The following is a 55,807-nucleotide window of genomic DNA, read 5'->3' as shown; positions in this document are numbered from 1 at the left end:
TGAAAATATCTCTTTTCCTTAAAGTTTTATTTATTTAGTTTTTGAGAGAGAGAGAGAGAGCACAGGAGGGCCAGAGAGAGAGGGAGACAGAGAATCCCAAATAGGCTCCGCGCTGTCAGCGCAAAGCCCGACGCAGGGCTCGAACTCAGGAACTGTGAGAGCATGACCTGAGCGGAAATCAAGAATTAGACACTTAACCTGACTGAGCCACCCAGGCTCCCCAGCTTAGTGAAAATAGATTAAAAATTAAAGCGAAAGAAGATTTTTTTCCACACTCACAAAAATAAAGGGATTTATCGTTAGTCAACCTGCACTATAACAAATGTTAACGTTTTTTTAAGCAGAAGGGACGTGATGCCAGATGGAAATTGGGATCTACACAGAGGAATGAATAGAACCTCAAATGGAAAATATGGGGTTAAATGTAGAAAATATTCTTCTCCATTAAAAATTTGTTTAATAGGTAATTGACTACTTAAATCAAAAAGAATAAAATGTGGGGCGCCTGGACGTCTCACTCGGTTAAGCATCTACCTCTTGAATTCGGCTCAGGTCATGATCTCACAGTTCGTGGGACTGAGCCCCAAAGGAGGCTCTGAGCTGAGCACTGCCTGCTGGGGATTCACTCTCTGTCTCTCTCTCTCTCCCTCTCTCTCTCTGCCCCTCCCCGACTCTCACGCGAGCATGGGCTCTCTCTCTCTCTCTCTCAAAATAAATAAACTTTTAAAAATGACACAAAATATTGGAGGACTGTATGATGTTAAGTTTCTAACGTTTATATCGCAAAGTGATGTAATGTTATTCGAAGGAAAACCGTTATAAGTGAAAGATCCATATCATAAGCCTTACAGCAAATGGTGGCAAAATTTTCACGTAAAGGGCCAAATAGTGACTATCTTAGATGTCAAAGGTCATACAGCCTCTGTCGCAACTAATCAACTCTACTGTTGTCATATAAGAGCAGCCATAGACAACGTGTAAATGAGTGAGCATAGCTGTGTTCCAACAAAACTTTATTTGTGGACTCTGAAATCTGAATTTCAAACCGTTTTCATATATCATAAAATGTTATTATTCTTTTGACTTCTTCAGCCTTTGAAAAATGTAAAAACTGTTCTTTTTTTATTTTTTTATTTTTCATTATAAAATTTTTTTAAATGTTTATTCTTGAGAGAGAGAGAGACAGTGTGAGCCAGGGCAAGGTGGGGGGGAGGGGTGGGGGCGGGATGCGGTTAGGGGCAGAGAGAGAGGGAGACACAGAATCTGAAGCAGGCTCTGGACTGTCAGCACAGAGCCCGACACAGGGCCTGAACCCAGGAACCGTGAGATCATGACCTGAGCCAAAATCGGACGCTCAACCAACTGAGCCCCCCAGGCGCCCCAAAACTATTCTTAACAAATCTCCCAGGCAGAAGAATCCTAGATAATTTATGTAGATACTCTGTTCTCAAGGTCAGCATAGCTCCCCACTCCTTACGTGCGGGCTGGGCATGGCGACTTTCTTCCAAATAGTACAGTATGGAAAAGGATGAAAGGGTGACATTAGAGAAACCTGATAAACACTGCGTCAGCCAGGTAATCAAGATCTGTTTAAACAGTGATAAGTCATGTTGATAGTATGTACTCTTGATGTGATGCGATTAAAATAACATTTGAAAAAAATAAAAAAATAAATAAATAACATTTGATCTGTGCCGTCTTCTTTCAAAAAAAACCCATAATCCCCATCAGGGCATGAGAAAAACATCAGATAAATCCAAATAGAGGGACGTTACACAAAATATCTGGCTAGCGCACTCTTCATTGTCAAGGTCAACATTATTGTCAAGGTCGACATAGTGCCACTCTTAACATTGTCAAGGTCAACAACAAAACAAAACAAAACAAAACACTCCAAACAAACAGAATAAGTGAAGAAGAAAAGAGAGAAAAAAGAAAAGAGAAAAAGGAAAGTCTGAGAAACTGTCACAGCCCAGAGGAGCCTGAGAAAACACGATGATTAAATGTAATGTGATTACATTTGTATGGGATCCTGGAATGACAAAAGGACATTAGGTAAAAACTAAGGAAATCTCCCCAGTACTCACCGATGGATGGATGGATGGATGGATGGATAAACAAAATGTGGTAATATACAAACAATGGAATATTACTCAAGCATAAAAAAGAAGGAAATTCTGACATGCTACAATATGGATGAACCTTGAGGACATCATGCTGAGCGAAATAAACCAGCCATGAAAAGATAGATATTATATGATTCCACAATATATGAGGTATTTAGAGTAGTGAAATTCACAAAAATAGAAAGTAAAATGGTGGTTGCCAGAGGATGGGTGAGGGAAAAATGGGGAGATGTTGTTGAATGGGTATAGAGTTTCACTTTTGCGAGATGAGAAGACTTCTGGAGATCGGTTGCACAGTGATATGAATATACTTAACACTACTGAACACTTAAAATGGTTAAGATGGTAAATTTTTGTTATTTGTATCTGATCACAATTTCTTAAAACTAAGGAAGTCTGAATTAAGTATGGACCTTAGTTAATAATGATGTATCCATATTGGTTCATTAATTGTAGCAAATGGACCATACTATAATGGAAGATGCTAATAATAGAGAAGACTGAGCACAGGGTATATGGAAACTCCATGCTTTCTTCATAATTTTCTTTAAATCTAAAACTGTTCTACAAAATAACGTGTTATGAAAAAGAATTCTTGAGGCGCTCGGGTGGCTCAGTCGGTTAAGCGTCTTGATTCTTGATTTCGGCTCTGGTCGTGATCTCGCGGTCTGTTGAGTGCAAGCCTCGCGTTGGGTTTTGCACTGACAGTGTGGAGCCTCCTTAGGTTTCACTCCCTCCCTCTCTTTCTTTCCGTTCCCTGCTCATGCTCTCTCTCTCTCAAAATAAATAAACTAAAAAACCCCCCAAAACCCATTCTTATTTCATGGGCCATAAAAAACAGGCCATGGGCCATATGCTGATCTCTGCCCTAAAACAACTGCTAAAGGTATTTAAAAACAATATAGATATTAAGACATTAGTGAATATCAAAGGAATATTTAAACATAATCAATTAATTACAAAGAAGGCAGGAAAAGAAGAAAAGAGAGATAAAGAATACATGAGACTCATAGAAAACAAGTAACAAGACCGTAGATGTAGAACCAACCATACTGCTCATTGCATGAACGTAAATGATCTAAATACTCTAAGACACAGATGATCTGACTGGGTTTTTAAAAATCAAACCCCAACTGTATACTGTCTTTAAGACATAAGACTGACATCTAATATTTCCATGGAAATGATGGGGATGAGAAAACAATGAAATGACATATTTGAATTTTTTTTTAACGTTTTTATTGATTTTTGAGACAGAGAGAGACAGAGCATGAACAGGGGAGGGGCAGAGAGAGAGGGAGACACAGAATCTGAAACAGGCTCCAGGCTCTGAGCTGTCAGCACAGAGCCCGACGCGGGGCTCGAACTCACGGACCGCGAGATCGTGACCTGAGCCGAAGTCGGCCGCTTAACCGACTGAGCCACCCAGGAGCCCCTGAAATGACATATTTGAAGCACTGTAAAATAACTGGCAAACAAGTGAAAATATCTTTAAAAAATAAAGATGATACCAGTCTGGCATGTAAGAAACGTAGAAGTCATAACCTCATCCCCAAAACAACTAAAAAGCTGAACAAACTGAAAAAATCAACAGCTTTTCCCAAATCCATGACAGGGCAAGCTCCTGTCCCCAATATTGGAGAGACTTGGAAAGACAGATGGGCAATCACAATTTACTTGAGCAGAAATCTCTGCAGGGACCAGGGCCAAGGTAGGAAAACCTGAGCTCTAACTGGTGAATTTTGTGAGGCTTCGTATGGAAAGTCTAAGAGTTAAAAATGTCAGAGGGACCCAGTTATAGAGGAGCCTCACACTTCTGTGAATTTTACTTCCAATAGCTCCAAAAGTTTCTATCAGAGAAAAATCCCCTCAGACTTCCAGGAAGGAGAAGGGGAAAGAAACCGTTGTGAAATATCTTGTATACATTAAAAGGATAATAAAGGACTATGATGAAAAACTCTATGCCCACAATTTGACAACCCAGATCAAATGGACAAATTTCTTGAAAGAGACAATCTGCCAAAACACACACGAGGAAAAATAGACAATTTGAATAGGCCTATATCTGTTCAAGAAATTGAATTGAGGGGCGCCTGGGTGGCTCAGTCGGTTGAGCATCCGACTTCAGCTCAGGTCACGATCTCACGGTCCGTGAGTTCGAGCCCGGCGTCAGGCTCTGGGCCGATGGCTCAGAGCCTGGAGCCTGCTTCCAATTCTGTGTCTCCCTCTCTCTCTGCCCCTCCCCCGGTCATGCTCTGTCTCTCTCTGTCCCAAAAATAAATAAACGTTAAAAGAAAAATTAAAAAAAAATAAAGAAATTGAATTGATAATTAATAACTTTCTCAAGCAGAAAGCACCAGGCCCAGACGGGTTCCCTAGTGAATTCTACCAAGAATTTAATGGGGTGCCTGGGTGGCTCAGTCAGTTGAGCGTCCAACTTCCGCTCAGGCCATGATCTCACTGTCCGTGAGTTTGAGCCCCCCCCACCCCGCGTCGGGCTCTGTGCTGACAGCTCAGAGCCTGGAGCCTGCTTTGGATTCTGTGTCTCTCTCTCTCTCTCTCTCTACACCTCCCCTGCTAGCGCTCTCTCTCTCTCTCTCTCAAAAATAAAATTTAAAAAAAACATTAAAAGAAGAATTTAAGGAAGAAATAATATCCATTCCCTACAATCTCTTCCAGAAGATAGAAGCAGAGAGATTATTTTCTGTGTCATTCAATGAGACCAACATTATCCTAATAGCAAAACTAAACAGACAGTACAAGGAAAAAAAAAAACTAGAGATCAACGTCTCTCATGTACATAGATGCAAAAATTCTCAACAAAATATTAGCAGATCAAATCCAACTATATATAAAAAGAATTACGTAGCACAACCAAGTAGGATTTATCCCAAGTATACAAGGCTGGTTCAACATTTGAAAACCAATTAATGTAATCCATAATATCAACAAGCTAAAGAATAAAAATCACATAATCAATAGATGCAGAAAAAATATTTGAGAAAATCCAACCCATTTGTGGTGAATACTCTTAGCAAATTAGAAATAGAGGGAGGGAAACTTCTTCTCTTAGCAATTGATAGAAAAGCAGGAAAAAAAATTCTGATAAGTATAGGGAGAATTTAAACCAATATGATTGAACTGTATATTATACGTACATCAATATAGCCAATAACTTAAGAATACACATTCTTTTCAGGTGCTTGGAAAAATTACCAAAATTGACTTTATACCACGTCACAAAGGAAGTCCTGGAAAATGTCAAAAAATGGGAATCATACAGAGTATGATCTTAGACGACCATGGAACTGGGCTAGAAATCAGTAATGAAAGGATAACTTGAAAATCTTACAAATCTTATAAATACATTTATAAATGACCTATTACTCAAAGGAAAAATATGCTTGATATCAGAAAATATTTTAAATAATAATTAAATATATTAAAATTTTGGGATGTAGCTAAACAGTTCTAGAGGAAAATTTATGGACATACATATACATTAAAAAAGAAGAAAGTCTGAGAAATCACTTAAGATATCAAAATAAACCTCCTAGCAAAACAAACCTAATAAAATATAAGGGAGGAATAATAAAGACCAAGAATGATCATGAAAGAAAGAAAGGGCACAAATCAACAATATCAGGAACAAGAGGTCATCACTATAAACCCTACAGACAATTAAAATGTTATGAGGATATTTTATTTTTTAATTTTTTTAATGTTTATATATTTTTGAGAGAGAGACACACACACACACAACACGAGTGGGAGAGGGGCAGAGAGAGAGAGAGAGAGAGAGAGAGAGAGGGAGAGGGAGACACAGAATCCAAAGCAAGCTCTGAGCTGTCAGCACAGGGCCTGATGAAGGGCTTGAACTCACAAAATGTGAGATCATGACCTGAGCTGAAGTTGGACACTTAACCAATTGAGCCACCCAGGCACCTGTATTATGAGGATATTTTAATGACTCTATGCCAATAAATTTAAAAATTTTGATGAAATGGCAAATTAATTGAAAAACACAACTTGCCAAATTTTACAGTAGACAATATAAAGAATAGTCTTATATCTATTAGAAAAATTTGTCGGTATTTAAACATTTTCCTACAACAAAAATTTTAAGTCCAGATGGCTTCACTGGTGAATTTTTCCAAACATTAAAGAAAGAAATTATGCCAGTCTTAAACTCTTTTAAACTCTTACAGAGAAGGGAGAGAGAGAGAGAGAGAGGGAAAGAATACTTCCTAACTTTTTGGATGAGGGGAACATAACCTTGATATTAAAACCCACCTGGGACATTTGAAAAAGGATAATTACAGAATAATATCTGTTAAAACATAGACATAAATTCTAAACAAAATAATAGCAATCAAATCCAAAGTTATATAAAGATGATAATGCATCATTACAAACTGGAGTTCATTCCAGGAATGTGAGGTTGCCTCCACATTTGAAAACCAATTATGTAATTGACCACATTAAAAGTATAAAGGAGTAAGTCATATTTCAATAAATGTGAAAAATAGCATTGAATAAAAATTCAACATTTATTCATGATAAAAATTCTTAGCAAACTAGGAATAAAAGGGAATTTTCTTAATTTGATAATATCAAACAAAAAAGCTATAACAAATATTACACTTAATGGTAAGGTATTGGAAGCTATCTTTTTTTTTTAATGTTTATTTATTTATTTTGAGAGAGACACAGGAGTGTGAGTGGAAGAGGGACAGAGAGAGACACACAGAAACCAAAACAGACTCTAGGCTCTGAGCTGTTGGCACAGAGTCCAATGCGGGGCTTGAACTCATGAACCATGAGATCATGACCTGAGCCAAAGTCAGACACTTAACTAACTGACCCACCCAGGCACCCCAGAAGCTATCCTTTTGAGACTGGAACAAATGAGGATGTCCACCACTATCACCACTTCCATTTAATTTTATGGGAAGTTCTAGCCATTGCAATAAGGCAAGAAAAAAAAATAAGATGTAAGATTTGAAAAGGAGAAAAAAACTGTTGTCATTTGTTGATAGCATGATTATGTATATTGAGATTTTTAAACCTATAGATATGATAGAAGAATGAATAAATTTAGCAAGTTTACTGGAAACAAGATCAATGTGCAAAAAACAATTATATTTCTGTAAGTTGACAATAAGCAATCAGAAAATGAAAAAAAGATTTCATTGACAATAGTATTTTTTATATTAAAAAGCCTAAATACTTAGCAATAATTCTGACAAAATATGTTTATAATTCTACACAGAAAGCTACAGAGCATTGCTGAGAGAAAAAGAGACTTTTTAAAAAAAGAAATAGGGATACACTGTGTTTATAGATTGGAAGTGTTAATATTGTAAAGTGAACAATTCTTCCCCCAACTGACCAGCAGATTCAATTCAATCTGAATAAAACCTAACACACTGCTGGTGACATTTAAAATTTGTGAAACCTCAGGGTGCCTGGGTGGCTCAGTCAGTTAAGCATCCAACTTTGGCTCAGGTCATGATCTCATGGCTCATGAGTTTAAGCCCTGCATCAGGCTCTTCACTGACAGTGTGGAGCCTGCTTGGGATTCTCTCTCTCTTTCCTAATCTCTCTGCCTTTTCCCCACTTGCATTCTCTCTCTCTCTCTCTCTCTCTCTCTCTCTCTCTCTGTCTCTCAAAATAAAGTTTAAAAAAATAAGAAGAAAAGAATTGGTACAACCTGCTTAGAAAATAGGTCGTCAGTTTCTCCAAAGGATAAATATAAGGTCATTATGTAACCCAGCAATTCCAACCCTAGGTATATGCCCAAAAGAAATTAAAACGTGTCCACACAAAACCTTGCACATGAATATTCACAGTAATAGCTCAATATATTCACATAATAGCTAAAATATGGAAACAACCCAAAGACCATCAACTAATGGAGAAATAAAATGTGATACTTCCCTACAGTGAAATATTATTCAGCCATAAAAATAATGAAATACTGACACAGGTTATAATGTGGATGGACTTTGTAAATGTTACACTAAGTAAAAGAAGCAAGTTATAAAAGACCACATATTTTATTATCCCATTTATGCAAATTGTCCAGGATAAGCAAATTATACAGACAGAAAATACAATTAATGATTGCCTAGGGTTGGGGCATGGAGGGGTGACTGCTAATGGGCATGGGGTTTTCTTGAAGGGTGATGAAAATTTTTGAAAATTTACTATGCTGTGTTAATGGTTGCAAAACTCTGAATATACTAAAATCCATTAAATTATACACTTATTTGAATGAATGATTTTTATGGCATGTGAATTAAATCTCAAAGCTATTATTTTTTAAAAACTCAATTAAATATTTCTGAAGGGTTTTTTTTTTTTGGTGGAAATTGATGAGCTGATTCTAAAATTTATATGGAGGGGAGCCTGGGTGACTCAATCGGTTAAGTGTCTGTCTCTTGATTTTAGCGCAGCTCATGATCTCACAGCTCGTGAGTTTGAGCCCCATCTCGGGTTCTGCACTGACAGCATGGAGCCTGCTTAAGATTCTCTCTCTCCCTCTCTCTCTCCCCCCGTCCTGATCGCATTCTCTCTTTCTCAAAATAAATAAATATATATATGGAAATGCAAAAGACAAAGAATAACAAAGATGGTCTTAAAGAACTTCAACGTTGGAGGACATAAACTAGCTGTTAGGAATACTTATTACAAAGCTGCAAAAATTAAAACAGTTAAATACAAGTTAAATAGTTAAATACAAGTTAAACTTACAGACAAATAGATTGATAAAATACAATGGAGTGTCCAGAAACAGACCCACACTTACATGATCCAGTATTATGATATGGGGAAAGAATAATCTTTTCAATAGATGGTAGTGGATAAATTTACTGTCCTTCTGGTAAACTTTGATTCCTTCCTCACACTATACAGAAAATCCATTCTAGATAGATCATTAATATAAACATGAAGGACACTAGAAATAGGCCTTTGAAATTCAAAGGAAAACTATTTGTCACCTAGAACTATATACCCAACAAAATTATCAGTTAAGTGCAGGGGTAGATTAAAGACATTTTCAGATGTTCAAAGTTTCAGGAATTATATCCCTTTTGGACACCTTCCCTAGAACCTTTTGGAGAATGTACTCCTAAAAACAGGAGAATAAGACAAGAAAGAGGAAGACATAGCTTTCAGAAAATGAGGGACTCAGATATAGGAAAGAGGCAAAGGGAACCCTAAGGAAGAAGGTGGACGATTTCAATATGAGAGCTGTTCTTGGGGGCTAGAGAGCCATGGGATTGGGGTAGATCAATGGTCTGCAGGAGAGATTGGTACAAGAAGAGAAAACTGACTACCTGATGTGTCAGAACATCTTAATGGGACACTTGGACAACTAAGGTTGCAATGGTGGTTATTATTTAGAAAACTAAATGAACACCAGCAACAACAAAAAAAGATAATTATTAACTCCAGAAGAAAAAGCAAAAGCGACCATACTACACCATACAGCTCAGACACAAATAACAATTACATAGTCATAATAGGGTAAGTAAACACTGAAAATTGGCCTAACCAAAATTATCATGTAACCATATTGCAAGATTGGTGGGACTGGAAGGGTGATTAAGTGTGGTAGAGGCAAGGAATTAAAAGTAATTAAACCCTCATCTTCCACACTGGGAAGTCAAAAGAGAATGCCCAAAACTGAAAAATCAAGAATTGGCAACAAAAGCTTGTTATTTAGAGATAAGGACAATTTTTCTAAAAAGAGAGAGAGAGAGAGAGAGAGAAACAAAAACAAAAACCCCCCAGCTGATTGAAATGAAAATTGTGACTTGGGGAAGCAAGAAATAAGTATGAAGGGATCCAAGACTGCTACTTTTCTTTACATGCCCTGTAAATTTTTTGCCTCTTAAACCATGTTCATATACATCTCTGGAAAAACTTAAAACTACATCTAACAAAACTAAATGTGAATAGTAAAAGAAAAAGTAAGCTTCTAGAAGAAAATGAGGGAGAATACCAAAAGAAAATAAATTCATTATTTTAGAATTAGGCAAAGAATTCTTAGGTAAAACACACAACTAACCATAAAAATAATATTGTATTTTTGTAAAATCAAAGACTTCTACTTATTTAGACATGATTGAGTGAAAAGGCAAGCCACAGAATGAAAGATATTTTCAACATATGTATCTGACAAAGGAATATATTAAAGTTATCCCACAAAATAAGATAAAAAAGATAGACAATTCAATTTTTTAATAAATTTTTTAAATGTTTATTTATTTTTGAGGAGAGAGACAGAACATGAGCAGGGGAGGGGCAGAGAGAGGGAGGCACAGAATCCAAAGCAGGCTCCAGGCTCTGAGCTGTTAGCACAGAGCCAGATGTGGATTCGAGCCTCAAACCCTGAGATCATGACCTGAGTCGAAGTCAGATGCTCAACCGACTGAGCTACCCAGGTGCCCCAGACAATTCAATTTTTTCAAATAGGAAAAAAACAATATCATTTTCATTAAAAAAAGATATATACATAGCTAATAATACATTTTAAAAAACATTCCACAGTTATCAGAGAAATGCAAGTTAATACCGCAATGAAATACTACTGCATATTCACCAGAATGACTAAAATTTAAAAGATGGACAATACTAAGTGTTGACAAGGATATGGCCACTGGAACTCTCACATTGCTGGGAGAAGTGTAAATTTGTCCAACCACTTTACGAAAACTCTGGCAATAACTACTAAAGCTGAGTGTACACATTCATTATAATTCAACAGTCCTGCTCTCAAGCACATATCGAATAGAAATGCACATATATACACACCAAAAGGGTATTGCGAGTTTGTTATTAGCCATATTACTCACATTAGAAAGAATCCAAATAGCCATTGGTAATGGCATGGGTAGATAAATAGTGGTATATTCATTCAATGGAATACTATACAGCAATGCCAAAGCACAATTCACTGCTACATGCAAAACCATGGATACATCTCATAAACATAGTGTTGAATACATAAAGTCAGTCACAAACAAAAGAATATACTATGTGTTTCCATTTACATAAAGTTTATTTTTTTTTAATTTTTTTTAATGTTTTTATTTATTTTTGAGACAGAGAAAGACAAAGCATGAGCAGGGGAGGGGCAGAGAGAGAGGGAGACACAGAATCCGAAGCAGGCTCCAGGCTCTGAGCTGTCAACACAGAGCCCGACGCGGGGCTTGAACTTACAGACCGTGAGATCATGACCTGAGCCGAAGTCGGACACTCAACCAACTGAGCCACCCAGGCGCCCCACATAAAGTTTAAAAATAAACAAAATTATTCCATAGTGATAGAAGTTAGTTATCTTGGGAAGGGCAATAATTGGATGGTGTATGAGGGAGTCTTCTAAGGCTCTGGTAATGTTCTACTTTGTAGAAGTTTATGAAGTATACTCTTAAGATTTGTGCACTTCAAAAAAAAGTTTTTATTTATTTATTTTGAGAGAGAAAGAGAGAAAGTGCTAACAGGGGAGGGACACAGAGAGAGGAGAGAGTGAGAATCCCAAGCAGGCGCTGCACTGTCAGCACAGAGCCTGATGTGGGGCTCGAACTCACGAACCATGAGATCATGATCTGAGCAGAAGTCGGACACTTAACCGACTGAACCACCCAGGCACTCAAACATTTGTGCACTTTAAAGTACGTATACCTCAGTTGTTTAAAATTCCTCTTCCTGTCTCTTTCCCCTTCCATCTTTCCTTTCCTTTCCTTTCCTTTCCTTTCCTTTCCTTTCCTTTCCTTTCCTTTCCTTTCTTCCCCTCCCCTCCCCTCCCCTCCCCTCCCCTCCCCCTCCTCTCCTCTCCTCTCCTTTCCTTCTCTTTCCTCTCCTCTCCTCCCCTCCCCTCCCCTCTCCTCTTCTCTCCTCTCCTTTCCTTTCCTTTCCTTTCTTTTCCTTTCCTTTCCCTTCCCTTCCCTTCCTTCCTTTGCTTTCCCTTCTCTTTCCCTTTCTAGTTGAGCGATTCAACCCTAAAGCCATTATGTAGGCCAGACCAAGGTAGGTGCCCATGGTGGTGGTGGTGGAAGCCACAGTGATCCAGAGAAAGGGATCAGAGCCAGAGTAAGGCAATGAGGGCATCCACCTTGGGGAGAGGGTGGATAGAATGGTAAGTTAGCAAGACAGGGGTGGCTTTCCAATGCATGGAACCATCCAGTTTATTAGAACCTGACTAAAGAGGACATCCCTGCATGGGGACACATGTGGCATGGGAAGGCACAACCACAGTATGTTTAAGAAGGATTCCATGTATATAGGGTGGCCAGGCGTAGGGTGTCAGACTGAGAAGAGTAAGGAGGACATCCAAGGAGTGGGGGTGGGTTTGACCAAGTGTGAGGAGTTAGCCTGGGTGGCATAGGAAAGGCATCTATGCAGAAGGTGGCCTGGAATGGGGTACCAGAGCCCAGGCAGAGAGTAGATGGAATCCACATGAGGAGGAGGTGGCAGCAGAGATGGAGAAGATTTGTTACAAACAGGGGAATAGATCACATAAGTATTTATATTAAAGAAAATGGAAACCAGCTTTCTTGTTGTTGGAGAAGGACATTACATGTAGGAAAAAGGAGAAAATGAGAATGAACCCTGTGGTTTGGGATTCGAATTGGAGGTGTCTGTACCATTTTATAGTTTTCAATGTATACAAATAAACAGAGAAATAAATGTAGATGTGAATATATGTAGTTGTATGTATTCCCTAGTTCTGTCCTTTGAGAAGCCTTGGGGGCAGTGACATTCCAACAGCAATGAGCACTTAGCATCTACCTTGGTTTCTAAGTACCACTTTCCACTAAAGGAGCCAGAACTCTTTGGAGAAATGGCTTGGCTCCAGGGCTGGGGCAGGGAAAACACAAATGAGCCTGGAACATCTTGTGCCACAAAGCAGGGAATCGCTGAAAGAAACTCTTAGTTTGCTAGAGCTTCCATAACAAAATACCACAGATTAGGTGGCTTAAACAACAGAAATGTATTTTCTCCCAGTTCTGGAGGCTAGAAGTCCAAGATCAAGGTGTTGGTAGGTTTGGTTTCTCCTGGGGCCTTTTTTTTTTCCTGGCTTGCAGATGTCAGCCGTCTGGTCGCGTCCACACACATGGCCTTTCCTGTGGCCATCCTGGTGTCTCTTCCTCCTCTTATAAGGACACCAGTCCTATTGGGTTAGGGTCCCACCTTGATGACCGCATTGACCTTAAGTATCTCCTTAAAGGCCCCACCTCCAAACACAGTCACACTGGAAGCTAAAGGTTCAACAAGAACTTTGTGGGAACGTAATTCAGTCCATAACAGGGACGGATCAAAAAGACACAGATGCCAGCTTGAAGAGGCTCCCGCTGGCAGAATCTGGATGGTTTGAACATCAAAATAAATAATAATATTAATACTGATATAAATAAATGAAGAAAAGATGAAGCTTTTCCATTGAGCAGAACAACAGAGAGTTGGTGGAACTAGGGAGTCACCATTTGGCAGCTATCATAATAACAATATTTCAGCCAAGAGGCAGCCGTGGATACTAAAATTAATGTGTCCAAGTTGGATGAGGAATGGGAGTTTACATAGCACTTTATGAAGTACCACACACACACACAAAACTTATTAATTAAACTAGGAAAAGGGATAGCTTTACAATGGATCAACCTGCCAGACAACATGTTAAACGTTGGAGAAACTGAAATCATGCGTTGCCCGATAAGAGGCAGTGAGAGCACAGCATCACGCTTCTGTGATGTTCCTGCCCCTGACGCATAACTTGAGTCCAATCACGAAGAAACATCAGACAAACCCAAATTGGATGCTCTACAAAGTCAAGGGGCCCATGATCTTCAAAGTTTACAGAGTTTACAATGATCTTCAATGGTCTTCAAAGTTTACAATCACTAAGGAAAGACTGAAGAGCCATTCTGCCTTACAAGAGTCCTGGACTGGATCTTTTTGCTACAAAGAACTTGATGGAGACAATGGGGGAAATATGAATAAAGTACAATAATGCATCTCTAATTTCAGCGGTTGCCTTGTGGTTATTTAGGAGAACGTTACTGTTTGCAGGATTTATACTATCCGGGGGTGATGGGACATCATGTTGAAAATTTATTCTCAGACGCTCTAGGGGGGAAAAATATCGTTGTGCTATTCTTCGAACTTCTCTGTGAATTTGAAATTATTTCCAAACAAGAGGGGAAAAAATGGTGACAAAAAAGCTTATAAGAATTATATGTATGGAGGGGTGCCTGGGTGGCTCAGTCAGTTGGGCGACCGACTTCGGCTCAGGTCATGATCTCATGGTCTGTGAGTTCGAGCCCCGCGTCGGGCTCTGTGCTGATGGCTCGGAGCCTGGAGCCTGCTTCGGATTCTGTGTCTCCCTCTCTCTCTGCCCCTCCTCCACTCATGCTCGGTCTCCCTCTGTCTCAGAAATAAATAAACATTAAAAAAAAAAGAATTATGTGTATGGAAAAAGTATGTGCGTGTATATATGCTACCAGCCAAAGGGTAGAATGTTTTAGACATCTACTGCTCCTGCCTTCCCTTGCATTCATTCCTCCTTCTTCCAGAAACAGCATCCAGATTTTATGTGGGGGGACTTCCCCTCCCCCACACTTGGTTCACGTGTTGTTGGTGTGGGCAAGTGCCCAGGTCAGCTAGCATATTTTATCCGCCTGGCCACCGTCATCGGTCGAGGGAGGGGCTCCAGTCAGCCCAATATAGGTCAACACTGGGATTTTTTCCTGACACTATTGTGAAAGAGGTTCTGTTTTTCTCCTGGGGTTGCTTAGCTTTTAGAAAATAAACCTAGAATTGCTTGAGACCACTGCATGGAGCTGGACTGTTTCAGGGGTTCGGGTGTGTGTGTGAGGGGCGGTGGGGGGAGTCATTTCAGAGAAAAAGAAAGAGAAGAGATCGAGAAACTGTGTCTTCTTGGTATCATTTTAGCCCATGGATCCAGCTGTACTTGGACTTGTGGGTTAACTAAGCCAAGTATCTTTAATTTTCTGCTTAAGCCACTTTGAGTTAGGCTCTTGGCACTTAGCACTAAAAGAATCATGACTAATGTTAGGAATTCCAGCTGGGCTGGAGTTCAGGGGGGAGGAAGGGGGGTGGGGAACTGGAACCGCCAGCCAGACATGACAGGGCCCCTGGACCTCAGGGTTCAGTGGGAGCGGGGCCCTCAGGCGCACTTGAAGGTAATTCTGGAGAAGGCGTGAGCAGGTAGTAGGGAGACGATGGCCGAGCAGAAGTCCTTGGGTGACTCTGGACAAAGCTTGGGGGCTTAAGACTTTATCCCCAGTCAACCCCACCTCCTAAGAGCTTGCTGCCCAGCCCACCGCCCAGGGGTCACACCCTTGGCATAGCCCTGACCAGAGCCACTTGTAGATTTGGTCCTGCTCCCCACTTCCAAGGCCGCTGTGTAACTGTGGCTCGCATTTCTCCACACTGCCTCCGTGTACAAGGTAGCTTTTCTCCGGTTTGTGCAATTGACCATCAGGAGAACCCGATGAGGGCGGCCGGTCTGGGATGATTCCCATTTCACAGGTATGGAAGGTAAGGCTCGGAGAGAGAAAGCAACCCGCCCAAAGTTACACCGACATCCAGCGGCAGGGCTGGGACTAGGGAACAGGGCTCACCTCTCTAAGCCCACGGCTCTCTCTAGAGCTCTCCGAACTTTGGAATTTCTGAACTGGGGCTGAGGGAGGGCTCCTCTACCCTCATATGGGACGTGTGATTGCAGATAGAAGCTCTCCCGTTGGATTCTGGGAATGCCCTTGAGTGGAGGGGTGGGGTGGGGTCAGGCTTTCACAGAGAGGGGCGTGAAAGGGGAATACTCTCAGGGGTCAGGATGCTGATTGGGGCAGGGTAGGGAAGCTTCACAGAGCACTCAGTTGCAGGGGCAGGACCCACGAGGTAGCTCCGGGCCATGCATTGATTGGGCAGCGCTCTGAGGAATCGGGAATTGAGAAAAGATTAGATTGGACCCCACGCGGAAGAAGCCTGCTGGTTGACGGGAAAGACCCGTATGAGAAAAAGTAAACGAACCACACAAATAAGATTAACAATAATTGCATGTTACCTAATGCATGACCCATACGCTTACTTACGTCGGGTACTGTTCTAAGTGCTTTAAGTTCTCACATCGAGCCTATGACAAAGATCTGTCAATTGCCCCCATTTTAGCGAGAAGGAAACTGAGCCACGCCGCTGGAAAAGGAGGGGCTGGGGTGGCACTGGAATGAGCCCAAGCTCTCGAGAGCTCCACTGTCCTGCTCCTTCCAGATTCGCTGAGCAGTCACCACGAGCTAGGCCCCGTGCTGGGAGCCAGGGTGAACATGACAGACAGCTCCAGTCCTCCCAGAGCTGCGGGGCTGGAAGATGGGATGGGAGAGGCCAAGCAGCCACGCGAGGTGTGGGCTCTCTAGGGGAGGTGTGGGTCCCGTGGGAGAAGCCTATGGGGGCGGGTCAGGGACGGCGTCCCCCAGAGGCGGTAGCCAGGTCGAGTCCCAGAAGGGTGGGGAGTCCAGCAGGTGACAAGGGGGGTGCTCCAGGCACAGAAGGGGCAGGTGGCAAGAAGGCCTCAAAGCGCTGGTGGGGGGGGGGCAAGGTTAAGGGGGCCCCTGCGGTGCTAGGCTCCTGGACCTCACCCTGAGGCCTGGAGCCCTGTGTGCCGGCCTGGGGACTGGTGGGTGCGTGTTTCCGAAACGCAGGTAGGGCACAAGGGACCTGGGGATGGGCAGGACAGCCACCGGATTCTAGAGACACCGAGGAAAACGAGTCTACAGAAGTGACTGGGCAAGAGAGGTGACGGTGGCAGAAGCCTGTGTGTGTGTGTGTGTGTGTGTGTGTGTGTATGAGAGAGAGAGAGAGAGAGAGAGAGAGAGAGAGAGAGAGAGAGAGAGAGAATGAGCCATGGGGGCCTTCTAGGCACAAGATTCAAACCAAGGAAAGCCAGTGGGTCATGGGGAGCTCACCGGGAGGAGGCCGGTCCCCCAGGGGGTGCGGGGGTCCGCGGGGGAGCCCCATGAGCTGGGCCTCCGGGGCCCAGGAAGGGCGGGCTGGGGGATCCAGGCGGGCAGGATGCAGGTGGTGGGTTGGAGGAGGGGGAGCAGGGGACCCAGGCAGCGGGATCCAGGCAGGGGGAATCCAGTTGGGCGGGAAGCGGGCAGAGGGAATCCTGGCTGGGGGACACCGGGCGGGGCGGGATCCAACCGGGCTGGACGGAGAAGGGGATGGTATCCAGGCCGGCGGGCAACGCCCAGGGGCCTCCACACGTTCCGAGTCTGGAGCTGGAGGCGCTGGAGCTGGGGAGGCCAGACCCATGGGAGGCAGGGCTAGGGTCCTGCCCAGGCTGGGAGACCAGTGCCCTGGTGGGGGGTGGGGGGGGGGGAGGGGCAGAGCGCGGAGGAATGAGCAGGCACGCGCCCAGAAGGCCACCCAGGCCTTTTGGAGAAGGGGCTGGACAGGAGCAAGGCCAGGGCAGGGGGAGGAATAGGAAGCTGTTGGGGGGATTCGCAGAGGGCCACGGGCGGTGCAGATCCGAGCCCCGGGATCAAGATTTTAGGGGGAGAAGAACCTGGATCCCAAGAGACGGCACTCTGAGCGGAGGGGTGTTAAAAGCCTGCCCAGTTCAAGACTGATGCTGCCGTTCCCCAGCAAGGCAACCGAGGGCACGTTTCTCAACCTCTCCGAGCCTCAGTTTCTTCATCTGTAAAGCGGGGACAATGATCGGTTTATCCTAAAGGCAACCCAAGCAAGGGGGCTGGTACTACGTCCTAAGTAAACCGTAGCCATCGTTCCTCTATAGTTTGGGTTATTTTGCAGGAAAGAGCCTTTTGGGGAGCATCAAAAGTCTTGGGTTATTGTCCTGGTCCTCCCCCCCAAGCGGGGTGGATGTGCAGGGGCAGCTCCCTGGGGCATCCACACTGGACTCAGAGTGGAGTAGATAGGATGTTGGGTGAGCCCGAGCTGGTGACCCACCGGGAGGGGCTGTGAGAGGGTCGGTCCAGCCGGCACGTGGGCCTGCACCGGACAAGCAGGCCGCTAGGTCCTTGGGGCCTCCCCGGATTCACTGTAGGCATTTCTTTATCTGCGGTGGAATGTGCTGGCAGTCAGGGAAGAATGTTTCTCACACTCTGACATCAGCAATCCCTTAACGGGCGTGGAGCGCACACACCGACCCCCGAGTTTAAGCAAATTTTAAGAGAACCTTGTGTTTCTAACATGAAAAAAGTGCAACTTGGGGGAAGTCGTACCAAAGGTAATTGTTTTGTATCAGGAGAGAGGGGGTACCTTCTGAAAATTTGCACCCGTGGTATCTTCGCCCCGTGACCATAAGACGCCATGAGGGTTTTCGCATCCTGTCAGCTTCTTTTCTTACTCCTTATCTGTGCTAAGTTAGAAAAATCCCAAACCACAATGACAGGTCATTAGAAATGGCAGCAAACGTTTGGTGGCTGTCAGACGGTTGTGGCTTCAGACCAAACAAGAATCCAGAAATCACAGAGCTGTCTCTCCCTGCAGGCTATTTTCTACTCTTCTGGACACTAGGTCAACAGGTACAAAGCTTCCGAAAGTTAGAAGACTGACTATTGCCCCTTGGGAGAGAGTGCGTGTGGCAAACGAGGTATTTAATCCTCTCTTTGGTTGAATTCTTTAGGTTCTGATGTAATATTTGGATGTGGGTTTACATTAATCTTAATAACATGTCATTGATTCCGTTCCCGTGCTCAGAAACAAAAAATCGCCAAGTGTTGAGAACCAGACTCCACGATGGAGCAGTCACAAGGCAGTTTGGTTTGAAGAAATTGAGCTAAGACACTTCAGAGCCTAGAAGTGGTCTTACGTGGCACTATCAATGACAAAAAATGATTTTAAGTCATCTTTCTTTTTCACAACTTGTGGGAACCTTTTTCTCCAAAGCTAGCCTACTTCAAGGGCTAGGGGTGGAGAGGTGATTCTTCCCCATTGGTTTGTCCAGAGATACAGGCTCCTTCTATGTTCTTGTTCCGCTACCCTTGGGTCTTGCCCTCACTGGCATGCTCCAAGGTGGCTCCAAGCAGGAGTTGAAGGAAAATGGAGTGGGAAGGCACGCCCACTCCCTCTAAAGACCTGAAAGTCCCCCTTCAGCTCATGTCCCATTGGCCAGAACACTGTCACATGACTGCATCTAGCTGGAAAGGAGGATGGGAAGTGTAGTTTTTGTTCTGAGTGGTCATGTAGCCTGCTAAAAAATTGACAGAGAATGGGGACAAGGAATATTGGGGGGGGGGGGGGGGGGCAATAGCTGGCATTGCCCAAATGTGAGAGAAAGATCAGGAAGCAGATGGGAATTGGCTTTCAGCCACAAGATCAGGATCCTCCCACTCTTCTGACTGAGCCAGCCAAGCACGCCTGTGCATCATTGATTTAAAGCGATTTCACAGGGGTACCTGGGTGGCTCAGTCGGTTAAGCAACCGACTCTCTTTTTTTTTTTTTTTAAGTTTATTTAATTATTTTGAGAGAGACAGAGACAGCATGAGCAGGGGAAGGGCAGGGAGAGAGGGAGGGAGAGAATCCCAAGCAGGGTCTGCACGGTCAGCTCAGAGCCCAAAGTGGGGCTCGAACTCACGAAACCATGAAAGCCATGAGATCATGACCTGAGCTGAAACCCAGAGTCAGACGCTTCACCAACTGGGCCACCCAATCGCCCCAAGGGACCAACTCTTGATTTCAGCTCAGGTCGTGATCTCACAGTTGGTGAGACTGAGCCCTGGGCTGGGCTCTGTGCTGACAGGGTGGAGCCTGCTTGGGATTCTCTCTCCCTTTCCCTCTACCCCTCCCCTGCTTGTGCTTTCTCTGTCTAAATAAAGAAAGAAACATTTTTTTAAAAATGTATAACGGGGTGCCTGGGTGGCTCAGTTGGTTGGGCGTCCGACTTCAGCTCAGGTCACGATCTCACGGTCCGTGAGTTCGAGCCCCGCATCGGGCTCTGGGCTGATGGCTCGGAGCCTGGAGCCTGCTTCTGATTCTGTGTCTCCCTCTCTCTCTGCGCCTCCCCTGTTCATGCTCTGTCTCTCTCTGTCTCAAAAATAAATAAATGTTAAAAAAATAATAATAATAAAATTTAAAAAATGTATAACAATTTCACACACACAGGCCCAGATGAAAAGAGAGACGAGATAAAACCATCTCTTTAAATCACTGATCATGCTGCTTGAGACCGGTTCTAAGGTCCTTTTTTTTTTTTTTAACTTGAGAGAGAAAGAGATTGAACAGGGAAGAGGGATGGAGAGAGAGAGAGAGAGAGAGAGAGAGAGAGAGAGAGAGAGTCTTAAGCAGGCTCCTGCTGTAGGGATCGATCCTACTCTGGGATCATGACCTGAGCTGAGTCAGACGCAGACGCCCAAGACCAGTTCCCGGTTCTAAGATCTTAAACAGCTTGCTCAGATGGCGACAGGTTCCCTTGTGACAGTCCAAACCTAACCTTAGAGCAGCACAAGGGTCCGACTTCTAAGGAGGAGTGCAAGACGGCCGGGCTCATCAAAACCCAATTATTTTCTCATAATGCACGCCTCTGGTACGATGTGACGTCCAACGCTGTCTTTCCATCAAGGAAGTTTGCCAAAAGCCACTTCTGCATTCTCTCAGAGAAAAATGTGTGTCATGAATAAACAGTTCTTTTACAAGCTTCTCAGAGAGTATTACGGGGATCTGCATTTGACTAAGAGGCGTGCAATTTTAAATGCTGCCTGTGTAGTTTTGTTTTTCTTCTTGCCTTTGGTGGGGGGAAAATCCGTCCATTTTGTCCTGGAAAGCTTATTTTACTCTTGTTCTCAAAAAGAAAAAAAAAGGGGGGGGCTCTAATGGTTTACCAGAAAGGTCACTGTACTTTGTTTGAAAATGATGTTAAAGGCTTGATGGCTTTATGCCACTATTTGACAAAGTTTCATAACACACAACGCTCTGGGGATTAAGATGGGCCAGTTAGCAAGTCTAGTGAAGCCCAGGGTTGGATATTCGATATCGTGCTCGCTATTTACACTTTTCTTTCTCAGCTGCCTGTGTGAAATCGTCACACGTGTCCCAGTTCTTGGACATTTACATTTTTTAAAGCCAGATTTTTGTTCTCGATCTACTCTTACAACCCGGTTCTCTGCTGTAGTATTTGGATTACTATTTCCATTGCTCCTTCTCAAGCTTTAATGAGCCACTTTTGAACCATTGACTTACTTGAGTTAAGGATATTACACATCACAAAACGAATAACCAAAACCCATAAATGACATGAAAATATATCGCCTGACACAAACTGCCGAGATGGATCGACCAAATCCAAACCCGGTAGTGCGTGCGCGGTGTGGAATAATGTGAGAGTTAACGAAGGGCATAATGGGATCGCGGTGAAAATCTTAATGAGTTTTGCGTGTTGTTTTTTTTTTTTAACGTTTATTTATTTTTGAGACAGAGAGAGACAGAGCATGAACAGGGGAGGATCAGAGAGAGAAGGAGACACAGAATCTGAAACAGGCTCCAGGCTCTGAGCTGTCAGCACAGAGCTTGACGTGGGGCTCGAACTCACGGACCGCGAGATCATGACCTGAGCCAAAGTCGGCTGCTTAACCGACTGAGCCACCCAGGCGCCCCGAGTTTTGCATTTGAATGTTAGGAGTCAAAGAAGTCCCTCCTTTTTTCCTTGAAAATCTCCAACACCTGAGCTTGAGGGAGCCCCAGGGGTCCATGGACCACACTTTAGGAAAATTTCTGTAGCCAGCAAGCCTACCTACCGTCTGAGTCATGACATAGGGGATGGGGGGCGGGGGTGGGGGTGCGGGTGTCCTGTTACACTGCTGTCTGGCCACCTCTGGCTGGAAGTGAGTGTTTTTGGCCGGGCGACACGTTACGTGGGAGGAACGGGGATAGACACATAAGCGGCCACCCAAGAGAGATCTAGGACAATGTAATGACCAGAAACCCGGGCAGCTCAGTTTGAAGGAGACTCGTGGAAACATGAAGGGCCTGTCAGAACCCAGCTCGTCGTGGGCAACTCCAGCCACGTGGTCACCTGATGTCCCGGCTTTAGATACTCGGCCTCTGCCAGGGCCCTTCTATAGGGCACACAAGAAGCTGTTTTTCCAACAGTGCCTAATTCTCCAATGCAGAAGGTCTTTCTCCAGAACCCCAGGGGTCTGCATCGTGGTTCTCCTGTTGGGGTGTCAAAATCCTTTCTGACGCCACAGATATGGTATTACGATACCATAGGGTCTGCGGGTCTTATGGTCCAAGTGGCCACACCTGTTACAGGGCTCTTTCCTGCTCTGGGTCTCACTCAAATCTGGCAGCCTCTCACGCTACCTGTAAATGGGTCAGAGCCATCTTCCCAAGTGTAGACTGTGTTTTCTCCAGCGCTAGCAAAGCCCTACTAAATGTACTTACTTGCGGGGGCGACTGGGTGGCTCAGTCGGTTAAGCGTCTGACTTTGGTGCAGGTCATGATCTCACACTTCGTGAGTTCGATCCCCGTGTCAGGCTCTGCGCTGACAGCTCGGGGCCCGGAGCCTGCTTCGGATGCTGTGTCTCCCCCTCTCTCTCCCCCTCCCCTGCTCACGCTGTGTCCCTCTGCCTCTCAATAATAAATAAACGTTAAAGAAATTTTTTGTACACATGATGTTAAGTGTAGGTCATCCAAAATAGCCGATCAAACTGATACTCTGTAGGCAGTCCAGACGATTCAGGTCCCCTCAGGCTATGTTATGACAGAGAGTGGGAGTGAAATATACCCGGAGACAAGACCTCGAAGGCGTGCTGCAATCCAGCCCAAGTGAATGCAAATTGTTTCCGCTCCTCTTGATAGGGAGGAAAAAAGAATGCACTTGTGGGACCAATGGCCGTGTACCATACACCCGCAGTGTGTTCAATCCGGTTTAGTAAAGCCATCCCACCTGGCCCAGAGGCGGCAATGAGACTAGCACTTGGTGCGTCCATTGCCGTCGTCCAACGGCAGCTGTCTGGTGACTTTCTGGTTTTGCATGACACATCCACCCTAGCAAGCCCACTTCTCTGCGCCTTTTGATCCTTTCCTGTCCGCTCTGGCAATTCGAGCATTTCCACTGCACTCGGCGTGAAGTCGGCCCGCAGGTGATCCAGGTCCCAAATCCTGTGATAGAGTCTGTTTCCTGAGGTGCCTGTAGAGCCTGTGACTCTTGATCTCGGGGCTGCGAGTTCGAGCCCCACACTGGGTTTGGAGATTACTTAAAAAAAAATAATAATAAAGTTGGCTTCCTTGGACCACTCCTGGCCACCAACTGTCTTAGGACAAGCCCCTGGGAAATGGACTCTGAAATGGAGATTTGGGTGCAGGAATTTGTTGGGGAGTGAATCAATCAGGGCTCGACAGAGAGAGAGAGATCTTTAACTGCAATACATTCATCACGGACGTCTCCACCGATCCCACGAAGAGTTCTGGAGCTGAGATGGTCCTTTGGAGTTGTCCCCCCTGGAGACAAGGGTTTGGGCGTTTGTACCCGCACGTCAACCAGTCATAGGATGACTGCCTCCGAGGAGGAAGCATGATCTGTGGCAAAGGCAATCCCTTTGGCGGACAGCGATTCTGGGAGAGGGCTGGGGAGTCAGCGGCTCCCACATTGCCATCCGCTTGGGAAATGGGTGTCTCAGTCCTGCGGTGGGTGCCTGGACGCACATCCCAGGAGTGCCTACGGCACAGGTTGGGGAAAGGCAGATTTCAAAGACCCCTCCGGCCATCAGAGCTTCTTTGAAACATAGCGACAGCCCTGTCACCAGAAGTATGGGAGCCTGAACCTATAATTACCTGTCCTGGGTCTTACAGAAAAAAAGCATGGACCGAGCAGAGCTTGGGCTCAATCAACAGTTTTCAGGGGGCACCTGGGTGGCTCAGTCCATTAAACGCCCGACTCTTGGTTTCAGCTCAGGTCATGATGTCACAGGTTTGTGAGTTCAAGCCCCACATGGGGCTCTGTGCTGATAGTGTAGAGCCTGCTTGGGATTTTCTCTCTCCTTCTCTCTCTGCCCCTCCCCTGCTTGTGCTCTCTCTCTCTCTCAAAATAAATAAATAAATTAAAAAAAAAAACAGTTTTCAAACTGGGTTCCAAGGCACCTGGAGGGTCTCTCAGACTTCTCAGGGGGCCACATGGAGATTCAGGTTCAGGTTCATCCCGTGCCCCTTGCCATCACTGCTGTGACCAGGACAGCTCCATTGTCATCTGCTGATACACTAGGGCTCTCTGCACAAAGTTTTGTTTGTGGAAAGTCTTTTGCTGCTGGGAAATAACACGAGGAAATTTTGCAGAATACCTAACCAGGACTCCTCAAGATATCAAGGCGACGAAACATAAGGAAATACTGGGAAACCATCATAAACCAGAGAGGACCAAGGAGACATGACAACCAGATACAATGTGACGTCCCTGATGGGATCCTGGAACAGAAAAGGGACACGGGCAGAAAAACTAGTGAAACCCAAGTAAACTCTGGAGATTAATTAATAGTAACATACCAATATTGACTTCTTCATTTTGGCAAATGCACCGTGGTGATGTAGTCTGTGAATGCTGGGGAGAACTGCGTGAGGGATAAATGGGACTTTTCTGTATTTCCTTTGCAACTTTTCTGTAAATCTAAAATTGTTCCAGAATAAACACATTCTTCTGGAAAAAATCGCATTAGGAGCCCATCGGACAGATGAGTTCCAAATATTTCCAGAAATGAAAAGACAGATGGGCTTTGCTGATCTAGGAAGGCTTCCAGGAGGAGGCCAAGCTTGGATCTTAGGTGGGATTGGGATGTCAGGATTGGGTAAGTTTCCTGCCCACAGATTTCTCTGTGGAATGTTGGATGTTTATATTCCTGTCTTTCCTTATCTCCAGGAAAGTAAGGACCCATCTGGAAAGGAGGGAACTGAAGTTGGGCTCACTGGGGTGGATGGAACTATTGAAACATTAAAGTTCGAACAGGCTTTGAAGGGAGATCGAGAGGCTGGTTTGTGCCTCGGTCTCTTCATCCTTGCTTAGGAGAAGTCAGACAAAGGAGGAGACACAGGCCATGCCCCCAGTCTGATGGAAAAACCCAGGGTTATTATCTCAAGGGACCCCAATGTGGTGGGGACAACACAGTCCCTGCTCTCAGGGAATCTCAGTCTCAATGAGGAGACCATAGTTCCTGCCTCTGGGAGCCTCCTGTCCGATGGGAGGGACACAGTCTGAAGGAGGAGGCAGGATACATCCCACACATGCAGCGATATCTAAGCTAACTTGCGGATATTGGTATTCAGGGACAGGGAGAGCCTGGGAGGAAGGCTCGAAGAGAAGAGGACTGTGGCTCTTGTACAAAGAAACCAGTAGGAAGGGTCCTGGGACAGAGCTGATAGGCCCCCCGGAAGGGGGTCCTGCTCAGATACGGATATGGATGTTCGCTCTGACAATGGGGGCCATCAAGCCTCTGATCCCTTGTCCTCACAAGGACTGAGAGCAGCTGAGAAGCAGTGAAGGGACAGCGAGGGACAGGCGATGGATGGATACACACGGAGGAGACAGATAGGGAGAGACTCAGCCAGAGATGCCAGCAGAAGATCTGAGATGGAGAGACACAGAATGGATGTGAGCCTAAGACCAACATAGGGGCAGAGGCAGAGAGCCCGCGCCCCTGTCCCTGTCCCTGTCCGCCCCCCCCCCCACCAGGCCTCGGCCTCCAGCCGACCCAGCCATGGCCCCCCGCTGGCCGACCCCATTTGCATCCGCCTGCCTCCAGGCTCTCTCAGCCTCTGGCACTGCCCCAGTGTTTTCCCTCACTAGGTATGAAATGCAAGCTAGAGCCAAAATCCACGTGTCCTAGCTGGCTGGGGAGGAGGCTCCCTGGGAAGGGAAGCGAGTGAGTGCGGGCACAGCCCCCGTCCACTGTGCGGTGCGGGGCAGGGGCAGGGGCAGGTGGAGGAGGCAGCGAGGACCTGTGCCTTGCTCCTCTGGATGTGCTCAGGGCCTGGCCCAGTGCTGGGCACGACGGGGCGGTCAGCGGTGGCTCCTGACTGGCCGAACGAGTACTGCCCGGTCAATATTAAAGAACGGGTGATGGCACGGTGGTGAGAGCCTGGGTTCAAATCTCAGCTTCACAACTTCCTGGCTGTGTGACCTCGAGCATGTTCCTGGACCTCTCTGAGCCTCGGTGTCCTCCTCTGCAAAGCAAGGATAAGGATGTTAACAAAACCCGGCCTTGTAGGATCGTTGTGGCCGGTGAGCTACTGTGGCCCTTAGGACAGTGCCTGGCACACAGAAAACACCAAACACTCACGGGTATGGTTTTCCTGCCTGTGTCACATGCATATGTGTTCAGTGTGGAAGTGGTGTGGGCAAGGGTGCCCGTGGGTTGGGGCATGGGATCTAGTCACAGATTCACCACCTCTTGGCTGGGGGTGGGGGGGGGTGGGGGGGGTGGGGAGGGGCGAGGGTCCCTAGCAAGGGGCTTCTCTTCCTCTACAGAATGGGTGTAAGATCTTCCTGGGGCGGGGGGGGGGGGGGGTCAGGGAGGAGGAGCCAAGTGCCACTTGAAGCCCGATTGAGGGCCGTATTCCTTCCCGCGTTGGACGTGGTCTGTTGGACGCGGCTATGCGTGTCTAGCCGTTTGCACGGATTTGCAAATAGGGGAGGCATGAGACCATGGAACGAAGCCTGATCCAGCTGTCGGGGCACCTGGGGCCTGCCTCAGCTCTAGGAAGAGCATCCTGGGGCCCCGCCTTGATCCCCCCGGGTCTCAGGTTCTCCATCTGTACCAGAGACGTGCCAAGACTGACCTCCCAGAGCTGTCGTGAGGATGAGATGAGATGAGATGATGCGTGAGGTGCCGTCGGCCGACGGCCCTTCTCAAGAGCTCTCCGGCCGCCACGGTGCTGCGGTTCGCTTCCGGCCACCTGACACTGTGAGCCTTCCCATGCGTGCACGCAAATGGAGTGTGCCGTTTGCGCAAGGGGCCAGATCTTCAGGAAACGGAGGAGGAGATCCCTTGGCATCCATCCTGGGTCTCTTGGACCCGTCCAGTGGCGCTTAAGCCCGCGGAGCCAGGCTGCCTGGGTTTGAATCCCAGCTCAGCCACTTCCTAGCTTTGTGACCCCAGGCAACTGACTTAACCTCCCTGCGCTTCTCTTTCCTCGTCTGAAATTGGAGACAGCAACAGCGCCCCCCTTAGGGGGCTCTGTGAGGAGTACACAGTTCAAGCGCGCAAAGTGCTCAGGGCAGAGCCTGGTACAGATGTTTGTGGTTATTCCTGAGCGGGACTGGGTCTGTGGGGGTGCGTTCCGCTGCCCAGTTCCCATGTCTCTCCTGGCCAAACAGATAGCTCATCCGCTGGAACAGCCCTTTCTGAGTTCTGACCAGTTTCTCGTAGGCAGAAGTTCCTAGAAGGGTGCAGCCTGAGGCAAAGCAGCCAGCACAAGCTGCTAAAATAATCACACTTACAGGAGGCCCAGGATGTCGGTGGGACAGATAGTTCTGAAAGTGAATGTGAGTGAGTTTCTGGAAAGAGAAGCTGGGAGACACGCTTCTGCAGGTCCCCGGCTGGGTGGGACAGAGCAGGCTCCTCTGTGCTCTATTCCTCCCTCTCCCAGGCCCCCTTCCCACCCAGAACCTCCCAAAGAGGCAAGTGACCTGAGGGGGCGGTGGGAATCGCCCTTGGCAGGGACGGAGGTCTCACCCTCTGAGGGTCAGGTCTCCCTTCCCACTGTTCCTTTCTGCCCTTGCCCTGCCCGTGACCTCAGGAGTGGGAACACGTAAAGGGGAGGGGGTGGGGGTGATAGGGATGGGAGGAGAAATGAGGGGCTGTCAGAGAGAGGGAGATGGAAAATGTGGGGGGGGGGGGGGGCGCTGTGACCGGAGCAGGCAGAGGCTCATGCGCTTGTGAAGGGTGTTTGCCTGAGTGCGTGAGCGGATGTGTGTGACGCAGTACCTGTGTCTGTGCCCCGCTGTCTGTCCGTCTGACCGGGAAGGGGCAGAATCGTAGACCCACGCCACCAGCAGGGACATTTTCTGACCAGACTCCTGTTGTGCAGAGGGACGAACAGGCTGAGGACTGAAACGCCCAGTCGCTGGGCAAGTCGGGTACCAGACCTTTGGTCTCTAGACAACTAATTCGGGGCTGGGGGTGGGAAGATGAGGAGGAAGGGGGCTGAGAACACACGTTTCGTTTCGGGGGGTGGGGAGAGGATTGGGAACTCTTCCTAACTCCTGCCCTTGCCCTCGGTCTCCCCTCCAGCCCCCAGCTACTTCCTCAGGCTGGAGGAGGAGACCACCCTCAGGGATGCCCCAGAGGAGGTGGGGGAAGCAGCCTTGCAGGGTGCAGGGCCCCCGTGGGAAGGGGCCAGGCATCCAGCCTCCCACGTTCCTGCAGACGTGGACTCCCCACCCCAGCTGGGATGTGTCATCCTTGGAGTCCGTGACAGTAGCTGCAGCCTCTCTCCAGCTTTCCTGCCAGACCCGGCCTCGAATGTGGGGAGGACCCTTCGGCAAGCCGTCTGGGCATATCCCCAGCCTGGCAAAGCTGAGCGCTAAGACGGAGGGGGGCGGGGAGGAGCCCTCCAAAGTCCCGGCCCTCCCCTACCTGGCCCTCCTCAGTGTCCCCACCTGGGAAATGGGAGAAAAGGACAGAACGTTCTAGCGGCGAGGGGCGAAATGGAATCTCCCAGCAGGGCCTCACCCTGGTCTGGCATATGGCTTCCCTGCTCCTCCTCCCTGAGCCCCCTGCCTCGGCCCTAAGGGAGGAGCGCCCTCGGCCCTTAGATTGGGGGAGGAGGGGAGAGAGGGTCCACGGCCAGAGGAGGGAAGCTGCAACCAAAGCAGACATTCCCGATGACTCACGGGCCCGGAACGCCTCTCCAGGCGGCAGGGCAGCCTCTGTTCAGCGGGGGCAGCCTGAGAAGACCCAGGCCCCAGCAGGGGGTGGGGGGGAGGGGAAGGCGGAAGGTCGAGAAGCAGAACCCAAGAGAGGCTCGGGGACAGTCACGGAGAGGTGCCTTAGGGAAGAAGGGACAATGTGTCTCTCCCAGGGCAGCGGCAACAACGAAGGCTGGGCGCTACAGGAGACGCCCGTCCCCCACCTCCAGGGAACGCCCTTTCTGGAGAATGGCTTGAGAAGAGGAAACCGGTCTGCCCCTACCCCTTCCTGGGACTGAAAATCACACCCTCCTGCCCTGAGGAGTCAGGGGGGTGGCTTTGATGGTCTCCACAGAGCCCCCCCTTAGTTCTTACCCACCCCAACTTTCTTCGCTGCCGTGCCCCACCAGGGGCCCCAGCCCCTTCCATTTGCTCGGTCTCATCTTTGGAGAGGGGAAACTGAGGCCCAGAGCGGCCCAGGGGGTACGGGGAATGCAACTGCTCCCTCCCAGGTCTGCCTGACCTGGCAAAGCTCTGGGCTTAGGGTGCCCCTGTTCAGTTCCTCCTCTCCCCCCCCCCCCCAGCAGAAGAAGCAGTAAAGCCATCGGTCTACGTGGCAGGCAGAGGGGGGCCTGCGAGGGAGGGGAGCTGGGAATGAGGTCAGCGGGTTGGATGGGCCAGGCTGTGGCTGTGAAGGCATCTGGGCTGCAGCAGTCTGGAAGGTAGGGGCCTCCGGGCCGGCCACTCCCAGCCCCAACCCGCCATCCACCCGCCCACCATGGCCTGTCTCCCGGCTCCTGCTCCTCCCCTCCCTGCAGCCCACACTCCAGCCAGGCCAGATGGTTCCCATCAAGCCTCTTCCATGTGGCAGTTCCACCCTGCCCACCGGGCTCCCTTCCCCCTCTGGCCACACGGCTCAGCTGAGAGTTGGGGAGCAGCTCTCTTGCCCTGTCCCCCCAGGCCTGGATGAGTATCCTGTGGGATCCTTGTGCCTCTTGACCGCCCTCCCCCCCATCCCCAGTTGCTTCCCTGGCCCCTCCAGCCCCCCAGCGGCCCTCACCACTCAGGATCTTGAGGTGGAGCAGGGATCTCACCCCTGACCCCTCAATCTCAGCCGTGTGACCTTAAGCAGGTCAGTTCCCTACTCTGAGCCTTAGTTTTCTCATCCGTGTAAGGAGGAGAGAGCAGGGCAGAAGGAGTTCAGAGGTGGAGTGAGTTCATTCCACCCGAACATCTGTTGTATCATATTCCCACTTTACAAGAACAGGAAGCTCTAGAGTCTAGTAGAAACCGACTTCAGAGGAGTCATCTGGTCTACCTCTTTGCGCTCTCCCAAGTGGCGTTTCCTTGATGGTCTGAGACCTGTAAGTCCCACCCACTTTCCTTGCATTTTCCCCCCTTCCCCAGGGGCTCCAGACTTCAAACTTGAATTCTGCAGCTACCAAGGGATAGGTTTTCTGGGCAAGCCCTTTGGCAAAAGGCTTACGACCAAACCCTACTCAAAAGCAGTCACTGGCTCTCTGGCCCCCAAATAGATTTGAAATTCTTGTGCTAGAACTCCAGGCCTCTAGAAGTTGGCCCCAGCCTAATTTTCCAGCTGTATATTCCGTGTTTCCTCTGCCCAAGGCCTTTTCCCCACCATCTCTCTCTCTCTCTCTCTCTCTCTCTCTCTCTCTCTCTCTGTTGGAGTCAGGGGAGGTTTCCCAGGTTGGTGACGCCCTCCCTCCCATTCCAGCCCTGCATTCAAACCCTGTCACCCACCTCCAAGGCTCGGCTCCAAAGCAACTCCTCTCTGAAACCTGCCTTATCTCCAGTTGGCGTTCTCGTCACCTTTGCATCTCTCTGGAGGCTTCCATTTACTGAGCGTGACATAGGGCCAGCGAGGTGGCCTCCCGCTGCACCGTTTCACACACTGGGGAAATGAGGATCGGAGAGATGGAGAACCTTACACAAAATCACACAGCCCGTGCTGCCCTGGGTGAGAGACATTTCCAGCTTTCTTTTATTCCCCAACCTGGCTCCCCATTCTCTAAGGACAGGAGCTGGCCCCAGGAGGTCCGCAGTAACCCTCCACTGAACAGAATTGACTGGAGTCTTTGCAGTGGGCACTGAACTCAGGATGTCCTTCCGTGCACGGGGCCCTCGCCCAATCTCCTCCTTTCCAGGGTATCACACCATCCAGTCCGTCAGTCAGAGGGGCAGGAGTCATAGGGATGACTGCTTCTCACCACCATGCTCCCACATCCACCTGTAAACCCTCCCTCTTGAAGCCATGCTTCTCTCTGGTTCCACGACTCCCTGGGATGCCTGCCACTCAGAGCTCTGTGCTCCTTTCCTTCAAGACCTTGATGGTTGCCATCACGTGTTTATTTATTTGTGTGATTTCATCCACGTCTGTCTCGACCAGATATAAGTTCCATGAGGGCGGGCACCGACGGGCCAGACCCCAGTGCAAAGTGCCTGACATGTAAATGTTGTTGAACGAATAATCCTGGATCCTTTCTGTGCCCAAGCCACGCTCTGTCCAAAGGGGTGCCTTGCCCAGGGCTGGAACAAGTGAAAAAACTGGGATCCCCACGCGCCCCCCCCCCACTCAACCCCCACCCCAGAAACTCCAGAATCCCAGGTTTGCCAGGAGGAACCAGTGGCTGAAGGGGAATACACCAGACACCTGTGGCCAAGGCTTCCTTGTGGGGGTGGGCATGGGGTGAAAGAAGTAAATGATGGGCTCTGGACAGGTGTCTCCATCTCACAGAGGCTCCCCACCCCCCTGCTCTTTTTTTTTTTTTTTCTTCAAATCTAAGCCTCCAAAGAGCCTTTGCACCCACCTCCTAGGCACTTGGATCAGACATCTGGTTGTGATGAGAGCCTTGCCCCCCTCTGCCCCACCACCCCCCCCAGGCTGGCAGCTTTCCTGGGGTGGAGGCCTGCACACAGCATCAGGAGACAGCCCCACCATGGGATCGAGGTGCCAGAGATACCGGAAGAGAATGGGAGAGAAAGAGCAGGGAGGGAGGAAGAGAGCGTGGGTGGAGGGGCGGGACAACGGGGCGGCCAGACGCAGAGGAGAGAAAGAGCACGGGAAGGAAAAGATCTAAGGAAAGGAAGGAAAATCTGTGACCAGGAGAAATGGGGGGGTGGGGGTGGGGGGGATAAAAGAAAGAATCAGGAAGGAAGTGGGGAAAGAGAATGGGGCTAACACCAGTACAGAAAGGAACCAGGCCAGAAAGGAGTAAAAAGTCATTCAGTTCCTTGGCTCACCCAACCTCTGACAAGAACCTTCTCTGCCCCCAGACCAGGTGAGGGCGAGAGATGGGGCGGAGCCCCTGCCAGGTCCCTTTCCGGGGAGCTCACGCTCCAGCAAAAAAGATGGGCATTGACTCCTCACTTGAGTTCCCCACGGAGCGAGGCGAGAGCCCATTCAGCACACTATGCTCATCTGGGACCTGGCGGAGACCTGGTAGGGGTGGCTGGAGTGGGCCTCGGGAGTCCTGATGTCACTGGTGGCTCACGCTCCAGCCCCTTCCCTGGCTCCCCTGCCCCTCCCTTTTCCCCCCTCCTGGACTGGGCCCCTCACCCCAAGAATAGTTGCCAGGGCTAGAAATCAAAGCGTTCTCTTCAAGAGCCCGGACTGAGGGCACATTCTAGAAGAGAATGGGGTGCCGGCTGGGCCTGGATGTGGGTATCCGAGGGGAGAGAGGGCCAAAAGCAAGGGCGATCCAGAAAAAGAGCTCAGGAGAGGGAAGGGTGGGGAAAGAAACACAGTTTCCTGGAAGAAAAAGAGGAGGGAGGCAGAAGACAGACAGACAGACAGGAGTGGGGGTGGCTCCGAGCAGGCAAAGAAAGAAGGACAGGAGGGAGGATGGGGCATCTACTCACTCTCCTCCCCTCTCGGCTAAGCTCCTCCTCCAAGCCGGGAGCTCTCCGACCCCATTTCCTGGCCTCCCACTTGCTCCCCAGCTCCTTCCAGTGTGGCTTCGCCACCCCCCGAAACTTAGGGCGCTAATCAATCACCGCCATGTTGCCAAACCCAGGGAGCATTCCACCCCTTGTACTAAATTCTCTCTGCAGCATCTAATTCTCCCTCCTTCTAGAACAATCTTCCCTTGCACCCACCAACCCTGTCCTCCGCGCCTTCCTACTCCCACTCTTGTCCTGTCTCCCGTGCAGGGCTCCTGCACCCCTTCCCACCCCTTCAACCATGAGGGTCCTTATCGCTTCTCGGCCTTTTGGCTAAGATCAAGCGCAGCCATGAGGGTCCTCAGGCTCATCCCAGCCCTTCACCGCTCCTGCCTCCATGATGACTCCCTCCACACCACCATCCTGGGGTCCCACATAGGGCTTTCCTCTGAGCTCCAGACCCAGCCACCCACGGGTTTCCCACACCTTGCTGACTGGACATCTCGCGGCACCTAACACTCCACGTGGACAGGCTTCCTTCCCCACCTTCCCCCTGAGCCTGGAAAGGATGGAGGAGACGGAGGGACATCTCGGAAGGCTGAGGGACTTGGATGGAGGCTGAGGCTGAGAGAGAGAACAGAGCCCGGCCTGGAAGCCAAAGAACTTCGCTGAGGCCCCAAGGGCCCGGGTGGTGTGAAGCTGAGGAAAGGGAGGAAGAGAGGATCCCACACACTTGGGGTCTGCCCCAGACTCTGTCCCCAGGGACCCTCGACGGGACCCGAGCAGAGCTCTGTGATGGGGACCCGTGGAGACCAAGCTCTCCACTGCAGTCACACTCTCAGAACCCCTCCCCTTCTCTCTCTTCAACCCTCTCCTAGGGTCCCTCCATCACCAGCTGCGGCCAGGGTGGGGTAGAGGGGCATTCTGGAGGGTCAGACTGGGGAAGGAGAGTCAAAGCAACTGGAAAAGGCTGATCCCCACTCCCCACTGCCCCCAGGTGCACCACTGCGTCCTTGCCCCACAAGGACTTGCCCCACAGAGTCCAGACTGGGGACCTGGGTGGGGGGGGGGGGTCCTGAGGGAGGGGGGGGAGCTGGGGCACCCAGGCCTGCCCTCTCTCTCATGGAGGGAGGGCACTTGGGGAAATTTGGAGAAGGAGAGAACTCAGAGCTCAGCATTTTCCTCTTTCTGTTTTTCTTCTTGAGGAATTTTTTTCCCTAAGTGCTGATGACTTTACCATTGCTTGGGGTGTGTGTGCGGGGCGGGGGGGGGGAGATTTTTGGCTTTTGCTCCCCCCCAACTCCAAATGCCGGACAAAGCCTAACATTCCACAAGAAGCCAGAGCTTCAGAGTTTCCTAAAGATGAGGTGGCGTCTCCTCCCCTCTCCCAACTCCCTCCCTCGTCCCTCCGCCCCCCCACCCCCCTCCAAGTCTCAAGCCCAAGGAGGCCCAGCCAGGCTGGGAGGAGACCCCAAGCACATTCTTCCTCTCGCTGTCATGCTGTAGAAATTAAAGACACATCTTCGGGCTGGGTGCCCGCCAAGCGTTTCAAGTCGAAAGTGGCAGAGGAGGCCCTGGGCCTCCGCTCTGTGCCACGTGTAAAAGAGTGTAAAGGATGCTTGGAAAGCCTCTCCCCGCAGCTCCGGGGACAGAAGTCTGAAACTGGATGTTGGGGCAGTGATCACACACACACACACACACACACACACACACACCACCCGCCAACCTCAGGGGTCCCTGAACATCCTTCAGAACCCCAGGCCCAAGAACCCCAAGCTCCTACTTCTCATCCGAGGCTTAATCTCTTCTTTAAAACAGGCGTGGGACAGCCTGGACCAGGGGACTGCAGGCTGGAGTCAGTCAGGGAGGTCGGCATGAGGCACCAACCCTCACCCCAAGCCTGTGACGCCCTGCCCCAGGCGATCACTGCCAAGCGACAGGACCCTTGTCCTCTGTTGGGGAGGGGCGCCCCTTGACCCTGACCCACACTGGGGGGGGGGGGGGTGCAGAAACTGCCATCTCAGCACCTCAGCCCCTGTCCTGCCCTGTAGTCGCTGGCACTAGGCGGGGGCAGATCCTGGGCCACAAGCTGTTGCCACATGGTGAGGATAATTGATGAAGGCCCGTCCCTCCATTGCTGTCTGCAGCCCTGCCTCTCTGGAAACTCTATATTTTCCCTTTAATTATAGCCCCTGCACTCTCCCTCTGCCGCCCCACCCGCACCGCTCATCCTGGCTGCCCACGGCCCACGCCGACGTGGCTCCCTCCCCTTCTGTTCCCTTGGTCTTTTTTTTTTTTTTTCCTTTGCCTTCGTTGCACAAAACCAGCTGGGGGAGGGCGTGGAGAGGGGCGGGGTGGGGGGGAGGCAATGGAATCTTGGATGGTTTGGGGGAGGCGGGGACTCCCCGCTTCCACGTTAGCAGCTCTGCAGCGGTGGGGGTGGGGGCCCCAAGGCAGGAGGGCCTGGAGTTGACGGGCATTGCAAGGGACCCCAAGTGGCTTCTCTTGGGCCCACAAATTGTGGTAGAGCCAAGGGTAGGGTGCCATTGGGAGGTTGGGACACGGGCAGGGGAGGACACTAGCTTTGGGGGCATCTCCCCCCAATAGAGCCTGTTGTTCTTGGGATCCTCACCTCCATGCAGGGTACAGAAGAACCTCTCCTGGTGCCAGGGGCAGAGAGCAATGCCCCGGGTTTTCAGGCAAGAGGGACAGCAGTGGGAAACATCCTCTAAAATAAAGCCATCAACCTCCCCTTCAATTCCATCCCGAGCCCCCAAAGCCTAGTCCCCCCCAGACACCCAAATTCTCCCTCTGTCCCCAACCTCAAGTCCAGGTACAAGCAGTGAGCGGCTTTCCGCAGCTCCCGAAGGAGCACCCTCTCTCTGACCCAGTGCCTTCCACCCAAGTCTTCCTCTATGCTGTGTACGGGGGTCTCTAACCAGGCCCTGGTTGCAGCCTGGGCCAACCCCCCAGAGGACCCTTTTCTAGGTCACTAGTGATCTTGGCGCTCCCGTGCAAACCCACTCGCCTGGGGGTAAAAGAGTCCCAGTAACTTCCCACGACCACTCGGCTGCCCGGCCACTTAACCACCAAGCCTCCTTCTGGAGAGACCACGCAGTCAAATTTCTCATCCAGTGCCTCATCCTCCCCACCCCATCCTCTCCCAGTCACGCCTCGGGTTTGGGGGAGAGCGTTCCAGGCTTCCATCCTGAAGCCTCAAGCATGGCAGAATTGACATCCTCAAGATAAACCCCCTCTGGCCAACAACCCCCCCCCCCAAGTATCTGATTCTTAATGTCTGCAAAGGAATCTCTAACGTGTTCCCCAAATATGCCTAAGCTTCATATCCCAGCCACACCAGAAGACACCCCTAAACGGGCACATCTTTTAGAGGGAGAACCTGGTCTCTTCCTACCCATCCTTTAGCTGTTGCGGGACAGGTCAGGAAGGCCCTCTCCCAATCACCCCCAGTCCTTCCACCTCGGGAAGTCTCCCCTGCCAGCCCCTCAGTTCCAGATCCCCCAGACGGAGGGATCCCAGGAAGAAAGCCCAAGGGGGCTCCACGACCCAGTCTTAGCCCGCACTATACTGAGGACCTAGCCGTCCCTCCGCAGCAGCACCTCTGGCCCAGCCTGGGCTGGGGGGCTGGGGAGGCAGCACTTCGAAGGGGGAAATGCGTGGTGGACTCCCTTCCCCGTCCTCCCCTCCCCCTCTCCCTTCCAACTCCCAAATTGGGGGCCGGGCCAGGCAGCTCTGATTGGCTGGGGGGCGGGCGGCCGGCTCCCCCTCTCCCAGGGACCGAGTTCCTCCCCGCACTCCGTCAGGATGGTATAAAAAGGGCCCGGGCCAGTCGTCGGAGCAGACGGGAGTTTCTCCTCGGGGTCGGAGCAGGAGGCACGCGGAGTGTGAGGCCACGCATGAGCGGACGCTAACCCCCACCCCAGCCGCAAAGAGTCTACATGTCTAGGGTCTAGACATGTTCAGCTTTGTGGACCTCCGGCTCCTGCTCCTCTTAGCGGCCACCGCCCTCCTGACGCACGGCCAAGAGGAGGGCCAAGAAGAAGAAGACAGTAAGTCGCAAACTTTTGGGGAGTCCAAGGCTACTTGGTACCTCGCCCTGCGCTCTGTCCCGGGGGTCCGCGACTTAAACTAAGACTCGGGATGCTCCGGAGACTCAGGGACGGAAGGGAGATGGCGAGGGCTCTTCCTGGGCGCCCCGGGAGAGAAGGCAGTGTACCCTGGGTGGGGGGTGTAGAGGAACGCGCCCCCCCCCCCCCCGCCCCGCCGGTAGTGAGAGGGGAGAATGGAGCGCCGCCCGAGTTGGCACAGGAGGGAGTCCCGGGCTCGCTCTGTGGAGCACCACGGGGGAAATGGGGGTCTGCGCGCCGGGTGAGGGGAAAGTACGTCGGAGATGGGATGGGGGGCGCCGTGCTGGGAATTTGGAGCCCGAGATGTAAAAGGGATCAGGAAGGCTTGGGATGATTCATAAGGAAAGATTGTTTGCCCTCTCTGCAGGCTAGACAGTGTTCCTGGGGCTGCGGGGGTGCTGGGCTGAGGGGGGAGGGGGCGCGGAGAGTGGGCGGGTTGGAGGACGAGAAACTTTGGCGCGGAGTTGACAGGGCGGGGTCCTTGCGCCCTCTGCTGATCCGCACGGAGCCCCGCGCCTCCCCGTCCAGCGCTTCCCCGCGCAGGGGCTGCGTGGAGTGGACGGGCGCTATTGCCGGTTGTGGACCCCACCTCTAAACCTGGAAAATAAAACTGGGGACCCGGTAGCCTCAGTCTCTGAAAGAAGTGGCCGAGGCCGAGGAAATTGCTTAGTGTTGCGCGCCACCTAGTGGCTGTCTGGGTAGACGCTCGCGCGGTGGGCGTGGTTAGCTAACTTCGTTACTATTTGCGGACTTTTTGGTTCTTTGGCCAAGGAGTGACCCAGAGGTCCTGGCTAGGTTTAGGAAACGGGGGTTGTCCCGAGAGAGGGCTTTTGAGATGTCTGGGGGCTGGAGGGTGGGGTGTATCCTACTTTGGAGGTATAATTCAAGTCTCTGGGCGGGACCTCAGGCCAATAGGCCCCGCCCCATCCTCCTGGCACCGCCCACGCCATCCCACCTGCCCCGGGATGGGCGGGATGGGGGCTGGACCTCCCTTCTCTCCTCCTACCCGTCCCCGCCCCCGTCTCCACCCAAACCACTCCCCAGGAGCCTGCCCTCTGGTTGGGGCCCCTCTTGTTCTCCTCCCCAGTCCCCCAACTCCCCTCCCCCACCCAATGGCTTTTTATTTCACTTGGCTTCAGCGCCGATGGGCTGGGGTTGGAGTTGGAAGCAACTCCGGCCTAAAGCTTTGTTTAAATTCCTGAGAACTGGAAAGAGTTATAGCCGCCCTGGCCGGGCGCCTCGGCGCTGTCACCGGCCCTGATGAGGAGCAGATGAGCTTTTAAGGATTTGGGGAAAGGGTTGGGAGGCGGGGCGGTGGTGAAGGAGGCGGCGGGAAATGGAAAATCTAAATGTGTCTCTAAGACAAACGGGAAAGGAGGGTAGGGTTGGGGGTTCCTGGAGCCCCGAGGTGGGGGGGGGGGGGCTCGAGCGCCGCTGACAGCCCCTCCTTTCCCCTCTTGCCCCAGTCCCACCAGTCACCTGCGTACAGAACGGCCTCAGGTACTATGACCGAGATGTTTGGAAACCCGAGGCCTGCCGGATCTGTGTCTGCGACAACGGCAACGTGTTGTGCGATGACGTGATCTGCGACGAAACCAAGAACTGCCCCGGCGCTCATGTCCCCCCGGGCGAGTGCTGCCCCGTCTGCCCCGACGGCGAGGGTACGGCGAGGGGCCTGGGGCTGGGGGAGGGCGGGGCCGCCGGGAGCACCCGGTGCAACCCCGCCTCTCACCCGCGTGTCTTCTCCCCTAGCGTCACCTACCGGCCAAGAAACCACAGGAGTCGAGGTAATCCTCTGCCCTCGACTTTTGCCACCCCCCCCGCCCCCCCCCAAGAGTCTTCAAGCGCCTCCCTTCTCTAACTCGACTTCTTTTGCTTCTTCTCCCCCTTACCCCATAGGGACCCAAAGGAGACACTGGCCCCCGAGGCCCAAGGGTAAGCGTTGCGCTCTCTGCTGTCGGGGCTGGAGGTGGGCGTGGCTCCAGGCCTGCGCTCACCGCCGCCCGCCCTCTCCCGCTGCAGGGACCTGCCGGCCCCCCTGGCCGCGACGGCATCCCTGGACAGCCTGGACTTCCTGGACCCCCCGGCCCTCCCGGACCCCCCGGACCCCCTGGCCTCGGAGGAGTAAGTGAAGATTCAACACACTCCTGGCAGGCCGGCCCTGAGTGCTCCCCTCACCTCCTGTTCTTTGGTTTTTTGTGTGTTTTTTGGCAGATGGCATACTTTGTATTTTGAAATGGTTCCAAACTAACAGAAAAGCTTCAAGAATAGTGCCAAGAACTCTCACATACCCTTCGCAGTTTGTCACATTTGCTTTGTCAGTCTCTATGTATACATATAATCGTTATTTTTCTTTCTGAACCATTTGTTCCAGAGTCAGTTGTTGATGTTGTGTCCTTTTGCTCCAAACTACTTTAGTTTTGGTTGTATTTCCCGAGAACAAGAACTTTCTCTTACGTGACCGTTGTAGAGTGATTACATTTCAGAACGTTAACACTGATACATAACTATGATCTGAATATACAGTCCCTATCCAAATTTCACCAATATCCCAATAATGCCCTCTGTGGCATCTTTTTTCTGGATCCAGGATTATAAATTGCATTTAATTGTCATAGCTCTTCGGTTTCCTTTACTCTGGAACATGCCTCAGACTTCCTTTGCCTTTCATGACCCTGGAGTTTTTTGAAGAAGCCAGTTGCTTCGGAAAGGCCAATTATTTCAGTGGCCCTCAGCTCAGGTTGGCGGGATGTGTCCCCATAATTGGAGTTGGGCCGTGCCTTCTGGGCAGGAATATCTCACAAGTGATGTTGTTGACTTTCTTCGTGCATCAAGCCAGGAGGCATATGTCAATATCCCATTGTCAGTGATGTTTTTGCCTCTCAACCCACTGATTTCTCATGCCCTCTCCTCTCTCTTGTTTCTTCTAGAACTTTGCTCCCCAAATGTCTTACGGCTACGATGAGAAGTCAGCTGGAGGAATCTCTGTGCCTGGCCCCATGGTGAGCCACTGGGGTACAGAGATGACAGAAGAGGAGCCCGTGGGAATCTAGACAGGATGGGCCAGTGGTGGTTTATGGGGGAATTTCAGAGGTGGTTTCAGAGGTGGTTTATGGTGGAAATTCAGAGAGGATGCCAGACGAGTGGGAACACTCCAACAGGAACCACTGGAAGACAGCAAGATCACATCCATGTTGCACCTTCCTACAGAGGTATCAACACGGCCGCTCTTTTTTTTTCCCCCTTCTGTAGGGTCCTTCTGGTCCTCGTGGTCTCCCTGGTCCCCCTGGCGCACCTGTAAGTATCCAGGATATCATTACATACCACCCTGGGCTTTGGTCTTTTGAAGGGAGGATGGGGATGAGGGCAGGTCAGGTGCTCTGAGAGATCTCTTGGTGAGATGGGGAAAGACCGACAGGGACCTGTCCTAACTGAATCCCTCTTTCCTTGTCCTCCAGGGTCCCCAAGGTTTCCAAGGCCCCCCTGGTGAGCCCGGCGAGCCTGGAGCTTCAGTAAGTGCCACCCCCCCACACACAAGTTGTACTCTATCCAAATACATACTCCCTCTACAAATATGTGGATTGTCCTATTGAAGGACTCCTCCACCCCTGCCATCTGAAGTCTTCCTTGACTCCTCCTTCCAATCCCAGCCTCCCCCTTCTTTTTTTCCCCTTATCCTGGTCATTCTAATCTCCTTTCTTCCTGCTTCCTCTAGGGTCCCATGGGTCCCCGTGGTCCCCCTGGTCCCCCTGGCAAGAACGGAGATGACGTAAGTAACCCAGGCAAGATGATCCCATCTAGCCCCCAATGCCTCCATGGGCTAGGTTCCTGTAATCTCCACTCCAGTGCCCCACCACCTTTGAAGGTGATACCCAGAGAAAGGAGGCCAAATTCTCCCTGATGCATGGGACTGCCCTTGAACAATGATCTTCACCCTTTATGGGATGTTCCCCCTTTCCCCAGTGGAGGTGACTGACCCTCCCCTCACCCCAGCCACTTCAAAGCAATCCCCAACACTGTCCCTCGGGATGAATGACTTCCTTAGGCTTGACTGCCCTGGGCACCTCAGATTTGCTCTCCCTATACAGAAATAAACAGAAATTCCCTCGGAGGGACTCAAAATTCACCAAGCAAGGATTTCACTGTAGATTTACGCTGCGCTCTAAATCCAAAGACAAGATTCTGGGCTCCTAAACCTGACCTTCAGCAATGCCAAGAAAATTCAGACCTTCCACACGTTTCCAAGGCATGGGCATCATGGCCTTTTCTCTCCCTCTCAGGGTGAAGCTGGAAAGCCTGGTCGTCCTGGTGAGCGTGGGCCTCCTGGACCTCAGGTGAGCAGGAATGCGTGGCCGGCCCTGGACGTTGCCACAGGGGGGCTCCACTTGGGCACTGGGTCCACAGTGGCGTCTCCTAATGGCCCTGCCTTTCTCCTCCTTTTCTTTTCTCTCCAGGGCGCCCGGGGATTGCCTGGAACTGCTGGCCTTCCTGGAATGAAGGGACACAGAGTAAGTCCCCTTTGTAGCACCCCACCATCCTACCCCTTCCCCCAAAGGATCCTCCTGCGGGTGTCGAGGTGGGGTGGCAGCTACAGAAGTCCCAAGGGATAGAGAGTAGACATCCAAAAGAACTTCCCTCCATTGGGAAGGAAATCTCCGTAGGATTGGGTGAGATCTTGGGCCAGTTGGGGTCTTAGTCTAGTGCAGAGACAGGGGGGATGGCTGTGGTGACCCCCTGAGGCACCTTGCCAGGTCAACATGAGGGCCAAGGTGGTCCACCCCTCCCAACGGCACTCACCTTGGCCCTTCTTCCCTATCTTAGGGTTTCAGTGGTTTGGATGGTGCCAAGGGAGACGCTGGTCCTGCTGGTCCCAAGGTAAGAGGATGCCTGAGTATCTGGGGCCCCCACCACCCAGTCCCAACAGGAACAAATTCCTAACTTCATTCTCTGTTCTCTAGGGTGAGCCTGGTAGCCCTGGTGAAAATGGAGCTCCTGGCCAGATGGTGAGTGTGTCCAGTTCTAGAAGGAAGAGATGGAACAGGGTAGAGGGGCGAGATGGGATTTGGGGGGAAGAGTGTGTCTCTGATCTCACTCGGCTTTCCTGGCTTTTGTCGTCAGGGTCCCCGTGGTCTGCCTGGTGAGAGAGGACGCCCCGGAGCCCCTGGCCCTGCTGTAAGTCCTCTTGGCCCCTTGGGGGGATCCCGGGGCACTGGAAGGGGCTCCTGAGGGGTTGCGGGGACCCGCCAGCACTCGGTGCACGTGACTGGGGCCACCCCTCTCTCTCCCGCAGGGTGCTCGTGGAAATGACGGTGCTACCGGTGCCGCCGGCCCCCCTGTGAGTACAGCCCCCGGGTTTCTGTGCCTGGGAGCCCCGAGGGCTCCTGGGGCTCCCACCGGGGGCGGGCCCCGTGGCCACGAATCCCAGGACCTCTTCTGCCGCCGGGTGTGACTCACAGTGGCCATTTTCCTTCTCACTAACAGCTCCATTTCATTCACAGGGTCCCACTGGCCCCGCTGGTCCTCCCGGCTTCCCTGGTGCTGTTGGTGCTAAGGTGAGATCCCTGCCCCAGCTCTGAGCCCAGCACCCACAGGCTAAGGGATGGGCGCCTCCCTGCTCTCCAAACCCGGAGAAGCCCATGCCCCGGCACCTTTGTCCTCAGGTCCTCTTCTGTGATCTTGGAGTCCTAATTCCTGCTCTCCTGTCCCTGCCCTCCACCCTCACCTCCCGGCGTCCAAAGACGCGCTTGGGCTCCTGACCTGTCCTTGTCTCCTACCCAGGGTGAAGCCGGTCCCCAAGGAGCCCGTGGCTCTGAAGGTCCCCAGGGTGTGCGTGGCGAGCCCGGCCCCCCCGGCCCTGCTGGTGCTGCTGGCCCTGCTGTAAGTGCTCCTCAGTGCCCCCGTGCCACCCCCCAATTCAGAGTCCTCTCCTGTCACTCACCCTCCTCTCTCCGGGCCACAGGGAAACCCCGGTGCTGATGGACAGCCTGGTGCCAAAGGTGCCAACGTGAGTATCCTGCAGCTTTCAGAGCCGCCCCCGGCGCCCCCCTCCCCCCTGCCCCACGCCCTCCGCTCCGGGGCTCAACCTGTTCTGCCTCCCACAGGGCGCTCCTGGGATTGCTGGCGCTCCTGGCTTCCCTGGTGCCCGAGGCCCCTCTGGACCCCAGGGCCCCAGCGGCCCTCCCGGTCCCAAGGGTAACAGTGTAAGTATCACTCTCTCACTTGTGCCCACCCGCGCGCCGGCTCCATCCGGCGTGGCCCCGCCTGAGAAGCGTGAGGATGCGAACCAGCACCCACCCCCCCCACCTCTCTGCTCACCGTTTTTTCCCTCCCGCAGGGCGAACCTGGTGCCCCCGGCAACAAAGGAGACACTGGCGCCAAGGGAGAGCCTGTAAGTCCCCCCGCCCGCCCCCCACAGCTCAGCCCATCTGCCCCCGGGGAACCCCGGGAGGACGGGAGGGGGCCCCCGGTCAGCCCCTCACTGCGGGCCCTCTTCTCGTCTCTGCCCCTCTCCAGGGCCCCACTGGTATCCAAGGCCCCCCTGGCCCCGCTGGGGAAGAAGGAAAGCGAGGAGCCCGAGGCGAACCCGGCCCCACTGGCCTGCCCGGACCCCCTGGCGAGCGCGTAAGTGTCCCCTTCTTCGCCCCCAAGGCCAGCCCGGTGCCCCCCGTGTCGGAGCTCACTGGCCTCTTCTCCTCCTGCAGGGCGGACCCGGTAGCCGTGGCTTCCCTGGCGCAGATGGTGTGGCTGGTCCCAAGGTAACTTCTCTTCATGGCTGGGGTGCTGGCCCTGCTCCATGGACATCACCTGCCCCTCCCCATGTAGTCACCCCACCCCCCTCCCGCCCCCATCAGTGCTCCGCTCCGTGGCCGCGCACTCTCTCTTCACACTCGGCTTCGCCTTGACCTTCCCCCTGCCACCGTCTGAGCCACCTGACCCTGCCCCACTGGAGGAATAAGAGGCCGGCCCGTGGTAAAAAAGAAGCCCAGACTCGAGCCCCTAATTGTCCCTGTGACTCCCCCCGACCAGGGTCCCGCTGGTGAACGTGGTTCTCCTGGCCCTGCTGGCCCCAAAGGTTCTCCTGGTGAAGCTGGTCGCCCCGGTGAAGCTGGTCTGCCTGGTGCCAAGGTGAACCCCCCGCCCCTCTGCCCCGCTTGCCCCGAGACCCTTGCCCTGTGTGGGGGCTGGAATGAGGCACCCGGAGCGGGACCGCGCATCTGCCCTCTGAAGGGCCCTCTTGCCTCTTCTGTCACCCTCACTCACATGTCTCTGTCCCCTCTCCACTAGGGTCTGACCGGAAGCCCCGGCAGCCCCGGTCCGGATGGCAAAACTGGTCCCCCTGTAAGTACCACTCCCCCGGGGCCCCTCCCCCGCTCCCGACCGCCCACCTTCTGTCCTCGCCTCCCATCTGTGCCTTCCGTCCGTAGGGTCCCGCTGGTCAAGATGGTCGCCCCGGACCCCCAGGCCCCCCCGGTGCCCGTGGTCAGGCTGGTGTGATGGGATTCCCTGGGCCTAAAGGTGCTGCTGTGAGTATTCCTCAAGGGACGTAGCAGAGCCAGGGACAGGCATCTGCCGGGAGATGAAAGGCCTGGGCGCCAGTCCCAGCTTTGCCGCTGGCTTGCTGTGTGGCCTCAGGCCGCTCACTGCCCCTCTCTGGGCCTCAGTCTCCTTATCCATAAAAATGAGAGACTGATCCTGGCTCCACTACCATTGCTCTATCCTTGGAAACAAGCATTGTTGGAGCCCCCCCTGCGCCCCCCCACGGGGTAGAATGGGCCTTTTATAAGATAGGCACCCCCAAATCTTGGTGGGTTCTTTGAAAAATAGGTCCCAGAGGAGGTGAAAGCCCTTTGCAAGCAGGTCACCGTAGGCATATGGTGGCGAGAAGGAAAGGGGGGGCGGGGGGACAGCAGCCTGAAGGGGCATGTGGTCTCAGGGGGAAGAGGCCTCGGGGAGACACCAAGGGACCAGCAGAAAAAGCCAGCAAAGCATTTCCCCAGGCCCAGAACTAGGCGAGAAGAAAACCCCTAAAAGAACCACTCAGGGTAAACAGGAAGGACCCAGGGGACCCGTGTTCCCACTTAAGCCCCCTTAACTCCCTGACTGTCTTTGCCCGTAGGGAGAGCCTGGCAAAGCAGGAGAACGAGGTGTCCCTGGGCCCCCTGGTGCTGTTGTAAGTATCGCCCTATCGTCCCCTGTCCCCTTCCTGCTCCTGCTCGTGACACGTCCCCTCCCCTGCAGGAGGGGTGCAGAAGGCCACAGCCATCACCAGGGCATCAGAGGCCCCCCAGCGGGGTCCGCCCTGTCCCCCCACCCCCTCCCCGGCACCCCACCTGCCCTGCTCCCTCTGTCGGCTGCCCTCCTCACCTCCCTGATCCTTTGCTCTCTTCCCACAGGGTCCTGCTGGAAAAGATGGAGAAGCTGGAGCTCAGGGACCCCCCGGCCCTGCCGTAAGTGTCCCTAAGAGACAGCCTGGGGAGGCCGCACTGTGGAGATACCCCCCCCCCACCCCTTTTCTCCTGTGTCTTCTGGTGACCGCAGCGTTCTCTCTGTGACAGGGCCCCGCTGGTGAGAGAGGCGAACAGGGTCCTGCTGGCTCTCCCGGATTCCAGGTGAGGCCTCAAGGCTGGCCGGAGGGGTTAAGGTATGGGCTCCCCTTTGTCCTTTTTCAGATTCTAATCCCACCCCCTCCCCTCCCCATTTCCCACCTCCAGGGTCTTCCTGGCCCCGCTGGTCCTCCCGGTGAAGCAGGCAAACCTGGCGAACAGGTAAGAGGCAGCAGGTGGGGAATTCGGGGCATTTCCAGGGAGAGGTCAGTCCTCCCGGCTGATCAGATAACCCTCGGCTAGGATCAAGGTTAGACCCCCTCCCCAGAGGACTTCCTTCATGAAGGGAGCCACACAGAGGGAAGCTGGGCGCTGCACAGCAGCATGATATGATCTAGAAGTTTACGCATGGCAGCCAGTCTGGATGACTTTTTTTTAGAGCTGCAGGGATACCTCTGACTCTCCCTCAGCCCAGAGTGTGAAGAGAGGGCCGTCTTTGACACATCCCCGGGAGAAGTAGAGAAGTAGCATCCCAGTTCAGGTCCTGAGAAGGGGCTGGTCTCTAATGACAGACCCCAAGGGCCAGCCCCCAGGAGGAGAACAGGAATGCTTTCTAGTGGGGAGGGCAGGGGGGTTGTTGCTCACTGTCTGTCCCTCCCTCCCCCTCAGGGTGTTCCTGGAGATCTTGGTGCCCCCGGCCCCTCTGGAGCCAGAGTAAGTAGCACTGTTCCCGCCAAGATGCCCTACGCCTGGCCCTGTCTCTCGAGCAGCCATCACGTGCCCTGTCCTTCTTTTCCAGGGCGAGAGAGGTTTCCCTGGTGAACGCGGTGTGCAAGGTCCCCCCGGTCCAGCCGGTCCACGGGGAGCCAATGGTGCCCCTGGCAATGATGGTGCTAAGGTGAGGCCAGCACGGGGACCGGGTCTAGGCCCTCTCGAGGCAGGGGCGCCTGGCCATGGCCAAAGCCACCTAGATGTGGGGGAGGGCTGGGAGGGGGACAAAACTGGGTGGGGTCCCCCAGCAGCCTGACGTTCCAGGCTGGGAGCCTTTCCTCTTCTTAGCCGGCTCATCTTTATCCTCGCAAGCAAGCCTGGGAGATCTCACGAGGGCGCTCGGGGCTGTGACCCACTCCTGGGACCCCAAAGCTCATGGCCGTCCTCTCGGTTGTCACCTAGGGTGATGCTGGTGCCCCCGGAGCCCCCGGTAGCCAGGGCGCTCCTGGCCTTCAGGGAATGCCTGGTGAACGAGGTGCAGCTGGCCTTCCTGGCCCTAAGGGTGACAGAGTAAGTCCCACAGTCCCACACCTCCTCCCCTGATCCATGTAGGGTTCCCATCTCTGTCTCCCTCTACTTTGGATGCTTCAGCCTCCCTCTTTACCCTCCCTGGGGTCTTTCCCTCTTCTCCTTAATCCTCCCTTCTTCCCTTCTGGCCTCTTCACTGATAAATCCTCCACCAGCCTATGCAGGCTCTTCCCTCCCCCTGAATTACCATGGTAACGGGAAGCAGGGTGGCCTCCTGGATGGGGGAATCCCTCATTCATCCCTCCACACAAGGCATGGGCCTCTTAACCTAGGTTCCACCAGGCTCCCCTGAAAGATCTAGAGTCCTGAGCGCAGGTCGGGGCAGGGCAGAGCTGGGGAGGAGTGGAAGCTGGTAGCAGGATGCTATGGGTCACCTCCCTGCCCCCGCCGGAAGTCTCAGGCCTTCCCTGTGTCTTTAGGGCGATGCCGGTCCCAAAGGTGCTGATGGTTCTCCTGGCAAAGATGGCGTCCGTGGCCTGACTGCCCCATTGGTCCTCCTGGCCCCGCTGGTGCCCCCGGTGACAAGGTGAGGTGGCCCCACCATCTTCCCTAACACACAGCTTCTCCGGCAAACCGGGGCGTGATTCCGGCCTGGGGGAGGGAGGTCCTGCCATTCTGAGCTGGTGACCTGAAGGTGGGAGGTTCCAGAAAGGAGGGGAGACCCTCCCGGGGTCATCTGCTGGGGGCGCTTAGAGCGCGCAGCTGACCTGCGCCTCTTGTCCCTCCCTCTCAGGGTGAAGCTGGTCCCAGCGGCCCCGCTGGTCCCACTGGAGCTCGTGGCGCCCCCGTAAGTACCGAAGACCCACACGCTGCCCGCCCGTCTGCTTCACCCCTTCCCGGCCCTCTTTCTGTGCCTCGTCCGCCTTCACTCTCACCTGCTCTGGGCCTGGGGCATGCTCCTCAGGGCCCCGCTTCCCCTCCTGCCTGCGCGTCCACCTCGCCTCCCCCAGGTCAGAGCACCTCTCAGTCCGCCTCCTTTTCTCCTAGGGAGACCGTGGTGAGCCTGGTCCCCCCGGCCCTGCTGGCTTCGCTGGCCCCCCTGTGAGTACCAAGACCCCCATCGTTTTCTATCACTGCCTGGGACCCGGGACCTCGGGCGACCGCATAAGGACAGAGGCGTGGAGAGGGGACGGTGTCCCGTTCAAGCATCTTTGTGCCTGGACTTACCGCCCTTCCCCAGCCCCGCGGAACCGCCCAGTTCCCCACGCTGCCCCATCCCCCTCCTCCGCTCACCACACCCCTTCCTCCCCCAGGGTGCTGATGGCCAACCTGGTGCTAAAGGCGAGCCCGGAGATGCTGGTGCTAAAAGGCGATGCTGGTCCCCCTGGTCCCGCTGGCCCCACTGGACCCCCCGGCCCCATCGTGAGTGTCCCACCCTCTGAGCCCCGAGCTGCAGGCGGGCCTGGGCCTGGGTCTGGGCCTGGCCCAGTCTTCATGGCTCTGTGCTCTCCTACAGGGCAACGTTGGTGCTCCTGGACCCCAAAGGTGCTCGAGGCAGTGCCGGGTCCCCCTGTGAGTATCGCCCTCGGTGCCTCCGTTGGGGCTGTCACTCCAACCTGGGTTCAGAGATGGGGGCGCTGCGCCAGGTGAGGGGGCTGCTGTCCTCCTGACTCCTTTGTCCTCTCCCGCCAGGGTGCTACTGGTTTCCCTGGTGCTGCTGGCCGAGTCGGTCCTCCCGGCCCCTCTGTAAGTATCTGTGGAGGTGACTCCATTGCTCGGGGAGCGAGGGACAGGCTTGTCGGGAGGGTGGCGGGCCCGTCTGAGGCCTCAGCGGCGCTCCGGAATCCACCGGAACCTGACGGCCCCTCTTCTCCCCGTCCAGGGAAACGCTGGACCCCCTGGTCCTCCCGGCCCTGTCGGCAAAGAAGGCGGCAAAGGCCCCCGCGGTGAGACTGGCCCCGCTGGGCGTCCGGGGAAGTCGGTCCCCCTGGTCCCCCCGGCCCTGCCGGTGAGAAAGGATCTCCTGGTGCTGACGGACCTGCTGTAAGTGCTCCGGAGGGGCCCCGGGGCAGGGGCGTGCTCCCGGGGCCCTGCAAGGCGCCTCACCTTCATCGCCCTCCCACAGGGTGCTCCCGGCACTCCCGGACCTCAAGGCATTGCTGGACAGCGTGGCGTGGTTGGCCTCGCCCGGTCAGCGAGGAGAAAGAGGCTTCCCTGGTCTTCCCGGCCCCTCTGTGAGTGCCCCCCCTCGCCTTGGGGGACCCCAAGAAGAACCATCACGGGGCTTGGAGGCTGCAGGGGGCGGGGGGGGGGGTGTGTGCTGGGCCAGACAGGACAGGTGTGGTAGACGAGCTTGGGGGCCCTCGGGCCTCCCCCCCAGCCCATCTCTGGCCTGACTCCTTCTTCTCCTTCAGGGTGAACCTGGAAAACAAGGTCCTTCTGGACCAAGTGGTGAACGTGGCCCCCCTGGTCCCATGGGCCCCCCTGGATTGGCTGGACCCCCTGGCGAGTCTGGACGTGAGGTGAGCGGTCGCCAGCCCCACACCCGCGCCCTCAGCATGGCCATTTTGGCCTCTGCCTGAGCCTGACTTCCTCTGGCTGACACTCACCTGGCGCTCTCTCTCCGCAGGGATCTCCTGGTGCTGAAGGCTCCCCTGGACGAGATGGTTCTCCCGGCCCCAAGGTAAGGTGGCTGCATCCCAGGGCCCCAGCCCCACCTGCCACTCCCCTGCCCCAGCCTAGCCCCTTGAGCTGGGACTGATTCATAGCCCCCTCCCCTCCCCTTCCCAGGGTGACCGTGGTGAGACTGGCCCTGCTGGCCCCCCTGGTGCTCCTGGCGCTCCTGGTGCCCCTGGTCCCGTCGGCCCCGCTGGCAAGAATGGCGACCGTGGTGAGACTGTAAGTAGCCAGGCCCCGGGGACTCTCCGGGCCTGCCTACGGGCCCGCAGATGGACATCTGGCTTCACCTAGGCTGGGGGAGGAGAGGAGGTCTTACACGACATCGGGGCCTCTGGGCCTTCCTGAGAAAACTGAGCCACAGCTCAGTCCCGAGGCCCCTCCCCCAGGCAGTACTACCCTTATTCCCCCGGGGAATGGGGTTCGTCCCCAGGTGCCTGCCCCAGCTCACGTGAAGCCTGAATTCACATGAAGGTTCACGTGGGGCTCAGGAGGGATGGGCACGGCGGGGAAGGGTGTGAGGAAGGGTGGATGTGGCCGCGGGGTGGTTTCGTCCCGCATCTCAGGCTGTAGCAGGATCTAACACACTCTTCACTCTCCCCAGGGTCCCGCTGGTCCCGCCGGTCCCATCGGCCCCGTCGGTGCTCGTGGTCCCGCTGTAAGTGCCCTGCTCTGGCCCTCGTGTCCTCAGAACCCGGCCCAGAGGTGGGCTATGCCCGACTCGGTGCTGACGGATCTTCCGCCTGACAGCCTGTCCTCTCCTCTCTCCTAGGGACCCCAAGGCCCCCGTGGTGACAAGGGTGAGACAGGCGAACAGGGTGACAGAGGCATAAAGGGTCACCGTGGCTTCTCCGGTCTCCAGGGTCCCCCTGGCCCTCCCGTGAGTATGCTCGGCACCCCTCCAGCCCCCAGCTGCCATTGAGCCCTGCCACACAATGAGGGGCGATTTTGCCTCAGTTTCCCCTCTTGATAGTCATTTTCACTCCTCCCTAGCGGGGACCGGGGTCTGAAGAGTTATGGGCATTTCCAAGGGGCTTCTGAGACGGCGAGGCTCACAAAGAGGGGTTGTGGGAGGCGTCTTAGCCTGTGGACACCTTGGGACTAGACGTCCGGAATAACGAGGCGGGGGACAGGTTGCTGGCCGCGTGTGACCCCCACTGAGCCTGCGTCGCCTTTGCATCTGTCCTTCAGGGCTCTCCTGGTGAACAAGGTCCTTCCGGAGCTTCTGGTCCTGCTGGTCCCCGAGTAAGTCACGCCTCTGTCTATCTTCTCCTGCTGGGACCCAAGCCCAGGCTCCCTTCAGGGCCCTCTGCCTGGTATACAGGTGTCTCCGCCTCTCTGCAGAAGGGTCTGGGGGCAGGGGTCGGAAGAAGAAGGGTCCTGGACAGTCTTGCCCGACTGTGGGAATGGCCGATGATGAGGTCGTGGAACCAGAGGCAGGCAGGGAGGGTGGTGGGTTTCTCTGAAGAGTTGGGCTGGTGGTCCTGTGCTTTCTGGCAGGCTTTCTCCAACCACCTTCCCCTTTGCAGGGTCCCCCCGGCGCTGCTGGCTCTCCTGGCAAAGACGGACTCAACGGTCTCCCAGGCCCCATTGGCCCCCCTGGTCCTCGTGGTCGCACTGGTGATGCTGGCCCTGTTGTACGTAGCCCCTCAGCCCGTCTGCCCGTGGCCCTCCAGCCCCATGGGCGCTTGGACCCTGGTAATCCCGACTCCTCTCCCTTTCTGTGCAGGGTCCCCCCGGCCCTCCTGGACCCCCCGGTCCTCCCGGTCCTCCCAGCGGTGGTTTCGACTTCAGCTTCCTGCCCCAGCCACCTCAAGAGAAGGCTCACGATGGCGGCCGCTACTACCGGGCCGATGATGCCAACGTGGTCCGTGACCGTGACCTCGAGGTGGACACCACCCTCAAGAGCCTGAGCCAGCAGATCGAGAACATCCGGAGCCCCGAAGGCAGCCGCAAGAACCCTGCCCGCACCTGCCGTGACCTCAAGATGTGCCACTCCGACTGGAAGAGCGGTGAGGGCTTGCCCCAGCTGTGCCCTTCCTCCTCCTCCTCCTTCCCCCGTCCTCCTCCTCCTGCCAGCACGGGCCTGAGCCCTGAGGGGCCCAGGGGCCCATGTGTGTCCCCGCTGCCATACCTCCCCTGACTCCATCCTGCTCGGTTCCACTGCAGGAGAATACTGGATCGATCCCAACCAAGGTTGCAACCTGGATGCCATCAAGGTCTTCTGCAACATGGAGACAGGTGAGACCTGCGTGTACCCCACTCAGCCCCACGTGGCCCAGAAGAACTGGTACATCAGCAAGAACCCCAAGGACAAGAGGCACGTCTGGTATGGCGAGAGCATGACCGACGGATTCCAGGTGCGGAAGTTGGCCCTGGAGCCACTCTCACAAGATGGGGCGGGAGGCGAGGTCCGCGCCGGGCTAGGGGCAGACGGAGCTGGGGGGCGGAGGCTGGAGTCCTGGGTCCCCGATGCTGGCTCAGACATCCGATGCCCATGCATGATGCCACTTCTGGATGGGGGAGGGGTCCGCTGGGATGTCGTCGGAGGACTCCAGGGAGGGAGGCCAGGACTAGAGGCTCCATCGTGGTCACTCACCGGCTTCTCCTCCTCCCCCCGCAGTTCGAGTATGGTGGCCAGGGCTCCGATCCCGCCGATGTGGCCATCCAGCTGACTTTCCTGCGCCTGATGTCCACCGAGGCGTCCCAGAACATCACCTACCACTGCAAGAACAGCGTGGCCTACATGGACCAGCAGACTGGCAACCTCAAGAAGGCCCTGCTCCTCCAGGGCTCCAACGAGATCGAGATCCGGGCCGAGGGCAACAGCCGCTTCACCTACAGCGTCACCTACGACGGCTGCACGGTAAGTCCCTGGCCGGGCCCCTCTCCGGGCTCTGGCTTTCCTGGCAGGCCACACTTCCGTCACCCCCTCACTCCCACCTGGTGACACCCCTCTCCCGTTGTCTCCCCTTCACCCCAGAGTCACACCGGAAACTGGGGCAAGACAGTGATCGAATACAAAACCACCAAGACCTCCCGCTTGCCCATCATCGATGTGGCCCCATTGGACGTTGGCGCCCCAGACCAAGAATTCGGCATCGACATTGGCCCTGCCTGCTTCCTGTAAACTCCCTCCCACCCAACCTGGCTCCCTCCCACCCAACCCACTCGCCCCTGACCCTGGAAACAGACAAACAACCCAAACTGAACCCCCCAAAAAGCCAAAAAATGGGAGACAATTTCACATGGACTTTGGAAAATATTTTTTTCCTTTGCATTCATCTCTCCAACTTAGTTTTTATCTTTGACCAACCGAACATGACCAAAAACCAAAAAGCACATTCAACCTTACCAAAAAAAAAAAAAAAAAAAAAGAATAAATAAATAACTTTTTAAAAAAGGAAGCTTGGTCCACTTGCTTGAAGACCCATATGGGGGTAAGTCCTTTTCTGCCCGTTGGGCTTATGATACCCCAACACTGCCCTTTCTGCTCCTTTCTCCATCCCTCCTTGGGGCCTCCCCTCCACCGCTCCCCAAATCTAAGTCTCCCCCCAAAAGACACAGGAAACAATGCATTGTCTGCCCAGCAACCAAAGGCAATGCTAAAACACCCAAGTGACCCCCGCCCCACACTCCCAGCCCACTCCCCTCACCCAGCAACCCCCAAACCCTGGGGGGACCTGAGGTTCGCAGACTACCAAAGAAGCCTCACCATCTGGCGTCCCCGTGGCTCCAGCAACATACCCCCTTCGTTTTTGAGGGGGCATGCGGGGGGACCACTGGCCCCTCGCTGCCTGCCTGCCGGGTCTGGAAGAAAGTCAGGAGGGGCCACGACAGAGCGGAAGGAAACATCGGATTCATTCGGGGACACGTGTCAATCCCCCGTGCGACAGGGCTGGGCGGGAGAGACTGCTCTGTTCCGTGTGTAATTGTGTTGCTGAAGGACTACCTCTTCTTGCCTTTCTGTGTCACCGGGGCAACCGCGTGGGGGCGGGGATGGGGGCAGGGTGGGAGGGGGCTCCCCATTTTATATCAAAGGTGCTACATCTCTGTGATGGGGTGGGGTGGGGAAGGAATCACTGGTGCTAAAGAAGTCGAGACGCCCCACCCCCCAGGCCAGCAAATGTTCCTTTTTGTTCAAAGTCTTTTTTTATTCTTTGGTTTTTTTTTTTTTTTTTTTTTCCTTGCGGATGGGGACTCGTGAATTTTCTAAAGGTGCTATTTAACTTGGGGGGGAGAGAGCGTCGCAGCTCTGCGCGCTCCTTTCCACCCCCTCTCCACCCCGCTGGCCGCCTCTCTCTCTCCACCTCTCTCTCTCTCTCTCTCTCTCTCTCTCTGGAAGCCCTCCTCCTCAGCTGCACCCCATCCTCACAGCCTCTCTGTCCTGTGTCCTCTCTCTGGGTTCCAGAGCACAACTTCCCAAAGCACAAAGCAGTTTTTTTCCCCCTAGGGGTGGGAGGAAGCAAGATTCTGTACCTATTTTGTATGTGTATAATAATTTGAGATGTTTTTAATTATTTTGATTGCTGGAATAAAGCATGTGGAAATGACCCAAACATATCGGTAGTGGCCTCCTAATTTCCTGCCTTGGAGTCTGGGGAGGGGAGACCTGGGGAAGGGGCTTTGGCGGGGGTGGGGGAGGTTGGGGGATGGGCTCTCCTGTTTCTTGCCCCTTCCCTCCTCCTCCTCATCTAGCACCCTCCACAGGGGGGCTCCCCCTGCCTCTTGCCTTTCTTATGCCTTAACCCTTCCCCCCCCCCACCTCCACTCATGCAGGCTTCCTGCTATACAGGCAACCCTCCCCAACAGGCGCCTCCCTTCAGATCCCCCGCCACCCAAACCTCAGGCCCACCCTCCACCAACACCATCAACTCCGCCGGGCACCCTGCAGGCTTGGGGGGCTGCGGAAGGCACGGCCCACAGGGCACTAGGAGGCCCACATGTGGCTGAGGGAGGTGGGACCGGTGGGGAGTACCCGGGAGCCCCTCATCTGGCCTCCCCTTCCTCCTGCTCACTCTGAGTCCCCCCCCCCCATAGGAGCAACAAGCAGGCCAGCTGAGGAGAGTCCCTGAGCCTGTCCTGAGGGCCTGTGAGGAGAGAGAGGAAGGGCTCCCGCTCCAGGGTTCCCGGGGAAGGAGGCAGGGAGCCTCCCCAGGGCCTTCGGAGAGCTGCCGTCAAGGCACTGACAAGGTGCTGTCCTGAAGGCAACAGGTGCTGACCCTTCTGAGCATGGGTCCCTCTTGGCCCTCTAAGTCCCTGTAACACCTGGGTGCAGGGTGGTCTGGCAGGTCATTGTGCCCAGGCCCCTGCCTCCTGCCCATTCCTTATCCTTTTTTAAAAAAAAACTCTTGCTTCCTCTTCCTCCTTCTTCTCTCTCTTTTCCCTTTGCTCTCACCCTCTGCCTGCCCCTCCCTGCCTGCTGGTGAACCTGAGGCCCCTGGAAGGAAGGTGACTGGTCAGCTCCCCAGTCTCAGGGAAGGGGGACGGATGTGAACAGTCACAGGGACACAGAGGTATCCAGAGGGTCAGAAGTCTGGAGCAGACTCGGCACCCAGAGACTTGGAGACAGGGAGAAATTGAAGCTGTGCCCCACCCAGGCACCCAAGGTCTCAGGGCCGATACCTCAAAGCAGGAAAGGCCCAAGTCCCTCCCTCGGGTCTCAGAGAAATGGACAAGTCTACAGAGCCCATTGCCTGCTTACTAATGCCATCGCTGTCGTTAAGTGGCCGTGGTGATTAATTGTGCCTTTTAATAATTCATCATTAGCACGTCTACCACAATCTGGACAGTGTAGAAAGGGAGTCTAAAGTGGTTAAGAAATCATGACACAGAAATGAAGGTTTCTTCCTATGCAAACCACCCGAGCCGCTGCGCCGATTGACGGGTGAGGCCTTGGTAACCACCCCCTCTACCTGTGGGGAGGGGGCCTCCAGGCTGGCTCAGCCCCCGCCCCCTCCCCCTCTGGGGCCAACCAAGGCCCCACCCACCTGTCCTCACAGCCCCCTCCCTCGCCCGCGCCTGTCACGCTAGCCAAAAGGGGTGACTCCAATTCTCACAGAGGCACCACACTTTCCACCTCTAGGCCTTTCTTTGTGTCTCTTCCTCTGCCTGCGCGGACAGCCCTTCTCAATGCCTGCTTAGTCCCACCGTCCAGGCCACGCTCAAACGTCTCATGTCCCCTCATTCTCCTGCCCAGCCCAGGCCCCGGTCTGCCCCCTCTCAATTTCCCAAGCTCTCCACACCTGCAAAATTCATCTCAGCCTTACCAGCAGACACAGCCCGGCAGG

At 53.2% G+C, this 55,807-nt stretch overlaps 1 protein-coding gene across 1 annotated transcript; it reads left to right on the top strand.

The window, feature by feature from the left end:
* Nucleotides 1-36,884: 36,884 nt before the first annotated feature.
* On the top strand, nucleotides 36,885-54,076 carry COL1A1 (collagen type I alpha 1 chain). Its single transcript, XM_053893000.1, is given in 56 exon segments — nucleotides 36,885-36,981; nucleotides 38,526-38,720; nucleotides 38,812-38,846; nucleotides 38,959-38,994; nucleotides 39,082-39,183; nucleotides 39,990-40,061; nucleotides 40,312-40,356; nucleotides 40,518-40,571; nucleotides 40,775-40,828; nucleotides 41,340-41,393; nucleotides 41,514-41,567; nucleotides 41,881-41,934; nucleotides 42,018-42,062; nucleotides 42,178-42,231; nucleotides 42,350-42,394; nucleotides 42,558-42,611; nucleotides 42,838-42,936; nucleotides 43,019-43,063; nucleotides 43,161-43,259; nucleotides 43,394-43,447; nucleotides 43,573-43,680; nucleotides 43,761-43,814; nucleotides 44,086-44,184; nucleotides 44,344-44,397; nucleotides 44,484-44,582; nucleotides 45,176-45,229; nucleotides 45,453-45,506; nucleotides 45,615-45,668; nucleotides 45,771-45,824; nucleotides 46,272-46,316; nucleotides 46,402-46,500; nucleotides 46,776-46,883; nucleotides 47,321-47,381; nucleotides 47,384-47,427; nucleotides 47,635-47,688; nucleotides 47,889-47,942; nucleotides 48,155-48,205; nucleotides 48,207-48,263; nucleotides 48,358-48,378; nucleotides 48,380-48,411; nucleotides 48,533-48,587; nucleotides 48,724-48,814; nucleotides 48,817-48,884; nucleotides 48,967-49,026; nucleotides 49,028-49,075; nucleotides 49,256-49,363; nucleotides 49,471-49,524; nucleotides 49,632-49,739; nucleotides 50,122-50,175; nucleotides 50,290-50,397; nucleotides 50,709-50,762; nucleotides 51,047-51,154; nucleotides 51,247-51,529; nucleotides 51,687-51,877; nucleotides 52,141-52,383; nucleotides 52,501-54,076. Coding segments are annotated over 56 exon segments (4,380 nt in total). The 5' UTR covers nucleotides 36,885-36,887; the 3' UTR covers nucleotides 52,648-54,076.
* Nucleotides 54,077-55,807: the final 1,731 nt, after the last annotated feature.

Source organism: Panthera pardus, unplaced genomic scaffold (assembly GCF_024362965.1).
Source record: "Panthera pardus isolate Hobbes unplaced genomic scaffold, ASM2436296v1 HiC_scaffold_3, whole genome shotgun sequence".
Lineage (NCBI taxonomy): Eukaryota > Metazoa > Chordata > Mammalia > Carnivora > Felidae > Panthera > Panthera pardus.
This window is presented reverse-complemented; position numbering and strand designations above follow the sequence as displayed.